Source organism: Dromaius novaehollandiae, chromosome 3, assembly GCF_036370855.1.
Source record: "Dromaius novaehollandiae isolate bDroNov1 chromosome 3, bDroNov1.hap1, whole genome shotgun sequence".
Lineage (NCBI taxonomy): Eukaryota > Metazoa > Chordata > Aves > Casuariiformes > Dromaiidae > Dromaius > Dromaius novaehollandiae.
The window spans coordinates 10800985-10872671 of NC_088100.1; the positions used below are offsets into that span (position 1 = coordinate 10800985).

General features: G+C 43.0%; 1 protein-coding gene and 1 non-coding gene across 2 annotated transcripts; both read left to right on the forward strand.

The window, feature by feature from the left end:
- The first annotated feature begins 487 nt into the window (after positions 1-487).
- Positions 488-569, forward strand: TRNAS-AGA (transfer RNA serine (anticodon AGA)). The gene has a single exon. It is a non-coding gene; the product is annotated as a tRNA-Ser (tRNA).
- An 18-nt stretch (positions 570-587) lies between these two features.
- Positions 588-54302, forward strand: HS1BP3 (HCLS1 binding protein 3). The gene is made up of 7 exons (XM_026092338.2): positions 588-740; positions 7776-7941; positions 16715-16922; positions 19218-19440; positions 41141-41292; positions 41792-41927; positions 52502-54302. Exons 1-7 carry the CDS (start codon positions 700-702, stop codon positions 52731-52733), a joined length of 1158 nt encoding a protein of 385 aa, XP_025948123.2. The 5' UTR covers positions 588-699; the 3' UTR covers positions 52734-54302.
- The last annotated feature ends 17385 nt before the right edge of the window (positions 54303-71687 follow it).

Here is a 71687-nt window from a genome sequence, read left to right on the forward strand (position 1 = left end):
GTTGTGGGTGCCGGTCAGGGCGGCAGAGGGAGTAGCTGTGCGCCGAAGGTGCTTTCCTTTCAAAATAAAGGTTTGACCACGCATCCAGACTTCTGAGAAACCTGATTTCCAGGGATAGGGAGCTGTGTTATTTCCCGGTGGAAGCGCAGCTAGGCCAGAAGCAAGGGCAGGCTCCTGCGCAGAGCTGCCCGTCCAGCGGCAGCTATTGCCTCCGCAGTGCAGGGGGCAAAGGTCTGCCCTCGGCTTTGCTGGAAAGACACTACCGCTACCATGAACAAGGCAGGCGGCAGCCAGAATGGATTATTCTTATTAAAGTTAATGCTATACAGTATGCACTAATTATTTGGGGCAAATGCAGCACGGGAATGGGTGCAGCCTGTTTCCGCACAGGAAAGGAGACGTAGAGGAAATTTTTGTATTTATTGGCAATAAAGAAAAAAGAGAAAAAAAATCTGGAGCTTCCTTGCCAAGCTCTTCCTACAGCGGTGTAGTCGTGGCCGAGTGGTTAAGGCGATGGACTAGAAATCCATTGGGGTCTCCCCGCGCAGGTTCGAATCCTGCCGACTACGGCCGGTCTTTCCCTTTTCCTCCCGCGTCCCCGCGATCCTTTTCAGCCCGGTCCGCCCCGGCGGCAGACATCCGGCGGACGGGCCGCCGCCAGCCGGGAGAGGGGAGGCGGGTCGCCGCGAGGGCCGCGCCATGCAGCACAGCGCGGCGCCCACCGTGCTGGTCACCACCAGGTAACGCGACGGCGGAGGGGCGGCCCCGCCGCCCGCTCCAACCTGTGCGGGCGCTACGCCGCGGCCCCTCACGGCTGCCCGGGGCGGGGAGGCCGCGGCGGCGGGCCGAGGCCGAGCGAGCGCCGCACCCGGGACGCGCCGGGGAGCCGCGGCCTCGGGCGGGGCCGCCCCGGGCCAGTGTAGGGCGCCGGGCGCGGCTGGGGGCGGTTTGGAGCCGGCGGTTTTCGGCTTCTCTGGCTTTTCGGGGCCGGCGGAGATGGGAGCTGCCGGCTGCTCCGCACCCCCCCGGGTAACTTACGGACCTTTTCCCTCAGTATTGACTCTGTCGGGGGGAAACATGTTCTCCCAAGCTTTGAAAATGTGCGGCCCCCCCCCTTGTAAATATTTCTAAGTGGGTCAGAATTAATGAAATTTTGCCGTAGGAGTAAAAGGGGATGTTAAAGTGTCGTTTCGCCAGCGCCTTTGGCTGGCCCGAACTGGGGCCGCGGTTCGGTGCCGCCGCCCCGCTGCGCCTCCGCGCCCGGGAGCCCGCGGGAAGCTGCCTTAAGAGCAGGTGAAACCTGGCAGGATGGAAAACAGGCTTAAAGTCGACGAGGGAAGGGCAGAATAAGTTTCTTCTGGTTTCATGCGTTGCTAAAACGGTGGCCCGCGTACCAGCTGCACCCGGATGTGTGCAGAAACACTAGTTTCGGCTGTTTGTAGGCTTCTGAAACCTGTGTTTTCCTGGCTGTGGAAATGAAGCCAGTGCCTCGAAGAGCACACTTGTGGTGGTTTTTATAGAGAAGTGAGCGATAGAAACTTTTTTTTTCCCTCGAGATGTTTGAGAGCACGTGATCCCTGTCGGACGTGACAGGAGAAACGGTAGTGCTGATTCATCAAGGCCGTGAGTCCCGTACCTAGCGCCTAGGACAGAGGTAGAGCTGTGACGGTTTCAATCACATTAATGTTCCATTAACCTCAAAGTAGCTTCATCCTTAAATACTTCGCTGTATCAGGGCCCCTGGAAGAATGGCCCTGAACCTTCCAGCATACCTGACTTAACTCACCTATGCGCTTTTTAGGGCTGACTTTAATATTAGGTTCTTGCCCTAGAAATGGAAATCTCTGCTCTACTTTACAACCAGTAAACTTTGCCGCTAGAAAATTGTCTTACCGATACTGGAATGCTCTCAGTGATAAAATTAGATGTGTATGTGTCTGCAGGTTTGCATATTTTTTTAGTTCGTGAGACAAGATAACTGCATAGCTCTGGCCTTTTACACTCTCTGTATAGTCTTACACTCTCTATATAGGTTTTGATCTGGGAATAGATTCCTAGCTATTATGGTAAATACAAATAAATAATAATCTATATACTTGTAGTTAGGCTGTACAAAGAAATAACCATTTCCTCTTATTTTAGGCATACAACAAGGTACTAGGCATACTACTCTTTTCTCCTTTTACCATGACCTGAGTAGTCAGAGTTTGGTCGGCTTTGGGTTATCCAAGGTAGGAGGTGAACATGTTGGAAGTGGGTGCTGCTGATGGGGCTGTCTTTATCAAGAGAGGGAATAGAGGGACTGCTGTCCTGGCAGACACAACAGTGAAATAGTTTCTCTGATCACTGCACTTACATCCATTACTTTGTTTTCCCCCTTGGCAATGGCTGCTTTCCATTCATTCCCATCTTGTACCCTCAGTCAGTGCAGAAAGCACCTTGATTAAAATACAAAGACCCCATGTCATATACAAGGCAAAAAACAGGATGGAAAACTATGAGTCTTCCATGAAGTGTGGACATTGTTCAGTTCAGCTGACCTGTGCATAATCCCCTTCCTCTTTCCCTTGCTGATCCTGCATGATCTGATTGTGCGAACATGCTTGTTTTTCAGTATAACTACTATGAATGGCCTCATTGTGTTCAGGTGAAGCGATTAAGAGGAGAGTTACCGTGTGCTTTAGTGTCCCTTGAACTGTCTGTACTGTAGATCAAAGTGTAACTTAGAGATATGCCAACTGGATTTAAATGAGGAGTCGGAGCAATAAACCTGTGCATCCAGTATCAATGGCCAGCTTTCTCTTTTTTTTCCTTTTTTTTTTGAAATGTAAATTAATTGTGCATGGTGTGAAAAGTACAGCAAAATGATATTCTGTCTTGGTATTTGTAGCTGCTGCTTCCATTTGAATAACAACAATAATAGTGTAGAAAGAATTAAAACTCTGGGAGTTGTTTAATTTGTAACTAAGGCATTACAAGAACTAGAGTGTGCTTTGGGTATTTTGCTGTATCTGCCTGAGCTTCCTTGCTGATTTCTGTTGCTTTAGAATCATAATTTCCTATTAAAAGAAAAAAAAATCATACTCCTGTTGCTATGGCAGAGATGGGAGTGGTAGACTTGGTGTGGAGGAAATGATAATGAAATGGATCACGAGACATAAAGCAAACAAACAAAAATGTAGCTATTCCTCCTCCCTCTGCTCTCTTCCTAGTACACACATTTTAGCTGAGACTTAACAACTTTAAAATAAAAAGCCCAGACATAGTAAGGTACTTAACTTCATGATGTTTTTAGAACTCTGATACAGCAGCACTTACAATAAAGTTGTGTGGTCTCAGTACATTTGCACCTGGTAGATGTTTTAAGCTAAATAAGGCTGTCAAGTTGCTTCATTTCCTCTAAAGAAAATAATCATTTTGTGGAATTAGGCCAGAAAGGATGGCCTGCTGGTGTTTTCCCCTTTTATTTATCTCAGAGGTGAAAAGCAAATGAATTTGTCATTTATACCCTGTCTGTGCCTGTTACAGAAATGACAGTCAGTCCTGCCTACCAGCTGACAGACTTGTTCACTGACTGTCACAGCTGCAGTCACAACTTTTGAGTGACTCAACATCTGGAGAGCATTTTTGCTGCTATAGATATATTCTAAATAACCTCAGATCCAGCTGTCTTACTGGCAGCTGTCCTCTTAGTCTGCTCTTTGGCTGCTGCTGAAGGACACAGCTGTTATTTACATACGGGTTCAACAGACCCTTGTGCGAAACACAGGCAGTATGGCCTATATATTCTGAAGATACCTATGTGTTTGTACATATGCACTATCGAGTTTGCTTTTAAATCCTGGCAATGTGTAACTGGGAACAAAATTTGGTCTGTTAGTGCAAAGATAAGTCTTTGGTTGTCCAGAAAATGAGAACAGAACTTGAGCAAGACAAAATGACATTTAGGTATGTAGTATAAAATCTTGGCGACCGTGAAGCTATTGTTAGAGCCCTAATGTTTTAAACATGGCTTGCGAAGGGGATTGGGTAAAAAATTGGGCCTGTGCCCTTGGTTGTTGCTATTTGATTTATAGAGAACTCTCTAGATGTTCTGTTAAAATGACACTTTTTACTTAGTTTTGCATTGAAGATTCAGAGGTTGCCTTCTTGGGAAAACTCAAGTTTCAAAAGAACTTGTAAAGTTTTGACATGATGAGAAACATCTTTTGAAACTTTGTTTTAAACTAGATTTTTTTAAAACCTCTTTAAAGTGTATTTTAAGCCCATATGCCTAATGTACCCTAAGGTGAAAGGATACCTTTGTTAGTGACTGTGAACTTCCTAGGGAAGATGTAAGAATTCCAAAAGGTAGCTCTGATCCACAGAAAGTCCAGGGAAGCTGGGATTTGACATTCCCAATAACTCAAAGGTTAAAAAAAATAAGCAGAAAAGAAATGTTTAATGAAAAGGAAATTGATTTTTCGACAGTCCCTTCTGATTTCATTAAAAACCATTCACTCAGCCATAGGAAGGAAGCACTTAGAGATGTATTCAGAGAATATTTAATGCTCTGGATGATAAACTTCTTTCTACTTCTGGTAGAGTATTTGGCCTCACTAATAGCACTAGTAAATGTGCCGTGGTTTGGCATGGGCGTAATTCTGGGGAAAACATCACTAACCAGTTATGATTTCCAGTGCATTGAAACAGTTTGTTTCGTTAAACATATTGTTCTCTTCTGCCACAAAAACAACTGCTCATTCATACCCTTGGTGTATGAATAGTATAATCTGATCTTGGCATCCCTCTTTCATGCCACTTTCATGTTTGCTTGGAGAGGTTGCTCTCTGTCTAATCCTTTTACTCTCAATTCTAAAATTCCTTTGGGGGGAAAAGAATCCTATTTTCAACCCAGGCTTTGGCTGCCTATACTGTGTTGGTGCAGGTAGCAGCATTTTGAAGGTCTGGTGCTTGAAAGCCAGCTTGCAGTACAGGACCCAACTCAAAGTGGGTATAAGTCAGTGAAACCTCACAGGAGTATGATGAGCTGCATCAGTCTGTACCATTTAAGGTTTTGGCCTATCCATGTTTAACAGAGTGCTTGTCTTTGTTAATAAAGCAAATGCACTCCTCACTATTCCTTTTTCCCTCTTGCTTCCTTTCCCCTGCTGCAACCCAAACGGCACTGTTTTACAGCCCTCAGAATTGTTGCATGCTGGGCTGCGTGTAGAAACCTGTGAATCTCTTGTGTTTGGGGCAGAGAAAAGGGGATGCAAGGGTTGATGTGAAGACCAGAAAGTATTGCATGCTGCACTGTTTAAGGTACTTTGTTTTTCAGACCTTTGCACCTTATTATCAACGGAGCACCACAGAAAAACAGCAGAGCGATACGCAGAGGGCATTGCACTGTTCACGTGAGGATGGCTGGTGGTTAAAATACTGCAGTGGGAAGTGGGACGGTCAAGTTCAGTCTCCCGCTCCTTTTGGATATTGCATGTGACTGTGGGCAAGCTGGTTTAGGGCACAGTGGGGTGTAACTGAAAGAGCCAAAACCAGAGGCAGTATAACTGTATCAGCGTGGTGCCCTGCCTGAACTGATAGGCTCAGAAAAAGGGGTGAAACCATTCTGCTCAGGTGCAGCCTGGAGTTGCAGCATTTGTCCTGTTTTGGGGAGCAAGACGGTATCTCTGTGCAGGATTGTGCTTCGCGTTTATTTTTTTTAGCTTGAGCATCTGTGCAGTGTCCATTGCATGGAGTAGGCATCATGGCTGTAGCCTCAGTTCCTGCCTGTAGAGCAGAAGTAACACTAAATATGCTCAGGTAAATACCCTAAGGTCTGTGAGGTGCTTAGTAGTGTCATCAGTACTTATGGTAGGTAGATTAGGTAGCAGACAATTGTTTAAATTCTCTTTCCTTATGGACAAGACATTGACAGTCCTGTATCAAGCCACCGATGTGTATGGTAACTTAAATGAGAACAGGAAGAATGGTCTTTGACTCAGCGCCGTCAGTCTCCTTTTCCTCCATGCACAGGACTGGAGACACTGCAGATGTTCCTGGATGCAGGGTGCAATGCTGGTGTCAAATGGAGCATCTTTTCTCTCTGGAACTGTGACTGTTCCTATTTCCTTTTGAAGTAATTTCAACTAGATTTTAGTACATAATTTGAACTTCACTTGAATATTGTTTCAACTGAATATTGAAGGTATCAAGAATCATCCCGATTAAGTTTTGAGGAAGTCTTTAGTTTGGTCTTACTATTTTTTTCATCTTGCCTATCCAGCTTGCTTCCAACCTCCATCCAGCACTACTCCAGAGATCACACGGAGCCTTTGAATATTTGGATATTTGAGGTTGGAAGAAGAAACCCTTGGAAAGAACAAGAATCTCACTTCCAGTACTTAAAATAAAGGCAGAGCAGTTGCTTGTTTGAAACATGCTAAGTGGAGTAGTATCCAGATCTTCTGCAAGCCCAAACTCTCCGAGTTCCCACTAAGGTGATAGAATAGCTTTGCCACCTTGAAACCGAGCTTTTATCTTCATTTCCCCAAAGTTAGGGCTATTTTACAGGAGCAAACTAAAGCTCAGTAACAGTTACCTTGTTGAATTATCCTCTGAGATGAGACATGGATGGTTCTAACTGTTGGCAACTTTCTGAGGTTAATGTTGTGATTCTTTGTTTACTTTAGGAAACCACAGGTAGTATTGCTTTCAGGAGCATTTTCAATGGGAAAGTTGATATACTTTAGTTAGCATAGCTTTTCTGCTTTTTAGCAGCAAGATGAAGTTTTACAGTCAAGGCTGGAAGGCAGCTCAAACAGATCATATATTCCATGAACCTGCTCAAGTGGCCTAAGTCAACCAGATTTAGGGCCATCCTGATAGGTGTTTATCTCATTATCCTTAAGGGCCTCGGCAGGCTGAAACTGTCTGGTTGGCCTAGCAGTCTGCACTGCTGTCTTATGCTCTTTGTGTTTGAAGTTTTATCTAGTTCTCTGGTTGGCTCTTATAAACCTCAACTTGTCCCTGCATCCGGGCTGGCTGCTTTCTCCTTTCCTTGCTATTCTCTCTGCCGTTCCTGCAGATTTCTTATGACAAAGGAGAGGTCGGTGGCGGGAATTGTAGTGAACAGAGCTTTGCTTCATAGGAAGCCACTGAGAGATTATTGTGATCTTCTAGTCTGCCCTGCTGGGTAGTACAGAATCCTGAACTCCCGCGAATGAATTCCTCCTTTCTTCAAGAAAACCACCCCATTTTCCGCTCCCGGAGACGGTGAGTTCATGGCATTCTGTCCACCGTAGACACGGTTTTGTCCCCAGTGGCAGATGCTTTGGAACAGAACATAAGAAACAGGCCAAGTCCCTGTTTTATCTTCGTGATTGCCAGTCCTTAGTTCCACTTTCGATGGCTCGGTACCTTTGAAAAGATCATCACCAACAAAAGTCTCAGAGTGAGCTTGTTTTTGGAGCAGCCATTTTTAAGCTGCTGATTAAAAGTGAATTAAGTCTGTTTTTCAGTCCTGATGGCCAAAGTGGATAAGACTCTTAAAATATATGCTTAAACTGAATGTATTCATTGGGACTATAAATGTGCAAAACCAATACATGTCAATATCTGTGTAAACTTGTATCCTCGCAGAACAGGAGCAGTATCAGGGGTTGGGTCTGTCCTGTGTCCTGTTGAAATGGGAGTCTTTGCATGGACTTTCTGGAGCTTTGAATTGGATGCTCTGAGAGGGTCAGTTAAAAGTCTTTGTGTCAGTGCCTGAACTCTGCATGTCCTTTCCTCCCTAGGCAAATTCAGAATACTCACACGGGGCTGGATCTGTCAGTGCCAGAATACCAGGAAATCCGTGGGAAGATGATGTCTGGCCACGTAGAGTATCACATTGTTGTTGTTACCCGACTGGCTGCCTTCAAATCAGCAAAGCACAAGCCTGAGGATGTGGTTCAGTTTATGGTAAGTGTTTAATCAGTGCTGTGTTAGAGATCTTTTTTTTTTCTTTTTTTCTTAATCAGCTTTGATTATTTTGGTCCTGATGTAACAGATACTTTGTCATCAGCCTCCCTGTTTCAAGGTCCTTGATAGGACAATGCAATCTGTACCGTTCCTGCAATAGCAATATTATACATCTATTAATTGAACTTTTCATTCTAGGAGCTCAAAGCAGCATTGACTCTTTGTTATTGCCTTTAAGGCTTTTTGCATTATGGGTGCAACAAATAGAAACCTATTAAGGTTTTTAGAAGTCCTGCTAGAAAATTAGTTTCTCTAATATATGTATAAGTAGTAGGACTTGGTACAAAAGCACGAAATGTGAAATAATTGTATAATAGTTTACTTGAATGGAAAGAGAGTCACATGGGGTAATAAAAGGAATTAACCTTGCAGTAAATTCATGTCTGAGGCTTGACATGGTTTTTAAACTCATTAGTAAGAGTGTTCTACAAGTAAGTGTCCCTGTAAAACATTAGTGAATTGGATTATCTTTTTCATGATACCTGCAAACTAAATGTTTGAAAATGTGGTGCATGAGATTCATCTCACCTGGTTCAAGTCATCTGTAGCGTGTATGCATCCATTTGTGCTGCCTCACCCTGGGCTATCTGTTGTGTTGATGGAAAGAGGTGCACTCAGAGTAGATTTCATTGATCCACTTTAGATGTGCACTCTAGGCTGGAGCTGAATCATTCCCTAGAAATGCCTTTCTCTGCTATTGCCTGTAAAGGAACTCTAAGGTACTGGACCATCCTGTATGCTGCGAGCTTCTACACTTGTTGAATGTTTTGGTGATAACTGTTATGTTGGAGTGATGAGTGTGGTTACCTGGTAGACCACAGGCTGCTAGCACTAGTGTAACTCCCAGTCACTAAGATGCAGTTCGTAAGTGCATATGTAAACAGCCTGATTTGCCAATAAAGCAACATCTGTGAATCTTGTGAAGAGATAGTCTCCAGCCTTGGAGATATTCAAAAGCCATCTGGGCACAGTCCTGGGCAACATGCTGTAGGTGACCCCACTTGAGCAGAGGGGTTGGACTAGGTGATCTCCAGAGGTCCCTTCCAACCTCAGCCATTCTGTGATTCTGTGATGCACAATGAGGAGAGAATCTCTGACTTCTTTTGTGCTCCTCAGGCTATAGCTTTATGGTAGAGGCAGCAGTTCTGTCATAAGAGGCTGTCTTGTTCATCAACTTGTTCCAGACTGCTTGTTCTCACTCTCACAGTACTTCCTTCTTTGTGCCCATGCTGGTTATCATGTGGCCATTCTGTGAAGTGAGCTGAGGAACTGGTCCTGGCTATAAAAGGGCATTTTGGGGTTTGCTGCTTGATTCTAATTTATACCTGTTTCTTGAGTCTGCATGTTGTGCAGCCACATTAGTTTGTTCTGGTACAGAGGATGGGCCAGAGATGGGCGGTTGAGTAGGGAATGTGGAATCACTTTCTTTTGCAGCCTAGCATTCTTATATTATGCAACATTTCCATGCAGCTCTGTGGAAGAGAGAACCCAACTGAAAATCAGGTACTTAACTGTCCTATTGTCATCTAGCAGAAAAAGCAGGTAAAATCATCTTTCCTATAAAGAGAGGAAAGAGACTTACTGCTATGGCCCCCCTGCTTGCTGAGGCTGTCCATTCCCATGTCTGTTTTATCTGTGTAAGGAGATTTTCTGCATTTAGTTGCTCTTCTCAAGTGAAATGAACTTTTCTGATTTCTTTTCTGGTCAGACCTCCTGACATTTCCCTCTTCCTGAAGAAGCAAATTGTGCTGTAGTCTGACAGGAATAACATTTGTCTCATCAGATATGTTTTGTTCAGCTGACTAAGTCTGATATGCTAAATAGTTTTGGTATATGAGAGTAATTTAAAACTCTGAACTCAGAGGTTGGAGGATGGATGCTTTGCATCAGTTCATTCCATTAAGTCTTTTCTGTATGTATTACTGGGAGGAATGGAGAGGTTCACCTGTCCTAATTTATCTCTCTGTAAGATTGATATTTTAATCTGAGTCTGTCACTACTTTTATGGTCAATGGGAAGAAAGGGAATGAGGTGACTCATCCTTTGAAAATGCCTCTCCTCTTTGACGGTAAAGGGAGCAGCAGTCTAAATTTTAGACAGCTGGGTTGGGGGGGCTTCAACTCCATGCTAAAATGTTTAAGGCTCAATTGAGTTGCGCAAAGCTAGCTGTCTAGGCTGTCTGAGGTGCCCTGGAGTTTTCCACCTAGCTTTCAGAAGGTTGTGGGTGTCGTACAGGTTCTGTGTGGTATCTGTCTGCCCCACACAAGTGCCTTGGATACCCCCCATCAAATGGCATCAGATGCCTGTGTTTAGGCAGATCAGTCTGGTCTCTACGATTAGATGCCTGTATCTGCTGCAGATCTCTACGCTCCCATCCCAGTCAGTGCAGTACTGTTGAGAAGGATGTACCTGAGCAACTACTGTGTGGGGGAATTCAGTTTGCTAAATGCCTGGTAGCACCTGAGAAGCCGTAAGTTATCCCAGATGCCTGCATAGAGCTGACGGATATAGCACTGCACGTAAAGACACTGGCAGGGAACCAGGTGAGGTACCCTGCGCCATCTGAGATACCTCTGGTTGCATGTGTTTAGGTGGCTGGCTGAATCCCCCATGTGCCTGTTTTTGGGTGAATTGAGTTGCTCTCACATCTCACCAAAATGTAGTGACTAGATCTGACTATAATGAGAGCTGAGGTACCTAATGTGCGTGTACATTTAGGCGAGTGTCTTAATCTGGAGATAAATCCCCACCCTGTGGTCAGGTGAGGTGAATTTCACCCACTGAGCTTAGTGTCTGACTTTGCATAGTGCCCCACTGTACTGCATGTGGTTGCAGCCCAAGCAAGCAGTGAGACCCTCCCCAAAGAGTGTGCTGGGTAAGTATAAGAGAACAAGACAACTGGGGAAGTACTAGGGAGGGATGAGGCAGCAGGTCTAAAATGTGAAATTTGTGTAGCAAAGGCAAGCGAGTGAGATGAGACATCTGAAGGAGAAAAAAGAAGCCACACTATGGATGTTCTGCCTTCCCAAGCATGTGAGCAGAATGGGAGAGGACATGGTTTTTGCTACTGTTGAAACTATAAAATCTGAGAGGTCAGACGAGGGAGCCAGTGTCATGCTGCTGAGGCTACAGGTAGGTTAGAAGTGATTGGTAGGTAAGGTAGGATTTTCATTAGCTCTGTGTAGGAGAATCCGATTTTTGTGGCCTCAGGAACCAGGTATGTCTTTTGGGAGCCTCTGCTTTTCTTTTTCTTCCTCCTGCTTTCCCTCTTTCTCTACCAGAAACATTAGCTAAACTCATTTTCCATACCTAGCTGCTCTTTCCCCTGCTACCAGTTGAAGTCGCTGCCCTCTGCGCTCTTGTGCCTTAGGTGGCAGCAGTGAAGCTGGCTTTCTGCGTGCTCAGCCGTTAGCAACCGCAGGCAGTATTTATTGCTCAAGCAGCTTTTCTATGTCCCCTGGCAAATGGTGATGAGTGAAACGGGCATCCTCTAAGTTAGCTCTGACCTCTGGTCTACCATTTAGACCACTCTGAAACAAGATATATTAAGGGCTTATGACCAAAACTAGATGAACAGCAAAAACAGATTTCACATCTGACTTGTGGATTTACTAGCCATAGTGGGACTATGCAAAATCAGTGTCATAGCATTTACAGCTGAAGTATTTGGGGCTTTGGCAGAAGAAGAAAATCACCGTGATGACCTTCAGATCTAAATTCTTAGAAACTGGAGAGATTTTTTTATTAAAAACTGTCATTTGTAAAATACAGCAGGAGGGTCGTAGGACTGTTTAACCTTGAGGTTATGTTTGATTAATTAAAGGAAAACTCAGCTGTGTTTCTTTCAGAGGCCAGAATCCTCTTGCCTATTGAAACAGTGAAATTGGTTTTAGCTTTCATACGGCATTAGAGGTACCACTACAAGGTAACATTTAATTATTGCCTGTAGATCTGCCATTTTCTTTGAGAGAAAAAAGGTCTTTGTTTATCTTAAATGCCTTTCTTCTAGCCACACCTCACGTTTTTAGTAATTAACTTTTTTCTCTTCCCAGTCTTATTGACACCCATCCTATAGTGCCTTCTCTTTCTATATGTGCCCCATATAATTACTTGGGGTTTTTTTAAAGTTACATTTGTTAATTAAGCTTTTTCTTTTTCAAAACTGGACAGCTACTACTGTTGTTTGACAGACACAGCAAATTTTTAGGAGGGTTTTACTGTGAACCTTTCTTCCTCATAAAATGAGGGAAGAATGTATGTATGTGGCTATGAATACATCTAAGTTTTGATCATTGCAAGTTTGCATATGTTCACCTTCTTTCTTTGGGCCTCAAAATCTGTCTGTGAGTTGGGGTTGCTGTTTCCTGACTGTACAGGTGAAGATAAATTCCTTCTCATGCTGACCATCCAGTCCTGTACAGAAAGAATTGTCTGTGATGTGAAGGGCGGGGGGGGGGGGGGGGGGGGGAAATCCCTGCTCAGTGTAGCAATTCATTCAGGGGCTGCTAAGAATTCCTGTTAATTAAAAAGAAATATTAGAGTGTTTGCTCTTCTGCTGGGCAAAACAGGTGGGGAGAACAGCATGTGGTCATGTAATTAAAATCTACCATAATACATCTCCACAAGGTCACCAAGGACCATTAATTCTGGTAGGACTTAACTGGGGAGAGTACAAGTGAAAACCTGGTTTGCATTCTCTGTGAGACGGGATGCTTTTTATTCCTGTGTCCAAAGCTGATAGTTGTTTTAAAGGATAACACTGCTGTAGCTCCATTTTCTGACAGTGTTAAGAAGTTAAGAAAACCACAGTAGCCATCTGTATTTCGTGAAATACTGTAAAATGAAGAGCACTCTCTGTGCTCTTCAGTACTGTGCATTGGCTGGCCAAAGGGATTGAGTTAGCTTTATCTGAGGCCTCCACTTAGTTGAACTCCTCGCTGTAAATAAAAAGCGTATGAAGACAAGTTTGAGGTCAGAAATGGGGCACTGAACGGAGGCATTAAATCCCATTAATGCTGAGTGGGATCAAATTCTCTTATGCACATTTGAGAGTCCCAGGCTCATATCCTGCAGGCATTTTGGTGTGTGTACTTTATGCATAGGACTTTCATGAAAAAGGATGCAAGGCACATGCATGAGATTTGAGGGATTAACAGCAAACTTCAGGCTTTCACTTTGAACTTCCTGGTGGTTTTCTTAGCCTCCTAGCTATTTTTGATCATATTCAACTTACTTATTTATTCCTAGTACAAAAAACCTTCAGCCCATCCCTGACTCTCTTTCAGTCCCATGTTGAATGTTAATTGTTAAAGGCAGATAGGGTCTTGACCTGGCAAGTAGGCACATGCTTTGCTGTATTTGCATGATTAATTCTTTTGAAGTTAAGTAGATGGGGCCTCTGATATTGTGAGTTGACAGAGCTCCCTTGAAGTCAGTACGCTTAGGCTGACTTGCAGCAGGTGGGGATTTAGCTCAGTAGTATTCATGGGAGTTCAGCTAGAGGCATGGAGGGGTGTGAATAATTGCAGGATCAAGACCTAGAGGTAGCATAAGAAAAAAATGAATATTAATAAAATGGGATTTTATTTACTTAATAGGACTGATAAAATGTTTTTTAGAGCAGCAGGGTTGGGTTTATTTTAAACCTGTGGTCTTGGGCCATAGAATCCACAGACTGTTTTCAAAGGGTTGTGAATGGTAACCAGGAAAAGAAAGGTTTAATTTGCTATGTGATGATCTGCCTTTCTCCTGGAAAATTGTTAGAGGGCATCAAATTGGAAGTGTTGAAAATTGTCACAGTAGAGCAGTGCTTCATGACTGGAAAGAAGTGAGAATGCTCTGGATGAGGAGTGGGATAGGACCCAAGAAAATGCACTTTCTGGGACCTGGCTGGCTCTGTGATGGCCCCTGGGGTGCCTCTGTGTTGCTTCCTTGAAATGGGAAGAGCCTGGTGCATCTGGACTGAGGCATCTGGATTCAACCAGCCTTATTAGCTTGGTTTTGGTACTGGTAATGCAGCAAAATGGCAGTAGGCTGCGGAGCAAAGGGGAAGAGAAGCCAGTTGCAGCTGGGGGCAGAGGCAGAAGGACAGTAGGCAAGGAGTTGGACCCAGCAAGGGTTTGCTCTGGCCAGCTTGGGACTTAGGCAAGTGGGGAATGGCCTGGTCTGGAGGATTAATATCTCCAATGGTACGTTATCCCAGCAGAGGGCATCCCTGCACTGTTGGAAATTAGTTCACATGGTGTGTTGCAGTCTTTTGGGTAGCATATTAGTATGCATGGGCTATAGTACTGGCACACTCTGTATGCTGTATAGTGTGTTATAGTTGGTGGTTGTTGTTCAAAGCCCACACAGATTCACAATGGCTCAATTAGTGATAGGATGCGAGGATGTGCATTTACTTTAGATTCAATGGTGTAATTAGACGTAAATTGAGACTTAGGAATATTTTGCAGCATTTGATAGGGGAGGAATGAAAATTAAGAGGGAAAAGAAATAAGTTTGTGTGTCTCAGTTCAGCATTCCTTTCTGACTATTTTAAAGCTGTTTTGGCCTAGTCTTGTTGATTGGCTACTGACTTGTAATGCTTTCAGACATTAACTTGTTATTTATTATTGCAATTAATTATACATTAAACATTTTTTGCAAATCAGACTTGCTTATTTTTCTGGGCAGAGGGTAATATTGTTTTTTCTTTTGAAAAAGAGCAAGTAAATTCCTCACTGCCCTTACAGTCATGCTCACTCAGTGTGTTTGGAAGGGGCTCTCGCATCATACCCATTTCATGGTGCTGCTGGGACCTAGCAAACTAGAAATGTATAGCAGTTTAGAAATTCAAGGATTGCTTTCCTCTGTCTTATGGGTTTATCAAAAGGAGGATTGTCTTATTCTGGGAATATCTCTTTATTTCCATCACTTTGGTGCTTGGCTGTTGAATTGCATTTCAGATCCCGCATGCAGAGCACAGCGTTGCTTACATTTGCCTGTGTTGCTCACAGGAAGCAAGTCTAAAGTTCTTGTTGTTCATTCCCCTGTCAACTCAGGTTTGTTTCTATGCTTCAGATTTTTCTGATAGAGCTGCTCACTATTCTTTATGGCTATGTCTAGTTTAGGAAACTAGTCTAGGTGTGGCTGTTAATGTCACAACCTGTTCTCTGGCCTAGAGGCCAGTTAGCACAGTCTGGCTGCATCCGTGCTATTAAACTCTCTTACCATCCACAAGTGGCAGTACCCAAGCTGGCTACCGAGCGGTCTCCGCACCGGGCTAAATCCTGGACTGGAAAGTTACTTGGAAGAGTGCTAGTTGCCTAGAGCCAAAACTGTGCCAGGACTATCAGGTTCCAGTAGACACTATCAAGTTCCAGTGCTTGGAAATATGCCCTGACACTGTTTAGCTTGCTAGTGTAGATGTAGCTTATGCATTCTAGATTAATTTGTTTCCTCCTCTGTTTCTGTGCTTTTGGTTCGGCTCACTTTCTTTTATCACTGTGTTGGTGGAAGTATTCTGCCTTCTTTCATCTCAAGATGTGCTGCTTGAGTTTACCTCGTGCGTTGTAGTGTTAATTAGGAGTCCTTCCACTGAAGTTCACCAACACATGTTACAGGAGAAGGGCTGGACCATAGTAAAAGATCTGTCTCATAAGCACTCTAAACCACTATTTTTCAGTTTTCTTTTGATTTAACTGTCTGTTTATTTGGACACGTTAATAGATTTGGGAGCTGTAGGGGGCCATGATGAATATAGCCTGTGATAATACCACGGTCACAGAGCATGACAGTCACTCTCCATTATGCCTGTAATGTCAGTTAAAGATAGTGTTTTGTTTGTGTTTTTTTCTTTTTTGCTTTTTCTTAAGGGGCCCAGCCTGGAATTCAAAACTTAACGTGGCATAGCCTCCGCCCCGCTTCTAGCCGGTGTTCCCATGGTTATTGCTTTCCCTCTAGTATCTTTCACCACATTTCTTTTCAGACTTCCCATATTTGTCTGTAAAAGGAATGGCTGTATTCACTGCAGGCATCTTCTCCCTGTCTAAGAACCTGTAGGCCTCAGCCAAGTTGTTGTTTGTTTGTTGTTATTTTTGTTGTGTCGTCCCCCCCCCCCCCGACATGGGTAAACTAAAGAGTCAGGGGTCAGTTGAGGTCTGTGTCCTAGTTTCTGTATTAGGTGCTATGCAGGGCAGCAAATTCACCTGTTGTTCAGGCCTTAAGAGCCAGAAGGGCGCAGCAGCCCACCAGGGCTGAGAAGTCTGTCTTCTGGCACAGTGGTGGAAAGATTCCTGCTGCTCTCTCGGTCACATACCTATTTGGCTAGGCTTCTCTTCCCCTTACGCCTTTTGCGGCTAGGCATCAAATAGCTCATTTTTATTGGGCAAGAGTTTTTGCTGTCAGAGAGAAGTATCTGGAGCTCTGCTCTTCCCTGTCTTTTATTAGCTGGTGACTCGGGCAAATGGACTCTTGGTATCCGGCAACGAAATTCTATTTTGTTAGAGGAGCGGATCTTAATAACTGAATTAGAAAACAGGCAGCAATACTTGGAGATGCACTGTGTAGATAACAGGCTTTTGCCAGGCCATATGTAAAGCTCCTTGGTAATACATGTTTTTCCAGTTCAGTGTCCAGAGTTAATGTTTCACGGTGCTTAAACTGCTGCTTGATGCCTGTGTCTTCCCTTTGCCTGTAAAGAAACTTACACCGGCAGCGTATTTCATTGCAGGTTTCCAAGAAGTACAGCGAGATAGAAGAGCTCTACCACAGGCTGGCAACACGATATCCACAGGCTTCTCTTCCACTCTTACCCAGAAAAGTTCTCTTCGTGGGGGAGTCTGACATTTGTGAGCGAAGAACAATGTTCAATGATATCATGAAATCCATCTCGAAAGATGAGGATCTAGCAACAAGTCCTGAGTTACTGGAATTCTTAGGTAACTGAAAGATGTGAGTGTCCCCTCTCCCTTGAGTGTGCTTTATAAAAGTATTATTAAGTTCTTGATGCAGGTAGTCAAAAACTAGAAAGTGACAGAATAAAGGCTGTCATTAGAAACAATCCCTTGTGCATCTGCACAGTCATGATTGCCAGTATTTTCCCCTCCTCCTCAGAGGGCACATGCCTCATTCAGAAGCATCAATGCCGTGGTGCTCACTTTGAAGATATTCACTGCGCCATCTCTCATTTCTGTTAGGCATATACCTACGCTGTGATTTGGAACACCCAAGTTTAGAAGTCTAAATAATCATCTATCATCACTGGAGAGATGAACCCTAAAGGGACAGTGCAGGAGCTCCCTTAACGAACAACTGTTCTGTGTTTGCTTGGTTTTTTGTTCATAATAAGACTGCTAGGCCTTGCTGAAGAGGGTCCTGAAGCAAATTTTTGACCTAGAAGAAGATTTGAAGAACAGACTGATGCTTGACTAATTAAACCCATCTCTGGCCTCTTATCCTCTTTTTTTCCTTGGCCTCATGTCCAACTCTTGTTGCATCTTCTAATGATTGCGATAGTTTCTTTCTTTGTGTTCCTTGGGCATAGCAGGGAGTCACTGAATGAATGGAACAGATGGGCTCTCTGCTCTTAATTCAGCCGAGAACTGCCAAGAGGGGAATACCCCAACCTGGCACTGTGCAGGATTCTCAGCACAGTGTTAGTTTTAAGGAGGTGAAGTTGGAGGTTGCTAGCAAGTCACCATATGTGAACAGCCAAATAGCAAAAGTGTCAAGTGTGGCCAGACTAGAAGTTTTGTGAGACAGGCAAGGGCACATCCCTGTGACCAAAGCCCTGTCAGACATGAGGCTCACAGTTCAGAGCAGCTTGCTAAAGTCCAGGGGGCAGGCAGAATTGCATAACACAAGCAAAAAGAATTTGCCAAATAAAGTTAGGGAGATTTTTTTTTTTTTGCCCCCGACAGCGTTCTCTCGGTAATACAGTCCTTAAACAGAAAATTCAAAATTTATCTTGCTTAACCTTTGCTGTATATGGTGTAGATGTCTACAGCTGAATTAGTCTGGACTGTCTGCGTAGTCAGTGGACAGACCGGGTAAAAATAATGTGACCTGTTCATAAAAATCTGCCATAGAGTAATATGAATCTCACCCTATAAACCAGGTGGTAGTCATCTCATCTGATTACATACGAAGATACATACGCTGTAGATCTTCAAGCTAGTTGTTTAGACTTTGCTTACAGACACTGGAGATGTAGTCAATATGTTCAGGGGTATTTAGGGAGAATTCATGTTGTAAAATGTAGGTGTCTACATGAGGATAAGATATGAAGTGTCCTAATCTCCACTGTGTAACCTGATCAGCACTCCATGCCTGTGAGGGAGCATGGGCTCACTTGCTTAGTGTAGATGCCCACGTTTAATCAGTGAATTCCACCATAGATGACTAGACAAATGCAGACATGTAAAGCTGTGTGAGATGAGTCTCCTACACACTGATACCTTAGAATGAAACCATGAATTTTATCTGTCATCATTTTCACTAGCCTATTTTTAGCTAGTCTTATCATTTTAGTTTGCTTTCTTAAACATCCAGAGTTCTGTGTTCCTTATTCTTATGGGTTTTGCCTATAACAGGTGTGGTAAGAAGACTTAGTCAAAGTAAATCTTTTCAGCTTGCTCTGAAGTTGGTGGATTGTGCATACTGAAGAGAGTTAAAACTTCAGGCTTCATTTGTGAGTGTATTTTGAAGAGCTCCCATGGAAACTAATTTTCATACTGTCCAGAGCTGTACTTTTAGCCCAAATGAATTAAATCAGTAATGCAAGAAGGGTTTTATCTCAGCTACCTATATAAAAGTTAGCTACCTACATCTAAGCATGGTATTCAGGCCCTCTCTGTAACCAGCAGAGAGAAACAGGCACTTCCAGAGGGAAACTCATTCTCATCTTTAGATGAGTAGCCATCTGGAAATTCTGTTGTTTCCATTGACTATAGAAGGAATGCAAATAAGCAGTTGAGACATATGCTACTCTATTTTAGATAAAGTTCATTTCCTCTATCTTTCTCTACTTAAATACTTCAAATTAGCAAACAAATCAGACATAATAATGCATCAGCGGATGGAACGGACAGTCAGGAACATTGAATGAGTTTCACAAAAGCTGATTATATAGTTTATTCCCCCCCCAAAATAATCAGGAACAGGTGCAAGATACTAAGTAAAACATGGCTGTTATCCTGTGTGCTCAGTTTTGCATCCATGATTGTATTTTGCAGGAAGAAAATCTACTAGTGTCGTTGACTTCAAGAGTAAAAACATTCCTGATGACAAGGACAAAGAAGATGAAGAAAATGAGGCACTGGATTTCTTCAAAGAGGAGAAGACACCTGACTTAATCTCACAGCTTGCATCAGTGGAAAATGCCAAAAAGGGGCAGAGAAAAGAGGAGGAAGAAGAAGAAGAAGAGGAAGAAGTTTTAGATCCTCTTGGTATAATCAGGTATGGCTGACAGTGCCTTTGTTATTTAGTTTTTAGCCTGTTTTTCTAAATAAACAAGGCTGTTCCCTGTCACTGTCCCCTCATCCTGACACTTTCAAAGAACAACCAATTTCAGCTGAATTTCACAGAGGAGGAAGGACCTCCAATACTATGTTCCTATCCAGTTCATGAAGAAGGTATCTTGGTAGAGGAAAGAGACTTCATAGTGACTCTTTAGTGTATTCATCAGGAAATCTAGAGAGAGAAGCACTGTGGATGTCTCAGTAGTCTCAGCTGCTTCTGAGTTGGCTTTCATCTAGAAGGAGGTGAAGTTAAAGCAGCATAAAGACCAGATGGACAGCATTTCAGTTACAACATCCACATGTAGCCTTTCCTTTTCTTCTTCCTGTATCTGAAGAGATGACATGCCAGATGCCTCTAAGGCATAAGCAATAATAGCTTGAGAACCAAGATAATTGAATCAAACCTTGGTGAAGTTGGTATCTGGCTTTGCTTACCTGTCCAGTAGTCCTCAGACAATTATTTTCTTCACTTCCTGCCACAATTCGTCAGTTCCCCAAGCCACTTCTAAGTACTGAAGCCAGGAAATAAACTTAGTTTTCAGTGGTTGGGATCATGAGTAGTGACTACATTTTTTAGGGTGTTTAAATGACCAAATAGAAAAGGCTTAACTGTTCCTGATCTTCAGCAAGCACTGACTGACTCAGCTGAATTGGTTCAGTCACCAGCCACTACTGATTTTTTTTTTTTTTTTGTCTTGGACCCCTTCAGTGCTTTTAACAGGCTCCTTCATAGCAATAGCCAGTAACTGATAGTAACAAGCTAGAACCCTATCTTGGTACTTGCCAGTGACCTTGAATCACTTCCCAAGTGATCATTCACTTAAGGTTGTTTCTAAGCTTGAGTCCCCCACACTGAAGTTGGGTCAACCTAGAATGATTAATACTGGAAGCACCATTTGGACTTTGTTTATGCTATAATAATCATGCATAATTGTTGACTTCCAGATACCATCTTTTTTTCTTAAGGTATTTCATCCTTTCCATGTCACCAGAAAACTTTAAATATTATTCTTTTGACAAAGCATGTGCTTAATTACTCAACATCAAAATTATTCCTTTGCTGAAGAAGGGTTTAAAAAAGTTAAATAATTATTTACACTGAGAAGACAGATAAAGCAGTACTTCCCGCAAAGTGGTCCTTAGTTGGTAAGCTTACAAGAGAAGCTGTCCTTTTTTGGATAGGAAAATGATCTATTGGGTTAGAAAATGCAATGTTGTATTTTCCCACTTACAACAAGTATAAGCTGTAAAGAATTTGCCATGCCAAAACAAGCAAGGAGCTTGCTTTTCTGCTCTGCACAGTTTGACATAGCACTTGAAAGTCTGATTATTTTGGTCTTTAATGCATTGAAGGATGAAAAGATCTGGTATTTAATCCACATTTAGTTTATTGCTTCCATTCCTTCTGAGAAAAGAATTCATACTGAATCAGAATAACCTGGTTTAAATAAGAAGAAATAGAATCTTTACAGAGTTGCAGTATGATGTCATGCAATCGAATTTTTTTTTTCACTCTAAACCCATGTTTGGCTATGTATTTAAAAAAAATAGGTATTTATAATATTTTTGTAAATCTCACATGTACAGTGTTGAGGCAGAAATGTGAAAGTGGAAATGGGAATCCTGAATCTGATTTTACATTGTCTCGATACTCATCTAATTCACCCTGCTTTCATGGAAAATATTTCCAATTCCCGTAAGTGGAGGCTGAATAGGACTTAAGCACTGTATCCCAGCTTTATGCTATCTAGTAATAGGTGTTCAGGTGAGAGGCCAAAGGTAGGAGCCTAGCTGTCAGTGGACGGGCATCTCTGGGGTAACCATTTTAGGGTGTCTTCCATGCCCATTAAAATCTTAGGTGCTGACATGTTCTAAACAGGGAGCTTACAGGACTGACAGATTCAGTGCTTCAGGCATGCTTGAAGGTAGTTTGGGATGGGGATGAATAAAAAGGAGCTGACTCAGGCTAGATAAAGACATTTAGTAATAAACTCCTCTCTAATGCATAGGACCAGGTGTTCCAAGGGTTTGTAGTGTAGCACCCTTTTAAAAAGGCCATTCAGCTGGAGAAGAACAAAAAACAAAAACACCTTCCACAACCCTTTTCCTCTGTGAAAAACATTTGAAAAGATGTGAATTCAGCACTGCAACAAGCCAGTCCATTCCAAGCAGCATCAGTGTCTAGGGTGTTTTGAGCAGCAGAGCTCTGACCTAAATTGAATTGTGTGTTTGGCACAATCTTACAGGATATTTTTCCTTTTGGATGAGGATGAAAACTGCTCCAGTAGCACGGGCCTCCATATGTTGTCAGCATGCCTCATTTGGTAACAACTTTTTCTCCTGGGCCAAAAGGCTGTGACTTGGATTTGGCCCAGCACTGTCACGGTCCTGTTGAACCATCATATATATATCAAGTGTATTTAGGAGTAAAATGCTAAACTAGGGTCTCTTTTGTATTGCTGGTGATCACCCAGGTGGAAGCTCATGATGGCCTGGTGCCTTCTGCCTGGAGGAGATACCCCAGTTGTTCTGATTCCCTTCCTCACATTCCAGGCTATGTCTGAGTTGCTTTTGCATGTCTGATGGTGACTCACTTGTCAATTCTGTGCTTTTGTGGGTATAAATGAAGGTCTGCAAATCGACTGTGTTTCTCTGCTACATGATTCTCTTGCTCAAAAGCTTGCTTTCTGTATTTGCAGAGTGATCTTGAGCCATGTCTGAGATTCTTAGCAACAGAAAGGGATTTTTTTATTTGCTTGTTAGTCCCTTACCCAAATCAGGAACGCTGCCAAAATCACAATACATATTTGTGATGAACTTTTAAGCTCCCCTGTGTGGGTTTTTTTGTTTTGTTTTTTTGCTTCTCCAAGACATAGTCCCACCCGGAATGGAAGGTGCTCGAAACTAGGTCTTTGGGGTGCAGTGATGTAATTCAACTGAAATATGATTTCTGAGGGTGAGCTTTCTCCTCGTTTCTCGCTCCTCATCTTGATAGTTGGAAGTATTGTTATTCTGATGTATTGTCACCAGTTGCTCTGGAAGTTTTCCTGGACATCTGTAGAAATTCTTTCAGCTTTGGACAGAACATACAGGTCCTGTGAGAACAACCACTCCTAATAGAGTAACCTGGTCCTTTGACATCAGCTATGCAATGGAGAATGAATGTAGCATGTGCCTTGTTGTAGCAGTGGCACGTTTTTAGCTCTGTTTCATTTTTGTTTGCAGTGTAAGTGTACAGTTACTTGTAAGTCACAAGGCTCTCTTAGTTAAAGTTTTTTTCGTTTTTGTTTTTCTTTTTAAAAAAACAGTTGGCATCTCCTTTTTTTCTAGTGAGCCAGAGTCCTTTGACTATCCCTTTGCTAAGAAGTTTTAATTCCATTATGGTGGGAAATCAGTTACATATGTCACTCCACAACACAGGAAAACATTAGGTATATTGACTCATTTTTTCTCCCCTATTGTATTGCTTAAAGTGAATGCGATACTACTGTTTATCAGTCTTTTTAAATCTGTATATCTCAACATTTGCAGATACGTGTTCTTAAGTACTCATCAGGCTACCATAGCACTTTGACAATATACCTGGGTTTTTAGAGGCGCAGTGTCTTTTAATGGTGCTGTCTCTTAAAGGACTTTCCTGGCAAATTATAAAATATTACAGCGTGGCTAGTCACAATTGCAAGGGGTTCTCCAACTGGAATACCCTCAAGGATGAAAGAAGCAAGAGTAGTAGATCCAAAAGAGACTAACCTTCTGAAGGGAAAAGCATCGAAGATAGTCACAAGATGGAGGAGCTGTTTTATCTGCAGCCGGGATATTCTTGATGATACTTCCAAAAATTCTGCAGTGGAAAGAGGTGTAATTTGGCAGTGGTTTGAGAAAATATTTGCATGGAGTGAAGAGAGACGTGTGAAACAAGATTCTTGAGCGGTATCAGTGCTAGTACACTAACTGGTGTCAGGGCCTGTTCTCTGAGGCCAACCCGGCACTATGTGGCCATGTCTAGACCAGAATGTTTTCCTGTGCTCCAAATCAGGTTTGCTACATCCAGACTGCCCACTGGAAGCGGCTGCTGGCTTGTGCTGGCTCCTGGGCTGTGGTTAGGATGGTTTAGGAAAAGGCTGGCTGGCCCATCCCAGGAGAGCACCAGTGGCTGTTCTAACAGCTGATCTGTAGAACTGAGCTCCTGTGCTCAGGCCCAGAGTGTGAAATAATTGCTAAAATAAATAGTATAGCTAGAGCCCTTCTGTCCACAGGGGCATGCTTTCTCCCTACCACCATGTTTGCTCTCTGTCGGTCCTCAGAAGTCTCCAGGGTTTTGATTTCTGTAGGAAATTCAGACAGCCAGTTGTGGATTTTCTTCTTCATGTTTTTGCTGGTGGTAGGAAGAATGAATGAGCATGACCAAGTATAACTTTCTAGCTTTGAATCTTATAACAACTTGATTGAAAAACACATCACAGTAACTGAATGAGCTGGGTTTCCCTCTGTGGATGAACTGTGCAGTTTTCTCATTTGCAGGCTGAAGCCAGGGTCTTCAGCATCTGTCTTCTCTCACTTGGTATGTTAAACCAACTGAATTTAATACTCTTAATCAGTTTACTCCAGTAAACCTCAGACACGAGCTTCCCTGAACAAAGCAGCACTGATTTGGCAAAAGGAACATCAGTACCTAGTGGGTTAAAACATGCATCAGCCCTCCCTGTGCATTTCTTTAGCTATGATTAGATTTTGAGGTAATATGCGTTCAGCAGCTTGAGAGGACCCACCTTTTCCTGTGCTTCCTTGCATCCATCAGCTCTTAGTAGTTTCTCTACACACACGGTTCCCTCCCTTCTGTCATTTTTCCTTTTCTGCCCTAAATCTTTTCAGTGACTGCATATCCTCCCTTAGTCCCTTTTTTTTTTTTTTTTCCTGGAAAACTGTACAGAGCAAAGAGGTTAGTATTCCCAAGGCAAGAGCTCTTCTGTGTCCTCCTGGATCCTTGACAGTTCTTGTCTCTGCTGTGTACCTTTGCTATTGTTTCAGCGGATTTCCCCTCATGGCTTATCCTCATCCAATTTTGTGCACGTGGGTAGGTTGAAGCTTTGCGTCTATTGTGTATAAACACAAATGCAGCTAACTCCTAACAACAGTTAGGAAAGGATGAAGCCAGTGAGAGCAGAACTCTTGAGGGCCTGCTGCCAGAAGTATTTTTAAAAGCTGTGTAGCCAGTTCTTGCGGAGGTCAGGCTCAACCATTCTTGGTGCCAAAGGTTTTCCATTGCTGGGTTTAGTCATTGAGGGATTAGTAAAGGACTCAGGGCCGGTTCTGGCTGCAAAGCGGTGATTGCTCTGAGCAACAGAGTGGTGGGGAGGGAGCAGCCAGCCGGTCCTGGCCTTGCCAGAGCCCTGCAGAGCCAGGCAGGCTGCAGGAGGAGGTATGTCAGGACATGAACCAGTGGTTAGTTTTGGGTAACTATCCACCGGACAAATGGTCTGGAGCAAACTTGTCAAAATGTGTGTTCAGCTGCTGTGCCTTCTGGTCTTTGGTCAGCAGAGTTGTTACTCCTGAGCTGTCACTTCCGTTCCTCATCATCCTCCTGCTCTTCAGACACTCATAAATTCACACCTCTAGGTCTGGCCAGGTAAGCACATGGCTTCTGCTCTGAATCTGGTAGGATTCATGTACAGCAGCAGAAACACTTACCTATCTGTCCTGATCAGATGAGAGAGGATGGAGGTGCCAAAATAGCAAAGAAGAGGGAAGGTCCAGGTTATGTTTTCTTTAATGAATTTCAATACTTAAAACAGTGAACAAGGAAAAAAAAGAAAGAGCCTTGTTTTCCTAGCATGCTGTTTTAGGGCACTCCGTGCATCCGTGCTCACAGCTGTGAGGCCTTCAGAGATTTAAACAGGCAGATCTTTATTTTCTGTCAGTTGTTGAGTCACAGTTTTAGGTTGCAAGGCATGCTCGACTGTCGCTTCTGCCAAGTGACACAAATATTTGTCGCAATTCCAGTCCAGCTGCTGTCAGATTGTCAGCTTGTGAAACCCCAGTAAACAACCCTGTTGGTCTTCCACTGAAACATTGCTGATAGTTGAAACTTTTCCTAAAAACCAAGGGCATAGTCTCTTGTAGTGTTCTTCTCCATCGAAGAGAGGAAAAAGAAGAAAATGCAAATAAAAGTCTGCATTGCCCATCCAATTAAAGGATGAACCTTGTTTACTTTCCACAGGAGTGTCTGCTCTCAACCCTTTTTAGGGGCAACCTTCTAGCCTCTCCTTGGAGATGTTCTAACCTAATAGATAGGGAATAAAGAAGAACAGCAGGGATATGCTCGCTGCAGGAATTTAGTCCCTCCAGTTTGTCTGTCCTGAACTTTGTTTCTATTTATGGGTGCCTTGTGAGTGTTCATTTCCCATATAGAGATTCCACAGGCTTTCCTTTTTCCTCTGTCTGCAGTCCCATCACCTGAACACAGCTTCCCACATGTTTCTTTACTGTCCCTCCACAAATGGAAGGTTGAAGGTAATTGAAAGCAAACAGTGCCAAATGAAACCATGTTGAGCTAATGAATCTCACAGCATCATCCCTAGTTTTCTGGTATTGTCTCTTCTGAGTGATTGCTCTGGGATCTGGCAAGGTGTTTTCCTTGGGAGGGCTCTAGCGAGGCCTGAGTGGCTCAAGGTGACGGAACTGAGCACCTTTTCTAGCTGTGCTTTCCAACCATGGGTATTGAGATGGGTGTGAGAAGGACTCAGCCCTCTTCTCTCATTCCTGTCCTTTGGTAGTTGCTAACTTAATGTACATGCACTCAAGAAAACTTGAGATTTTCTGGAACTCCTGGGTTTCTGGCTGAAGTCTTCAGGTTACATACATAAATGCTTCTTCAGGAGACCTTATTTGACCGGTGAATGCAAAAAAAAAAAAAAAAAAACCCTGTGGCTATGTCCACTTCCAGCAGTCAGAAAGAACTGTAACTGGTGAATCAACGTTAGGTTGCTCACACTGACAGACAGGTTTGGAGAGGAGTGGATGCCCTGTGATAACTTAGAGATCTGAAATTGGCTGCTCTCTTGTTTTCTTTCGTTTTGGGCCCTAGTCACTTCCCTGACCCAAGGAGAACTTGTGAGAGTCACTTTCTCCCTCATGCCAGCATTGTCCTTGTCTGCTTTCTGATTTCCTGATCTAGTGTTGGATTTCTGGTCCTAAAAGAATATGCAGTCATTGTTTCCCCCATTACTTACTTTGAATCAATTGCCTTGCTTAAACTTCAGTTGCGAGTTTCTTTCATGCCTGGCTTGAGTGATTCCAGTACGTACACAGCTGCAACCTGAGGATCCTCTGGGAAGGAATTTAAGTAATTATTTTAATGTGCTTCATTTTCTTTCTGATTAGAACACTGAATATATTTTAATGGTGTTTATGAATTGTGATTTTGTGTTTATGCAATCATCCTACACCCAAAGGATCGTGAATAATTCTGTCTAGTGCTATAGCTATGTATGCCATCCAGCAGTGTTTTCATGCAGAACCCAAACGTAACTACACCTAGGGTAAAAGGCAGGAAGGACTTCACAGCTTAATACAACACCTCATTGCAGCATCAGACAGTGAGTGAAGAATGTGTAATTCAGTTGGTAACACAGGGGTAATTGCACCAATGTAAATTTAAATACAGAGTTTGTAAGTTGACCAGCTCAGTGAAGTAGAGTCTGCTTTTAAGAAAAATGTCGTGGGATTTTTAATGGGCCTGGTTCATTGTTTGCAATATATTAAAGCAATGAAATTTGCCACACACTTTTCTGTATATAGAAGAATTGTAAAGCCAAGTAATGTCAGGGAAGTGGAATGAAACAACATTGCCACTAGCTGGCACCAGTTTTCAAATAATTCCCGTAGTCCTTTAAGTGAACTCTCTGCTTTTGATTTTCCCTTCCTGTTCAACAGCGATGTGCGGTCATTTGTAGCAGTGTAGAACTAAACAGTGGTGAAGGCATGCAGAAGCTGCCATGAGCCGTTCTGCAGACACATTAACTAAGTCCTTAGACCATCCGAGACAGATGTGTAGGAAGCAGCCAATTCTCAAAGGGTACAGGATAAATTTACAACTACACAGAATAAAAAGTTTCTTTTTTTTTTACTCCTGCTTTGGAAGAGGGTTGAGTATGAGGTAATTGGGCAGATTTAAACATGCTTTGTTTCATGGGCTTTAGAATAATAGGATGACTCAAGTCCTTAATTAGAATAAAAAAGCATTACCTCATCGATTAGCCTGCTCCTTTCACCAAGGCAGGGGAAATCTTTAGTCAGTAGACCCAGAGAACTGTTTGTAGATGAGACAGACTGCTAATGAGGGACGGATTCAGAGCTGCCCTGTTTTTTTTCCTGTTCACTATGTTTAACAGAATTGTTTGCTCTAAAAGAAGCAGTGGGGGGGGAGTGTGAATGTGTGCTCAGTTTAAATCAAGATGGGAGACTTGCTTTTCCTTTCATCTGATGCTGTCAAGTTCCCAACTTAGCAGACTTATTAAAGCCATTGTTGCCTTTTCCCCATGGAGCTGTTGCAGAAGTTTCTGTCTTGGTTTCAAAGGATCAAAGAATTAGCTTTTGGAAAACTGTTTTTGGAAATGAACTATATAACCTTGCCAAAAATGCATGAATTGGCCATTGTAACTGTGGGCTGGTACTAATTAACACACCTGGGGGATCAGATCCGTTTGCTACCACCCCTTGCAGCAATTAGCTGGATCTGGGAACGTCTAAAGTGCCGGCAGAAGGAGGATTGTTCTGAAGGACAGACATACAGCTGGGACTCAGCAGATCTTGATGCTGCTCTTGAATTCTCACAGATTGCATCTTGGGTACAGTATTTAGAAGTTAGATCTCTCTGCTATCCCTTTGGTAAAAGGAATAAAACTGATTTCATAAGTCTGCCTGTGGAAAAGTTCACTTTTGCTTAGATATCTGAGGTCTTGTAGGGGAAGATCTATTAGAAATGTGACCTTGAAATCATTGTTAATGGCAGTTATCATTGAAGTTAAACAAATGCTTTCTATTACCTTCCATAGGTTTTGGACAAGGCTCCAAACCTTTCTTTCCATATTGCTTGAGATACCTGGCATCAACATGTTCTGTCTGGGTGAGAAGGGGTAGGATTTATCATCACAGTGAACTGTGCAGCTGTGCGAGATGATTTGACTGTGGCTTAACTAGTAAATAAAACTGGACAGGAACTGTAGTCTTGCTCTGTGCCAGCTAGGATGACGTAGCTCCTGACCATACAGCTAAACCCTTTTGCTCCCCAGGGCAAGCTGACCATGTCCAAAGTGGAAGAGGCCCTGAGCTTGTACTGATTCCTAAATTATGTCCAGGCATCGTTTGGGAAAGCAATAATTAGCCTGGGCCAAATACATGCCAGGAAGCATGCTAACAGCTCACAAGAAGGTCATTGTGGGCAAGTATCTAAGCTGAGGCCCTGACCATGTTTATTTGCAAGTAGAGCTGTTGGCTTTCCATTGTGAACAAACAACCTGAAGAAGGAGCACAGTTAGGAGTCAGGATTGGGCCCTGTAACAAGACTTTTCTCTGTGCAGACTGTGCTGAGTGTATGTCTGGCACTTCAGGATGCTCCGTGAGCATAAAACACCAGGGATATTTTGCAGCTTTTATCATCGTTCAATTTAACTGTTGGCCGGGGAATCGTGAGTCTGGGAGGACTGGGTCCCTTTTACCTCAAGCTTACTCAGACCAGATGTGTTTGTTGAACACTGCCAAATAAATCAGCGCAATTAAAAGGCTACTTAAAACAACTGTCCAGTTCTTGGAGGACATTTCTACACAAGCAAACTGAACAGGGCCAGGACAAGGGCCCAAGCACTGTCATCCATATAGTTAAATAAGTAGCCCGGTTACAGTGACTCGTTCCAGCCAGCAATCTTTTAGACAGTGATGGGCAAAGTTTGGGAGTTAGCCTGGGACTGGGCAGACACAGCCAGCCTGTTTTGGAGCATAACATGCGTTCAGCTGTATGGGTGCAAGCCATCCTGCGTCAGTTGGCGTCAGGGCTAGAGAAAGGTCTTCGCCTGGTTTATTTACTAGTATAGGCTATTGCTCTGAGGTCTGTTCTCTGAACCATGATTTTCTGTAATAACTGCTACTGACTTGGCACAATATTCAAAGTGTTCAGAGTGGCTGGAATGGAAGATTTCCAAGACTCTTTGGCTTATTTTTTTGCTTTTTGCTATCATAGCATCTTAAGCATTCTTGAAGACATCGTTAAACACGCAACACAGATTCTTGGCCTGAAAACCACCTTACAATGTTATCTAGACTCATTTGCTAAAGATGTCTTGTTTTTCACCTATATGTTGGGTTATCTGCCAGCATAGGCTGCTCCTCTGTATAACAGTCTTGTCGTTGAAGCTCTTGTTCCTGAGTCATCCTGGTTTCTTGTCTTGGCTATGAGCAACAGAACCATGGCCCTGCAGTTCCTGTAATATGATAAAAACAAATATGTTCTTAAGAGGCTCTTGAGGGCTAACCCTTCCTTCCTCCTTCAGGGGCTGTTACAGCAAATGCTCAACTCATTAGAGTTGTTTTTATTTGTTCAGTGATGGTGCCAGGAGACAAGGGCAGTGCCACACCATTCAGGATGCTCAAACAGGAAGGAGAAGAGCATGGTCTCGAGTTGCTGGCCAAGATATCTGGGGAATTAGTTTCAGTTCCCTGTTTCAAAGACTTCCTGTTTAGGCTCATAGGCAAGCCACTTCTGTTTTTCAGGGCCTAGTTTAGTTCCCTCTCAGTGAAAGTGGGGTATTGGCATTCTCTGCCATGCAGGGGTGCAGTGAGAGTGAATATGGAAGTGTTGTGAGGCCTTCAGTAACCATCTAAATACCGAAGTCTGTTGGCAACAAGCATCATTTTTGTTGCACTTTTGAGGTGGTGGGAGATGTAAGCAGGCCTGTCATATTCCTTACTCTCCCTGAGGAACTTGCTGTATGTGTCAGTCCTGTGCCAGCTGTGGGCAGTACAGCACCATCGTTCAAGGGAGCGGAGGCATCGTTGCGCTGCTGTGCACTGCAAGACAGGCTGTGAGTGTTACTGATGGATGCCAAGGTATCCTTAAACCGTTTGGACAAAGGGACAATATGGCTAAGGATACAGCCTCCTTAACTTCATCATTAACCCTTCTGCTCTCTGCTTATCTGTTCCCCTGGAAGGCACTGGGACTCACAACCCTTTGCAGGGGCCTTGCCCAAAAGGCAGCAAGGAGGAAACTGCATCAAGCTTGTCTCTGTATGCAGTCATCTGGCAGGATCTCTTCAGGCTTTGCACCTTCCAAAACCACCACATGCCTTCTTTCCATGCCCAAGGCATGTCACAAGCACCCTCTCTTCCAGGGCTGTCACTTTGCTGGGCTTTGGCAGACCCTTCACGTTCTTTCAAGCTCTTCCAACTGAAAATCAGCTGCAGAATAATAATTCCAGAAACACCACATGGGGCCAGGGAAAACAGGAGGCCAAGTGTGGCTCCAGCCCTGCTCCAGCCCTTTCTCATTCAGTGGTGTAGCTGTATGTGCTGCCTCCTGTTTTCGTGGTACCTGTGCTGTGGGATTTTGCCAGCCATCGGAAGGTGGGTAGCCTCCAAACCCTTCCTTTCCTTGGTGAGACCACAGGCAGGTATCAGAGTCCTCACGCTGCGGGGCTGAGGAGGATAAGTGGAGACAGGAGTGAGGCCAGGAGTTGCAGATAGGGGCTGGGTGGGCAGTGCAGAGAGGCACAGAGCATGGTACAAAGCAGCGGCATGAGCGATAAGAATCAGTGCTTGGCATTTTGGCAGTTTGATATGTTTACAGTCACACTGATCCGGTGGTGTACGTCCTCTCTCCTGCCTGCATAGCATGTCTGCACAGCATGGCATGGCTTCTACCCGGCATGGCACGGTCTGCTGCAGCGTTTCTTCTTGTGGACTGCGATCCTGAAATATCCTGTGCTTGCGTTTTCTTGTGGCACATGAGTCTTCAGCATGTCTAATCCATGCAGCCCCACGGGGGGCAGCCGATGATAACAGACAGTAGCACATCATCAGGTAGCTAAGTGGGAGCGTGGAGCAGGGTCTGTAATCAATCGTCTGGGTGAAGCTGCAGACTTGAGTAAAGTAATAAATCTCAGGGGTAGGAGGTGATAGCTGGAGGCCTGGCTGAGATCATCCATCTGCAGTCTCTGAAAAAGGCTGTGGCAATACAAGTGTCACTTTGGGTGAGCTGCGCTTTGAAGGATTTTTGTCAACAGAAGGGGAATTATTTTGATTATGGTTTCAGAATGCCACCATGGCTATTAAATAAAACTACCAGTGTGGATCCCATGTGTGAACCAGGACACTTCTAAAGACTAATTTTTCTTATTATTATTTTTGTCATGTGTTCATGGATTTCCTGTATTTCATCAGATTTCTGCGATTTGGTTCTCTTCACTCATCGCCTGCCCTCCCTGAGCTCTCAGCGCCTCCGAAGCTGAGCCCTTTCACTCCGCGTAGCAGCCAGCTGCTGGGGGCGTTGAGCTCAGTGGCCAGCCCCTGAAATTACTTGTGTTGCAGAAGCCTGTGAGCTAGGAAGTCAGGCCAGATAGTGATAAAATGTAAATAGGAATCCATTTAAAAAAAACCAAAAAGCAGAGAACTATGTCAGCTATTTTTCTGCTTGCAGCAGAAAGAAGCTCCATGGCAGCTGCCTCTGCAGAGCCTGAGCATTTCAGACAGGAGGGAGAGTTTTGTCTCTCCGGTGCTCCCTCCTCTGACTGTTCCTACAGTCTGAACTCCAGCAATGGCTGCAACATCAGAAGTAGAATTTGCTTCATGCAGTAGTCGTATCCATGGCCCGGAGAATATTTCACCCCGAGCAATTTTAACTTCCCCCTGTAAAAATAAATACCTCGAGGCAGGAAAGTCACATTTTTATTTTTATGGGAGCGGGTTTGATCTTGTGATTTGCAGGAGGAGACAGCAGCCAGAGCAGGGGGTGCTGCGTGCAACAGCAGTAGCATTTAGTTCTTGACAATGTCTCACTGTGTCCTTCTCTGTTTTACTTCCTGTGGAGCCATCTCTGTTTTGTGGCGATAGGTTTATTTTACCCATGGCACAGCAGGCAAAACAGCAAAGAGGAAAAAGTGACCTCTGAACAGCAAGCTGTGGGGGAGGGACTGAGGAAGACGATGGCTGAGGAAGATGATGGAAAAACAGGCTCAACCGTGTCTTCCTTCCTCAGGCTGTACCATCAACCAGTCAAGACACTGCACTTTTAAAACAGTCTGTGTCTGAGCACAAATTCTGCTTGGCTACTGCAGGAATCTGCTCACCAGCTTGGTAACCAGCCCTTCTCTGGCTTTTAACAAGCTCTCTAGATGTATTGTGACAGGTATGTCAGGCAAAATTTTAGACTGGAACATGATTTGTATTTTGCCAGAGGTTTTCCCAGACTGTGCAGGTACCAGACAAAAAAGGAAGGGTGCTCTTGAGACAGTTTTCCACAGAGCCCCTAGAATTAGAGAGACCAGAGGCTTTTAGAAGCAAACATCCTCTGTTTTTATTTTATGTATTAGAGGCTTCTCTGTTCACAGGCAGCTAAAAATCAGAGCTGTGCCCACAGCCCTTGTTCTTGTAGCCATTCTGCTTTTGGATGCGGTAAGGATCAATTCATTTGAGACAGCAGCACCGTGGGAATCATCTCCTGCTGAGGAGCGTGACACGAGGCCAGGAGATGTCAGTGGATGGGATGACATTCTGACTGTGAGGAGATGACAATTAGGTATAGTGAAATAAAACCTTTGCAAAGTAGTTGTAGAACGCTGTCCTTCCTTGGGAGGAAGCACCAAGCAGTTGCAGATCTTGTTGATTTGACTTAAGAGCTGTAAGCGTCCACCACTTCCGGAAATGCAGCATCAACTAATCACATGTTCAAATGTATTTATCAATGCAGTGTTTTTCCAAAATTTACTGAAACATGTCTAACATGAAACTAAGTTATATGTTTACTGTGTGTGTTTGGCTTTTTTCACCATTTCAATGTTGAAGGAACCAGTCATTTCTCTCCAGAGTGGTTGCTGTTTGCATTTGTCAGTTGTAACTTCTAGTTATAAGAATTCCTACTACAACATTTAAGGTAATTGTTGCTCTAAGTGCATGCATTTGGTGACCTTTAAATGTCTCATCTGTCTTTTTCCAAAATGTTATGTCTGTGGAAGGTAAAATGGAAAAGGAAGAGTCTGAATATAAAGATGAATGGAAGACTTGTTAGCTGTGAGCCGATACCTTAAGGGATGTCATACTGTAAAATGAATGGGTTCCGTATGGGGATTGGTAGATTTCTGTTATGACCTCTGGTTATCGCTGAAATTTTAGACACTTTCATCAGTATAAATTTCTGATTTGTGAAGCCTTCTTTTTTGTGTTTGTTCCTTAGTCTTTTGAGCACGTGGCAGATACATGTTCGGTAGATAGCTTTTTCATGCTATCTTTGTTTCTGCTTGATTGACTTTGTTTGTAAAGCAGCTCAGACATTTCGTGAGGAATGTCTCATAAAGGGACAACACCGGTAGGTTGATTTCATTACAGTTGTCATATTTATATTCTTGTCACGTTCCACGTTTTATTGCTGAGTTATTCGGCATGAAGACACCACTTTACAGATATGCAACACAATTCGTGTCCAAGACTTCACTGTCTTAGTAGCTACAGACCTATAGCAATCATTAATCAGTGTAAGAAAATGTATTTCTCTTTTCTTGGGGTGTAATTTTTATAGGGTCAAAACATAAAACTGGGGCCTATTCCTGGAATTAACTCCATTCACATGAATAGTGACCTTGCAGGAAGTAGATCAAGGATTAACATCTGGTAGAATTAATATTAAGTCTCAACTGTTCTTCCTTATTTTTTCCTGATAAAGCTTCCTCTACTCAGGAAAATTTTACATTAATTTAAGATTTAACATTATTTTATTTTTATAAAAAGTAACTTAAAAATCCATGTTGATTTTTGGTGGTCAGCAGTTATAGCTGGTTATCATTTCTGATGAGGTGGAAACTCTTCCCATTTTCTTCCTTCTCTAACTTGCCTATTGTTATTTCCACTCAGTTTCATCCTCTTTTTTTCTTCCCCTCCCTTCTCCTTTTTTCCACTTTCCTATTGCAGCTTCCTGTTTCTCCTTCAATGGCAGCTTGTGGTCTTTTTCAGAAGCATAATAACAATAATAACCTTTGAGACTTAAAGCAGAAAAAAAAGGAGTCCAGAATAGTTGGGAGAGTAAAAGATCCATGATGCGGGTGCGGGAGAGAAGAGGGCTGAAGATGACCAAGAGACTTAACTGATAGCCTGAGGAAGAAGGCAGTACTACAGATCCTGGACATCAAGCAAGGAAGTACCTGATATTGGCCAGAAATTTGGGGAAGCAGATTGAGGAGGGATGAGAAGGGGAAAGAGGATGATATGGGAGAGACAAGGAGTAGGCACAAGGAGAAGAGAAGGTGCTGCAGAAGAGGGAAGCAGAGCAAAAATCGATGTTTCACTTCTCTTATCAATTTAAAATCCAATCTTATCAAGCGTACAAATAAAGAAAGAGAGTAATTAGAGATGATATACACCAAGCCCAAATGGTACCATCATCGTTCCTGCCTTGCTGCTGTTTTACTAATCCGTAGCCTGTACAGCAAGACATGAAATTCTTTCCTGCTGGTCCCATCACAGCAGCAGAGAAGAACAAAAAAGTGTTCTGCTTTCACCCCTCCTTGCTTGAGGCATCTAAGTTGCCTAAGGTACAGATACATCCAGCCTCTCCCTGCAGAGAAACAAATACAGTGAAATCCCTATCAGCAGGAGACAGGGTGTAGGAGCTTCCATTCTCCCAGTCCCATTTTTAAGAAAAAGTCATGAAGTTTCAGGTCTGTTACGTCAACCTTTGGGTAAGTTACCATTATTAACCAAGGCTGGAGTCTTATAAATAGAAAAAAGCAGCATGGTTCTGGCAAGACTTTAGTAATGATCACTCTTTTAATTATTTTCTGATTACATCCATTATCTGCCTTTCTTTGACTTTACCCAGCATCAGGGCAATGCTCAATAGCCCGTGGTTCTTTGTGTTGTACTTTTCTAACACTAGATTTATTTTTAGCTCTCTGGAAGGAAACTTCCCTGAAATTCTAAAATGTGTTGAATAGGTGCATCCAGGGTGCAGAAAGACACTTGGCCATTTTTTTCTGAAACACATTAGTGCATGTTATGTGGTTTTGCATATTCAAAAACATGTATTATTAATGTATCAGGATAAGAACTATTTTGCTGCCATCAGAAACCCTGAAAGTGCCATTCTGCTTCGTTGTAGGCAACCCTCAAAATACTTGGAGATATTTCTGGCTTTTTTGCATTGCATCGGCAACTTTATTATGCCTGTCTTCTTCTGGATCAGTGTCTTTGCTGTGGTTTAACTTAGGCTTGATTATATTTTGAAACTTTTCTTCTTGCCCTGAAGTTGTTTCAGCAAATCTCACATTCTGGTTTAGTCTAGAAAATCAAAGGAAAATGATAAAGAATTTTCCTATATGATAATGTTCTTCTTTGCAAGCTACTGTGCAAGTCTTGTTCGCTTGCTGAGCATATTAATGCCTGTGTGTTTTATTAGGTGTTTAAATGAAAGCTTTTCAGGAAATGTTCCTATATTATGATTATTGCTAATGAGCTATATACTAAACAAAAGCTGTCAGTCTGTAGTCTTGTTGCCTGTTTTTAAATTACATTGAAGAAGGATATCATCAGAAAGCTTAAGGTCAGATTTTAAAATTGTTTAGCTTCTTTTAGGAAGAAGAGGTACTCCTGAATGCTGAGCCCTTTAGAAAAAAGTTTTTCCACTAAAGCAGGTCCCTAGGTGGGAAATGAACTCTTGAAAATCTGGTCCTTCGTGCTTTCTTTCCATCTGTTGTTCTGTTGGAACAACTAATGTGGAGGTTGCAGCAGAAGGCAATTTCCCCAGCAATTTAATACTCTTATTTTAAATGATTTCTAATAGATTTATTTCATCTCTTATGAGTTATCTTATTTTGGGGTATGCCAGGGCCATCTAAAACGCTGTAAAGCTAATGTTACGTCTAACAGGAAAAAGCTGACTGTGTGAGGTAAGGTATCCCTGCGGCCAGCACTTGTCTCTTAATGCTTAGCGGTCAGGCTGTGTTGAGCTGACTGGCTTAGATTTTTCTGTTCGGCATCCCTTCCCCAAAGCAGATGAGAATGACCCCTTTTGTTCTGCCTGTTATTATCAGACAGCTTTGGAAGATGAACACTGCTGAATGAAAAGAAAGCAGCAGATGACATTTTGTTTTCTGCATGAACTGGTGTATAGGATCTTTGTTTTTCAGAAATGGTTTTCAAGAAGATGTGCTAGTATTATTGCTATATTAGTAGTAGTTCTTTTGTTCAAGCTAGAACATAGAAGTGTTGTGGGAGCTGGGGTGCCTGTTTATATTAGTGAGCTCTTTCCGTGTCTGTTATGACATTCCTAAAAATATGCGTATGTATATTTTTAATAATTCTTTTCTGTATTACTAGAACATTATTTTCCTGGAGTATTTCCTAGAAAAAAGAGATGGTCGTATTTTCTGAATAATGAATGCTAAAATACTTATCTGTCTGTGCACTGAGATTGCACTTACTCTGAATAATTACATAAACAAAAGTGGATATTTTTTACATGTCTTTTAACCCAGTTGTGAGTATGGTTTAGGGACTCCTGTCTTGCTGAATATGATAGATGAGTACTGTTGCAGAGCTTGGGCTCTTTGCTTTAAGCTATGTGTCACCATGTGTTAGGTCTGGGGGTCCAGTGGTTCAAAACATAGCTATCACACATGCAGATCTGGAAATCTTACCTCTCACTTTGGAGTGTCTTAATCATCCCCGCTGCAGTTTTCTGCAGCTGACCAAAAAGCTTTTCTGTGTTATTGATGTGCCAGTGAGCTGTGGAGGCTTCCATACAAGTGACCTACATTGTGTCTGTAAGCAGTAACAGGAGAATTGTTTTGCAGAACAGGCTGGTTTTGAAAATGGTTGCTTCTGCATGCGGGGTTTTATGGACATTTTCACAGGTGATTGAGAGTCTTTTGGGAGCCAATAATTTCTATTGGATTTTCAAGTAAGCCAGCAGTTTGACTAAGAAAATTCATATTCTCTAATTTTTGGACATCTAGTTTTGATCCGTGTCAGTTAGGGGGCTAGTCTTCATTTACGGTCACTGATGGCTCCTTCTAGAATGACTCGGAGCAGAAGACTGTAGTATTATTGGAGTCGTTCTCAAAGTGCTTCATGTACAGAAACGAGTAGATTCAACTGGGTAAATAGATAAGTTTCCAGAAATCCCTTCAGCTGAACAAAAGATACATCAGTTTTAGGGTTGGTATGTTTTTTGGGAAGATTTTTAAAATTCACTAGAATGGTGCCTGAAAAGTCTGCTTGTTTCAGGGCCAGAGGAATAGCAATGAGATGGGTCATCTTACACCAGCTGGATGCAGGTAGTTTCAAGATGTCAGGTGCCAACACTGCAAGTGTGATGTTAGGAGATCTACTGCATGAAGAAAGTACTAACGGTTTCATGACCAGCTCATTTCAAGCTAAGTCCCTGGTGCTACTGAAAGTGGTTGTCCTTCCCTCTTTTGTCCCTGCATGTCCCTTTGTGCTTTTTCCTCTGTGCTGGATCTAGTACTTGTGGGACCTTCTGGCCAGCCAGATTGGTTCCCAGCTCATGGGGAGATGGCAGGAACATGCACAGAGGGGTTGAAGGGGCAGACAGAGCTACCTCTTTCAACAGTCTCAGGCCAACTGAAGCTGATTGTGAAACCAGAACCTCAGACAGACTCCAAAACTTCTTACACGCCCTTTCTCATCTCTCAACCTCTGCTCAGCAGTGCATAGCCTGAACCAGCACAGCTAAATACAGAACCGTGGGAATCCTGTTTCCCAGTTAGAGACTGACCTCAACAGAGACCCTGTATGGATATGCAGGAATTACTTGGCAGTTCAACTGTGTCTTCCTTAGAAGGGCAGTGAGGGGAAACGACTTGAAGGCAGAAAAACAACTTCTTCATGTTCCTACTGGTAGTAGTCAAACCCTGTGGGTTTGGCCCTGTGCCCTGGAACTGCCAGTGGAGTCCCCTGGCAAAACAGAAAGCAAGTCAGTGTAAGTGGGCTGGTTTGATGGCTAGACTAAACAGAGGTTTAATACCAAGACCTTTCAGCTGAGTTCGTTTTGTTTTACATACTGTTTGTTACGACATTGTTTTTATGGTTCCCTTCCCTTTACTTGATGTTTCCCACCATTCTGCTACTCTTCGCAGCAGATATTTTAGCTAATAATACTAATAGTAATAGCTAATAATACTAATAGTAAACCCCTAGTTAACTTCACTGGGGTGGAGAGCTATTGCTTGGAGATGTATTGGCTCATGAATCAGTTCCTGTGGTGTAAGAAGCCCTTGTGCGTCAGGAGAGCTGTTGTAACTCTCTGAATGGACAGGGATCTTGTCGAAGGCTTGGGACACTCTGGATTGGCGATCCTTATCTACACGCTGATTCAGTTCTCCAAAGAATACTAGTACATTGAAAGGCATGAATTCTGCAAACAAAGATTGTTCCTTCCCTAATAGATCTTACTTATTTGTGTGTACTAATTCTATTTTTTAATACATTTGCCAACTTTATAAGACTCAGCCTTACTGTTTTTTTGTTCCTGTCTTTTAAATAATGGCTCTCATGTATTACCATTTGTTACCTGTTCCTTCAATGCTTAGGCTCATTTGAGTGTTAGATTACTTACTGGAGTTGATAAAGCAATAATTTTGAGTTTGTGAGATCCTTGGTGAAAGCTGTCTAGTTTATATGTAGTGTTACTTTAGATTTTGTCGGTTTGTGGAAGAAGCCTCCTTTATAAATGCCTCAGTTTGAGATCATTCCTCAGAGCTGGCCGTGCAAAACTAGCCCAAATGCAGAAGTCACTCCAGGCATATCCATAATGAGTACAAATGCGAAAAAACAAAGCCTTGGAAGTGTCTCCTGTTTTAAGAAGGAAGTTGTTTGTATCATAAGTAGTTCAGCAGACTGGTCAGTGAAAACCACAGATATCATTAGTGTACTGAATAGGATATGTTTCTGAATAAGGCTGTATTTAAGTTTTGCATGAGGCTCTTAGGCTTCTGAAGTGCAGCATTTCCTGTTGCAAAGAGATGAAGTGTTGGTAGCAAGGTATTGTCATCCAGAAGTTCTATTTTGTTGATAATAAACTTGTGAAGATGGAAGTAACAGGTCTCTATGTGCACAGCTGTAATCAGAAGAGGTTCTTCACTGTAGCTGGAATGTATGCGTAATCTTTTGACCTTAGTTCTTAGTTTTTGATGACTGTGGCATGTTACGTGATGATAATTGGGTTTGCCCTAGGCTGAAACCTGACCTGCTCTCTGCAAAGGAGATCAGATCTTCTGTTATAAGAGGTGCTCAGAGAGGTTGCCTTAATAATTGCCATGCTGTGCTGTGCTCTAAATTCTTTTTTTTTTTTTTATGCCACTTTCTGCCTCATAACTCAAGCTACCCTACTGTGACAGCTGCCTTATAGCTTCATCTCATGGAACATGACTCTTAGGTATGAGAGCATAAGACATGTACTTTTCCCTCTGTTCTTGGAAGGAGATTAATCTCTCTCAGTTTAAGCCATCTGCAGATGGCCTCTAATCCAAAGCAGTTTTTAGCCTCCTCCTCTAGTCAGTGGAGAGACATACAGAGAAATCTGCAGAGATTTATTGCATCTAGATATCAGTGTTCAAAATAGATGGGATTAATTGTCCTATGGAGTTATCTGTCTCTTTCCATTGACTAGAGAAGTCTAAAAATTAACTTGGTTTTACTGTCAACCTGGGAAGACTTTTAGAAGGCTAAATTTAGAGCAAATTAATCCTGCTGTTGGTACCAGAAAGTATTGACTGACTTTTGTAAATTCTGCATGCAGTCTGTCCAACATAGTATCTACCAATCCCTGCTCACTTCACCTTAAAGGTGCTGTAGACTTCCTACCACGTTGCCTTCAGGGCAAATGAGGATGTTCTGATAAACTGACTAGCACCTTTATGCAGCAGTCAAAAACTGCAGCAGTCACTGGCGAGGGAGTGGAACCAAAGAAACCTTTTAAAACCCATCCAAAGGGATCAGTGCAATGGTTCAGCCTACACTTTATTTTTCACACCATTCCTTTTCTGTCTGTCTGTAACAGTATTGCTGGAACGGCTGTTCTTTCTTATTTTAAGCTTTCTGCGGGGGAGGAGTAAAACTGTTAAAAACAAATGTGATAGGTAGTTTTCACAGTACAGCATTGTTAGCACTGCTCCTCCAGTTCCCATTGAGTTCCTTTATAGTTCTTAAGAATACAAAATGTGAATACAGTTAGAGTTAGAGTACATCCAAAAGTTCATCCAGCTCAATATCCTGCCAGTGACTGTAACAGATGCCTACGTACCTTTCTCTGATGCTTTCCCAGCCTCCATCTATTTTCAGTTTATGGGACTTTGTAAGCCATAAATCTTTCTTGTTAAATGCAGAATTGCAGCTGACTTTCTTGCCTCTTATGTTTTTAGAACTAAAAAAACAAAGAAGGTATCTGCTTCACCGGCCAAGAAAGAGAAGCTCAAATTAACCATTTTTGAAGAGGAAGTCGATCCAGAGGAAGGACTGTTTGGCCCAGAAAAAGATTTCTCATCTCTTGGTCCCAGGAAGAAGATGAAAGAAAGTAAACCTGTTCTCCATGCATTTATATACACAGATTGTTTTTTTCTAAAGCATTTGTATAACTGAGCTTTTAAAATATAATGATGCAGGTTGAATGATGACTTGGGAATGTTGAGAGAAACCTTTCACTGGAGAAGAATCATCTAGAATAAATAAATATGACCTACAGTTCCTATAGCTGTTCACTACTGAAATTTTGGGCTTAGGTATTCTATATCTGTGGGAGCTGACTGTCCCACACTCACTCATGACACTTTAACAAGAATAAAGTGACCTATTTTTCAGTGCAAGAAGGAAGCAGATTTACCAAGTCCTTAGAGTGCAGTGTATCACTGATATGTTTAATGACACTTTGTGGATTGGAAGTCCTTGTGTAAAAATAATTTTCTATATGACCTTTTTTTTTCAGCCCCACCACCAGATTGCCTAGCTAGTGTTAATGCAGGTTCTGTATTATGTAGCATTATTTGACTATAGCTTCTTTTGGTTTCCCTTTCTAGATCTGAAATTATTTGAAGACCCAGACCTTGGTGGAGTGGTAGGACTGGGTGACTCACTACTGCTACCAGCTGCCGTTAAGAGCAGGGAGTTTGTGCTGAACAGGAGTCCTGAGGAGGACACTGAGGAACTGCTGAGGTACTCATCTCAAATCTATCCTGTAGGATGAAGGTCCCTTGAGCAGGGCATTGTTTTGATCTTAAAATTTGAGGGCAAGGCTTAAGTACTGTTGAATGCTAACTGTGGATCAGTACTTAACAAAGAAAAGGGAATATCTGTGTCATGAAGCCTGGAAATCAAGCACGTTAAAAGGGAAAAATAGTGGGACCCTTTGTGAAGGGTAGGGTGCAGGGTATTATCCTGTGACTCCAAACAAAGGGTCTTGTAGGCCCAAGACATGCCATCCAGTCCCAAGTTTCTAACATGTCACTTCCGCTTTCTGCAAATGATCCACAGAGGGGTAGAGACTGACATCCCTTATGAAAAGTGAGAAACTGAGGCAAAGAACTGATAAAGTCCAGAAACAAAGATGAATGCTACTTCAGTGCTCTCAGATCAGGGGCTTTTCTGTCTTGCCACTAGATGAATGATTTTCTGCTGCTGGCTCACAGAAGTCCATGCCCACTTCCAGCAGAATTTCTGTGCACACCTCCAGAGTTGTAAAGGACTTGCATTAAAATCTCCATCACTCTTCATTTAATCTTCAAAACAATGAATGGGAAGGCTGGAGCTCACAGTTTGAAAAGGGAATAATATACTTGCTGTCAGATTTCACCTGCCCGCTTGTTAGTGCAGCCCTGGAACATATCATCACATAACATGTTTTACTCCCAATATCAGTCTCACAAGGCTAGTTTGCCTGCACTGCTAATCCTCATGAGATCAGACAGGGAGCCAATGCTCGGAGACCAGCATCACCAGGGAATCTGTGCTGCAGTGAAGAGTCAAACTCGCACCTTCTGGATCTCAGGCTGGCATTTGAAAGATGAAGCCAACCTGTTTTAGGTGCTAATTCTTGCCAGCCAGCTCCTGTTAGGACGTATGACTTCAACAACTAGTGCTAAACACAAGAGGGAGAATCTGTGTGTGGATTCTTCTCCTGAAGCAGATAGTTTTGCAGCTATTGTTTTCTACCTGTGTGGAAGTGCTAACCTATCTGAGTAGTAATACTTGATTTAATTTAAACAGATGTTAAATTGGATTGGGTGTCACCTCCCATGACAACTGGACAGCCCCCCTGATATTCATAAAAGCCAATAGGGCGGGACATGACTTGATTTAATGCTGTGGTACAGTGGTAACAAACACGTATGTGCTTGCAGTATTTTCACGTCCGCTTTCTCCCATGCTAGCAATCTCAGCATAAAGTGCTTGACCCAGATTGTTTATGTGGCTAGAAAAGAAGTGCCTCTTTTAATGGAGTCCTTGCATTATTATTCACCAGTGGAGAGAGCTTTTCCATCTGTCATGTTAATGTCCTTTGGATTATATGGTTGCCCTTCCTTCACTGCAGAGAAAGGTCTCTGAAGTCTGCTTTGAGAGCAACAGACCATGCCTTCCAGTCAGTTTGGGGTCATCAGTGTTAGCAGCACACCCAGATGGTAATGGAAAACCATGGGAAAAGATTCCACTTCTTTTAAATTACATTTTCATTTGTTCTTTACTTGTTCCAATGCTTTCAGCAGTTGGCAAATGATCAAGATCCAAGTGGATATGAATACGTGTAATGAAGCAGAAAATCATGCCTGCGGTCCAATGGGAAAGTTGCTTTGGCAATCTAGAGCCAGCTCATGGCCATGCCAGAGGTATAGGCAGATAGGTCAGGATCTGTCCACTTGTTTAGGTGCCTAAGACCCTTTGAAATCCCTGTGATAAACCTAGCCCACAGTGTTATGTGCACATCACTGAAAGCAGATAGACTGAATAGCAAGCAGACTGGGAGCACAGGAAAAGCTGTTAAAGGGGAGGAAGGGAAGAGAGAAGCTTTAATCTAGGTTTTAACCTAGTAGAATGCTTCATCTTGCCTATAGGTACGTTCATAGTAGTCATCTGAGATCCTGTAGCAGAACTGTCAGGTCTCATAGATATAGAGGCAGCCTCTGAATCAGCTACCACCATCCCTTAGCAGTAGGCTGGTATTGCACGTAATTGCATGGCAGTGCCAGAGTCTCTTTCCCAGGCAGTATCCCTTTGTGGTGAGAAGAGCATGAGTTGAGCCTTGCTATTTGTCTGGCACAGGGGCTTCAGCCTATCTTGAGGCCGGAGGGTAAGTCTAGCCTTTACCATGTAGGTGTCACAGTCCCTCCTGTCTCTTAAAGGGGACTGAAGAACTCTCTCCCCAGCTCTCAGATCAATGTGAGCTGTGACAATCCACTCTTCAGCAGGCCAGAGCTGGATAGGCTATTAGAGAAGGCTAGCAAATGCCTTGGTCCCTGTTTTACTACACAGAAAATTTGCCTGGAGGCATGCTGTCAAGACTTAAGACCAGCCTGAGCTATTATGTGCCAAAAGGGCTGTGATAGGTCCAGAAACCTTAGATGTTCGCTGTACATAGATGGATTAGGTGAATAATGCAGATGTGGTAACTCTTGACATCATGTATATACCTCAGTGCTACTGCACGTACCACACAGTCTGCTCACATGCATGCGGTAGATCCGAGAAGTGTGTGACTTGCTGGAAACAGTACTACACAGCATTTCCACAGATATCCTTTCTAGTGAATCATGAGCAGCGATCAAAGAGCATTGCTTAAGACAGAAGGGTGGCACCTTCTCCATCCAAACGGGAGATGGGAGCAAGGTGATGGTCAGAGCAGAATGCAGGAGCAACCAAGTCCTTCATGATCTTTGTGGTAAGCAAGCAGTTATAGCAGCAGTAGCACGGCAGCACTGTTGGCACAGCAGTGAATCCCATGCAGTGACTTGTAACTCTTGAGGAAGAGACTGTTATGGAGACAAATGAGTCTGCAAAACGTGCGTGGGCTGTGCGTGTCACAACATGAGGGAGAAGAGAATATGATAAATGCTCTCATTGCAAACTGTGAAGACTGTGCTCTCTCTGGATACCTGTTCAAATGAAATGAGAATTACTATTTTAATATGCTTCACATTAGCAAGTGTTGAACTTTGAGAAGGACTGAATGCTTTATCAAATAACACCATGTTTCTTTTTATGGCAAAACACCCATGTCCGCTCAAACAAGTATCTTTCCTCTTCCAGTCCACTGACCAGCCTCTTACTGGTTCCTAATTTCTTGGCCTGTGGCCAAAATCTAGTGGCAGTAATGACAAAACTAGGTGAGCTACCTCACTCTGACCTCTGGCATTGTAGCTCCAGGCACTCTTTCCTACCCCTTGGTCTGCCAAAATACTTCAGTGAGGTGCCTGTAGAGGACTGTACTTGCATGTCCCTACAGAATGTGTGGAAACAGACATATTGCTGTGGTAGGAGCCAGCCAGGTCAAATCCCCTCGTGTTGCCTTCAGGAAAAAGGAGCATCTCCCTTTGATGAGATGTGTTCTGAGAACAAGAGTGACAGGTAGACTGGTCTTTTGGCTAATCTCTTCACCACAGGGATACCAAGGAGGAACCCAGGCTTCTCCTAGGAATCCTGGGTCCCACTGCATTCTACTGTTCAGAGGTTCAAGGTGGCTCACTGAAGGGAAATTAAAAAAGGTAACCGATCAGCCCTTTCCCAGAGGTTATGAGAATAAGCCTTGTCATTTTCCTGTGTGTTGCCACACCTGTAATGGTTGATTCTGGACCCATTCAGCCTTTTTCCTCCACTCTTGTAACTCCTTCTCAGCTCCAAGTTCCATTTTAGGCTAATAACAGAAGTCAAATGCTGCTGAAATCAGTGCCCCGCAAACTCTCCCTTCGCGGACTCTTGTCATCTTACTTCCTTGCCTCCATTCACCCAGTGGCCGCAGATTTTTAAACTGAGTTTTCATGCAGCTGGGCTGCAGTCAGCCTCTTCTGCCTCATTAATCTAAATCGTGCTGGCATGGTGTGATGGATCAGGTTTTTGTGGAAAACCAATGCTAGAATTGATCTTGTGAATGTCGCAGCAGGTCTGTGGGCCCACAAAATTACAGAAATTACCACACATCCTAGGCTGAAATAATTACTGCGGTTGTGCGAGCAGCCTTTCAGGAGAGATTTGATTAGTTTCAGCTTTGATAATGAACAGGGAGTTGAGATAGAAGGAAGCAGCTGGCAGCATAAGATTTGTCTTTTTTCAATGCTGAGAAAAGTGTCAGCAGCAGGGTCTCAGTTGTGCTGCATTATGATGATAGGCCTGGTATTTTCTTACTAAGGCTTACTCTGCTCTAAGGCTGCTCTCATTGAAAGGGACAGTCCAGCTTTTACCTTTCTGCTGCTGCCTCCTCCACTTCATCTCCTTAAAAGATGACTGTTACCTGTATTCACAAGCTGATACATATTTCCAGCTGCAAGCTGTGCCGTCAGTGATGCCAGTGATGACCCTTTCAGCGGCACTACGTTATTAGAGAGGCTGAAGCAGTTTGTGGAAACTTCATCCTAACAATGGCCATTTGTAAGCCCTTTTCAGTCCATACAGCATCCTGAGGGGTTTGCTAGCTTCAGGTTTGTCAAGGGACCATTGCTACCCTTGGAGCGGAGAAGGTTCATATGTTTTCATTCAGCAGGCCGCTAGCGGCTGCTGATTTCAGAAAACAACATTTCTGTTTTCAGACTAGTCGGAGTTGTATGGAACAGCACCTCCAGCGCTACATGCTGGGAAGTGCTTTCTCACTGTACTGAGGGCACCAGAGCAGCAGCAAGGGTCGAGGAGGAGAAACTCCAGAGGGTTGTTTGGATGATGGGCAGGTGAACTGCAGAGAGGGTTGGAAAAACTGCGTCAGGAATTTCCTGACCACTCCTGGGCAGTTTCTCTTGCTTGTTGTGATCTGACTGTGTTGAAGGAGCCTTGATTTGGCTGCAGTAGATTTCAGTAAATGATTAGCTATTCTTCCTGCATTTACCTGGGGGGGGGTTATTTGTTTGTTTTTGTTTTGCTGTCCAAGAGGACTTTCTGTGCTGTTCTTCAAGCATTTATTTTCTTCATTTAATTTTTCCTGTGATATATAGGGATGCTGTTACAAACACCTGAAGAGCTACAAAGTAAACTCGGTCAAGGCTTTTGCTAGGAAGATGGGAAACACAAATTCTTGCCCTGGTCTTAGGAACATGTGGGGGTTGTATGGAATGATGCAGGGAGGTTGCCTAGAGTCCTGGTCTCTCCTGGTCTAGCAAGGGATCCTTTTGCTAGGCTTGAGCATTACCAGATTTCAGCCTCCTTGCCCCAGTTTCTGGCATTTTGGACAGCCAATACTCCATCTTCTTCCTGCTCCCCCCTGCTCCAACTATACCACTGCCTGATGACTAGGGAACTCCGTGTAAAAGTAGGAGATAGAGGTTTGAATGTACTCAGGCTGGGGAAGTGCTCCAGCCAGAAGGCTGTTACTCTGGGAGGGCTTCTTGTGGGCATATGCACCTAGGACTCACCCATACTAACAAAACTGCTCTCTGGCCCTCAGGCTAAACAGCACCATCAGGCTGCATCCATGCTGGTAGAGTCTCTTTGGCTGCAGAACAAGGTGACTGTACCCCGCTGCCTGCTGGGAATAGTCCCTGTCCCATGCAAGCTCCTGAATTGTGCCTGGGAGTATTTTGGCAAAAAGCTAATCTGACCCAGACCAAAACTGTGCCAGGGGCCCTTCTAACAGTTTAACAATACAGACTTTCATCTTTCAGTGTCCAGACATATTTCCTGGCACTGTATGAAGTACCAGTATGAATTTATCCATAATGGGTTGTAGGGGAAATCAGGGGCAGCAGGGGAGATGCCTACCACACAGCCCTCTGTGCTTTGTGCTCCCATACAGGCTCCACCCTGTATAATTTCCATAGACCCTTGTTAGATGTCCCTGTTGACCATTCCAGAAGTAATGTCCAACAGATACTTTGAAGCCTGCTGTGCATTTTTAGGCACAAGACTTTTGCCAAGCCGTATATGTGATATTACAGCTGTACCCAGCACTTTGCTAAGGTGTCTCTTGCTCTTGGAATCAATACAAGACAGAATAAATGCAGTGGTAATAAGATAGGGAAAGATAAAAGTCTATTCTAAAAGAGCTGGCAGGAGTTGCAAAACCTTGCTTTGAGCACAATCCTTTTGAATACTTTAATGAATTATAGGTTCCCAGCAAGTAGAGGAGGTGACTTTCCCCATTGTGCTAGGTGCTGTACACACACGTAGGTATTTCTGTCCCAAAGACCTTGTTCAGGTAGACAGGACAGAGGTCAGAGGAGTGACATCTAAAATTTGATATTCTGATGGCAGCTGAGTCCTTTTCTCTGAATAAGAAACCTTTCACTCTCTTGAAGTCCACATCCTGGCAGTCGTATCATAGGGCTTTGTGACAGGCTTTCTTTCCTAGTAAATAGGTTTTTTGGTTGCTTTCTACATCTGGAAACAATGAGATTTTCCACCAATACTGAGAGTCTTTGAATCAGCACATTAGTATGGCAGGAATTTTAAGCAACATGGTGCTGCTTTTCCATTTCAGAAAAAGAGACTAATTAGAGAAAAATTAATTACATAGATTCTGTGCCTGATTGATTGTCTTTAACAAGATGAGGAATGGGGAAGGGAAGGTTCTTCCTTTAATCTCCTTGTTATTTCAGAATAGTTGCTAGATTTTCTTTTTCCTCCTCCTGGCCTAGAGTTAAATATGGTGGTAGTTATGAACTGTAACAATTCATTTGCTTATCAAGAAACAGAAGTCCTTGTTTCCATCTCTGCCTGAGGTGTTTTGTATTTTACCTCTTCAGTTTCCCAAAGACAGTTGTGTTTCACATGATCAAACATCAGTGGATCAAGCAGGTTGCCTTGCACTGCAGCAGGAAAAGAAGGTTTTGAGACAAAGACCACGTTATCTGCTGTGTTCTCTGTAAAAGACCTTTCTCTAACCAGAGTCTTTCAAAAATCTAGGACAAAACAAGGAGCTTCACGTGATCGGTTTCCAGATTTTGAAAAATCAGATCTCGTATAGAATATTTGTCCTGAACACCCAATGCCAACAAAAAGCAACTACTGGACTGCATTTTTTTTATGACTCTGCTGAGAGTTCTTGTTGATGGGGTTAGCACAGAAATTAATGTAGAGCTGGACAAGTATAGAGAATTCAGTAAGCTGCAGTGTCTGATCAGGTTAGTGGGCGGTGTTTGCTACTGCTCCTGCAGGGCAGATCAGCTGCCCTCCTCAAGTACTGCACCTAGTTCAAAATCATGCTTTTTCCATGCGATCTGTGTGTGTACATATGCCATGTTCATCTGGTGATTGTTTTTTGTTGTTTATGACCAGAACTTTACTACATGGCCACTGACTCATTCAGTATTTGTTTATGCCAAGTAGGGAGGCATCAGATCAGCTAAAGAAAGCTAGGCCTCAGAAATACCAGCCATAACATGTTTTGTTTATTACACAGCAAAGAGAATAAGGAACGTGTCCTGGCAATGTGATCACAGGTGTGACATCTCTGATTTGGAACTCAGTTTGCAGCAAACAAAAATACCAAGTTAATTTCTTGTCCCTAGACAAGGTATTCAGAAAGAAGGAACACACTGACAATGTTTTAGGTGGGATATGACACCCACAGGAAATCATGGAACCAGAAGACATCAGAAATCTTATTATCTTAATAAAAGAAAATATGGTCTCCAGAGTTACTTGGAGGGATGAAATTTGAGATAACAGCAGGAGCTGTCTGCTGGAATACCAAGTCCATAGTGTAGAGTTCAAGGTGCAGAGTTCTGGGACATTGTCCCTGCTCTGTCTGTCAGTTGGACTGTTTAGGTATTTCCTAGTTTTAGATGTTGATGTTCAGGCACTTGATTTTAAAAGATTAGTCTTGGTTAGAACTGGCCCTTTTTACATTTCCTCACAGAAGGATCTGACTTCAAGCATGGTTTTACCTTAAAGCGTTCTGAGCCCCTGTATTGCACACAATTCAGGTTGATCATTGGCTGTTCACTTTATGGTCAATTCAGGGTGAGTGTAGTTTGTCTCAGCCTGGGCAGTGCAGGTCGTAAGTTCTTCATGTATTTTAATAAGGGCAAATATAAAAAGAAAACCCTGAAATCATGGTAACTCCTGAAATCATGCAGTTTCTCGTAATAGTAATGGGATCCTTAACTGAGGAGCCTGGAGCTTTTCCAGTACCTGTTGTTTTAACATTGATAGAATATAAACCAGGCGTAAAACAAAGTGTCTCAGAAGACACTGATTCTTCTCTTGTTGATCATGTCCACCATGGTCCTGGCCCGTTAACCCAATCAGCTGCTCCCCAAGCTATGGATCAGCTAAGCTTTGCTTTAACTGTCTGCTTTACTTGAGCTGTCTGTAGAAGGCTCCTGCAACTGCTCTACCACGTGGTAGAAACAGTTACAATCTCTCTCTTAAGGTTACGAGTAAACAAAGAGAGGAAGGGAGAAATCCCAGTCCCATTTAGTCAACAGAAGTTATTCCAGTGACTTCATTGAGATCTGGATGAACTGCCAAGATGGCCTCATTGGCTGGCACAAAATAAGTTGATGTATTGATGAGGAAGATATGAATTACAAAAGGCAAATGAGAGGAAAGATCAAGAAATACCTGACGTAAGTGAGACGAGACTCACTCATGCTCCAAGGACTGCCTTACCCATGGGGCTTATAGAAGGACAGACTAGAAAAGCACCTTCCTTAGACTCCCTGCATACTTTTCTGTTCCAGTGAGTGGAGTTGCTGGAGAGCTGCTCCCCCAAGTCTCTCTCAGTCACCAGGGACTGAAATGAGGAGGAGCTTCAGCGATAAACAGCCATTGTCTGTTCCCTGAATTGTGTCTCCATTTGGTCCTTGCCATTTGCCACAAGATGGTTGCTGTTGCTCTGCCTGACAGCGGACATCCAACCCGTCCTCCTGGGTGGAGGAACTGTGCCACCTCTGGATGTAGCACTTCAGCAGAGGACAGAGGGAGAGGATGAGCTGCATGTGTGCAGCCAACTGCTTTCTTGTTTAAGAGTCACTTGACCAGACTGTCTTATTGTTCCAAGTCCTCTAGAAATGAATTAAGTAAAACTATTAGAAGGGATATTTAGCACAGAAGATAATTCCAGTCCCCTTGGAATAACTGCTGCATCTTAATTTCATCTCCTAGTTCATTAGTAGCTTTTCTGCCAGGCTACGCTTTGGCTGAGACAAAGGGAGTTTTACTGCTGGCCCTGTTACAGCCTAATTGCTAAATTCAAGCATTTGGGCTTTCTCAGATCAGCTGATACTGAAGTTTATTGAAAACAGTTCTTAGGTCAGTGCTTGGAAACAATTAAGCAGTTATATCACTTCAGTGCTTAAGACACCCCAGTCATAGAGCAAGTGTATCCCACTAGAGCTAAGGTCTGGCAAGGAGATAACTCCTAGTTATGAAACTGCTGTTCCTCTTGATCTTTGGTTCCTGGTCCCCCATGTAAAAGATTTTGTTTACACTTCTTATGCATAAACTTTCCTAATTTTTGTATGCTACAGTTGGGGGCATGAGTTTTGCAAGTCATGTATTTTGTAAGTGCATATGAGGTACACATTTTATCAGGTTCTCAACTTTTGTAGGTGGTCATTACACAGCTGATTATCTGTGTGTGTTACTCATTGGGTTTTAACTGCTTAACAAAGATTGATTAATCAAGCCTTTGGCAAGTTGACAGCGGTGTTAACTCCTTATGGTATTTTGTTTGACCACTGTGCTCAGAGGACTGAAACAAAAGGCTGTTTTGATTCAGAACAAAAATTACTGTGGCCTATAAACACTTCTACAGCTATACTAATTTTTACTCTGCCATCTCTGCCTTATCTTCAGGAGATGTGATGCATCACAACCTTCATTCCCTTTCCTTCACATACTCACTTCCCAAAGGCAGCTGCCTCTTGGAGTCACTAGGCAATCTGCTAGAAGAGCACCCCCAAAATCTGTAACAGCTCCAATGGGAGCAGCATGGGGCACACACAGTATGCTGTGTCTCATGACAAGGTCAGACAATCCAGGTAAAAAACATCCTTAACTTTTTTGGATCCTTTGGATTATTTCACTAGGAAGTAGGGAAAAAAAGGTCGCCAAAAAAGAGTTGTTGAATATGCTAACAGATTGCAAAGCACCTTCAGTATCTTGGAAGCAAGTGTGAACATATTATTTCTAAAGCCATGATATTTCCCAGTTCCTTATGGTTGAGCATGTCTGCCTTGGGAGGGGAAGCAGAGGTGAGTGTGAAAAGATTTTACCATTCCATGAAAATTTCTGAGTTCTTAGAAAAACAAAGTATCCTGTCACAGATCAAAAGCAATTTTTTCCCAAACTAAAATCAAGGTCTTTTTATTTTGATAACTGCAAATTGTTTTTAATTTAGACATTTGAAAACATGCTGTAAAATACATTCGCTTAGATGGTGAATTGAAAAATACCATTAAAAAAGCAGTTCTTACTTTGGTAACATTGAAACTTTTTTGGAAAACTCTTCCTAAAAGAAATTAATTGAAGTTGATCCTTTTCTGCAGAAAGTTTCTTTTTGCTGAATTGCATTTTCTTACAAAATGAAAAGCAATGCAGAAATTCCCAAGCAGTGTCACTGAGGAGTTACTGGTGTTTTCCTTTTATTCCAGAGTTGAAGATGATTTAGAGAAACTCTTGAAAGTAACCTCCAAACCAAAACCTAAGGTACCATCAAAACCGCCACTACCTCAGAAGCCAGTAGTTGCCCCCAGGAACAACGCTAATTCATCTCAACTGGCAAAGCCAAAGGAAGACAAGATTCAAACAATGAATGAAGTGGACATTCTCCAGTATATCCAGGAAAATGAATCTACCAACAATGAAGATACAAGTCTCTTCTGAACATATATATTTTTAAAATGTAGTGATGCCTTCTTGGTCCAAACTCCCGTTGAGCTCAAGTCATAGCAGCAAGAATTGGCCAGATCACTTTACTGTCACAGTGTCCATTTATGTATCATGATTCGGAGATCAGCAAGTCTGACTTGCTGAAGAATGACCTGATGCTTTCAAAACAGTGCAGCTGTGGTGTAAGGTTGCCTTAGATTTTCAGGACTTTACAGGGGATGTGGATAAGGACATGGCACTATTGATTATGTCTAGTACAGTCACATGGCAAATCATTTTAGTATCAACAGCATAGTTTTGACCAGTTTAGTCCTAATTGAAAATGGCAGGCCTGCAGCACATGTGACAAGTATGGGTAGTATCCAACAAATGGTCTGAAGCAGGACAGAATGCTGTTTCTGCCATTTTACACAATATATTTCAGCTCACTGGAAAGATTTTCATTTTCTCCTATGCATTATTGTAGCAACCCTTTCCTCCCCGACTGGTATTTCAGTAATGTATAACCCATAACTGTTAAGTATAAGTAACAGTTCCTTTGTAGTTTGGAGAAATACTGAAATCCCACGTAAGCCTGACTGTTCTGCTGACTTTTTAGTTGCACAGCTGCCAACTTGTAGGAGAGGTAGTAGGACTGCAAACACTAGGCGCTATGCATCTGTAGCTCTTGGGGAGAATAGCATATGGCTGAAGATGGCCAAGAGTGCAGCTCCAGACATACGTGGACATTGCCATGAGTAGGAGATTTGGATGCTGGAGGACTCTTGTGAACGTACTCAAGATTCACAAAGGCTAACTTCTTCCAGGCAAGTTTTCCTAGACTTCTCCTAGAGTCAGTGGAAAGAAAGAGAGTCCTCCAGAAGGTGATTCAGTGCAGACATCCTTATTGAGGAACTCTGAATTCCTCTCTGGAGTCCCCATCTCTTTCACTCCCTCCCTTCTATAATTTAAAGAAGGAGCCATGGTGATTAATTCCACTAAGCCAAAATGAGTTTTTTGATAAAAAAGGTCTCTTCATTACTGTGGTAATCCTTAGAACAAGACAGGAATAACTTTGGGATTAGCCAGAAGGGAAAAAAGAAAAAGGAAGGAAATATACTGGAGAAATTTTAATATGCAGGAAAAGTAAGAAATACATGGTAGAACAGGCATCCTGGACTACTTGTCTTCTGCCAGGACTCAGACTCACTAGCTCAGCACACTGAATTTACATGTAATGGGGCTTGATAATTGCTGTTATATAGAAAGAGACTCCTGAACTCCTGCCACCTGTGATCTATACAAGTGTGGAGAGAAGCTCCCCAGAGGGAAAATAATAATATATATAAGCCATATCACTATGCCTAAATCTGCCTTTTTAATATAGAACAGAATGAATAGAAAGCCTTATAATATATGCCTATATTTTTAATAATGAAATTATCTCTGTCAGTATTTTTGCTTTAAGCCAATGAAAAATATGGTAAAAGGTATTTTGGGTTGATGGGACAAGTAAAATAAAACCATTGGCTCTGGTTTATGTAAAATGGATTTCAGTATATTAAAACATTTTGCTAACCTTCAGGTATTGTTATTGTTGCTTTCTAGGTGGTACAGTAGCAGCAGATTGCAGTTAAAGAGTGGATCCCATTTAAGACATGAGGAGCATTACATGGTATTAAAGCGCAAGCTCAGCTAAAACCTTGTGTAAATATGTATCACACCAGGAACATAGCTGAGGTCATATTCCCTGTGGGAGCAGGTAGAGGTAAAACGATGTATGGGCAAAGGTGGTACCTGATGTGCTCTCTGTTCTCAGCATGTCCTCGTGCAGTTAGGAGGTTTGTTTATATCCATTTTGCGAAAGGGGAACAAAGGTACTGAAGGGAAAATAAATGGCTGGTCAAAGACCACACAGAGAACAGCAGACAGGGGAGTCGAATTCAGGACGGCCTTCCTGTTTCACCGCCTGTTGTCATGGACAGCCACAGTTTGTTTGGAATCTTGATCTCCCCTTTCTTCAGCACTGCTTGGGAGACTGTGTTTTGGTATTTTTGGCCTGCAGCCCACACGTGGCCTGAGCCCCACTAAAACTACCATTCAAAGGGTTGACTTGAATTTAGTGATTAATAGACTGACTGCAGAGCTTCACCTTTAAACAGCAAGGGAAAATGGTTAAAGTTCCTTGGAATAAATTAGAGAAGTAATACGACAAAGCTGGAAGGGACCTGGGAAGACCTGTTTGTCCATGGTCCTGCCCTAAGCAGGAACACCCAGACCATGTCCTGCTGGTGGCAGCTGTCCAAGATGAGGTGTTACTGGTGTGAGCTGGAAGAGTTGGCTAATGCCAGAGGACTATGCGGTGGCTGAATGCAGTTAGGCTGGAGCACTACCTGAATATGGAAACTGAATTCATTTTGCAGTGGCTGTAATTATGCCTGCGTTACTTCTCATAGATGTTTTTCTAAGCTGTCCTTAGAAGTTTGGCAGGCTGGGGTGCAGTGCTGGGGATGTCACAACCTCTCTGGGTGTGCTATTACAGTACTTTGCCACCCTGATTATTAGAAATGTTTTTCTAATGTCTGACGTAATTGTTCCATACTGCAGCTTAAGCTCATTACTTCTTCTTGTCCTCGCAACCATACACAGAGAACAAAGTATCTCGTTCTTCTTTACATTAGACTGAGACCTCTGAGGATCCTTGATATGTTCCTTTCAGTCTCTTTTCTAGACCAAACAACTCCCTGCAGTGAGACAGGCAGCAAGACAGGCAGGTCACGTCATCACTGGAGTATCAGCTTCTCGTAGCTTGGTGTCTCCTAGCTATTTGTTGTCACCTTACATTGGTCATCTGTATTTTTAGAAGAATTACTCCCTGTCCACATACTGATTTACCTGGGGGAATAAAGGATGCCAGCATCCCACATCCTTTCATTAACACCACTTGGTGCATTGACACAATTTGCAGCCTTTATACCAGCAGGGCCTATGTTCTTCTTTCCCCGTTCCTCATAGCAATGACATCTGTCTGCCTTCCACTGTCTCTTAAGTGCTCCACTCAGAAACTGCTCATGCTTTCACAGAGCAGGAGGAGGACAGGCATTGCGTATTACCATCTTAACCATGGGAACATTCTCAATTCTGCTGATGTAGCAACGGTAGAGCTGTATCCATTTTGAATGGTCAAGGAGTACTTCGCCCCTGGCTCTCCCCAGAATTGACAAATTAGCTAAAAACACAGGGAAGGAAGAACCGTTAATTGTTGCCTGAGGTAGATTTTAACGATGATTTTAAGATCAGTGTTCTACGTCAGAAAAATCCATCTTTCCTGTCAAGTAACTAACATAAAAAGACCCTTCATAAATCCCAGCATCACGCATTTGTTTTACAATGCAAATGTCTAGCTCCGGTAGTATTTATAGGCACTTAGAGGTGAGTTACAATCCTTGAATAAATTATATATAATGAATCATTATTATACAACAGGAGAATATCAGGCAAATGTAGCCCAGAAAAACTGAACATGTTATTTCAAATGACATCAGGAAACCACACAGCATACTTTGGATCCTGCTAGACCAGAGGGGGGTTTTTATACATACATCACTCCTAGTAGCAACTATTTTATTAGCCTGCTCTTGACAACTCTTGAAATTCAATTATGGACTCTAATGTAGTTCTTGGCTGACAAGCATCCCCTTTCAGCATCGGTAATAGCTAGCTCATCAGAAGATAGAGATAAATTTAAACCTTTACAACAGATGTTTTCTTTAGTGATTAGAACTCATAATAGGTATCTCTACTGCTTTAGAAACTGCTTCTTTTTCTGCATAACTTTCTTCTGTTTGTTGTGTGGTACAGGACTAATTAATGAACAATACTATATACTTCGTTTTCCAGGTCATAGTTTAAAATGCTGATTCCACAAACTGGGTATAAAAGCTCTCTATCCTGTGGGTCATCTGTTCAAATCTGTTCTGTGCTAAATTTTAAGGAAAACTAATTCCCACAGCAATTATGGCATAATTCAGCCAATGACACTTTGAGTGCGTCTAAAAATGCATTAATCAAAACTGATATTTCTGCATCTTAGCTTAGCTTGCTACAGTAAAATACACAGGTCAGCCAGTGATTTAAAGCAATGAAAATCCAGCACATTTATGGGGTATTTAGGCATTAGCTAATAAGAGGAGACTGTAAATGGCCAATGCCCTCTGGTCATTAGATTCAATGTAGAACACAAAAATGCATTGATACATGATTTTAAAATCTAGACCGTCACTAATTTCACCAAGGATTCTTGCATCATTCTCCATGTCTATGTGCACATGTGAATCAACTATGTTTGTTATGGATGAGAGCATGCAATAACAAGAAGAGAAAGGGTTTTTCTTGTGGTTTTACTGTGGGGTTTTGTCTCTATTTTTACATTTCATCTCAGCAGCAACAACATGACTGAATAAAGTCATTTGATTGCTTTCTGTATTGCACCAATTCTTTCCTTCATTTGTCTTTAAATGAAGGAAACCCTTCTGGTCCAAGTTATTCAGCCCTCACCATATTATTAATCTTTCTTTGTAACCCTCCACATACCATACCTATCTAGTATGGGATGCCATATATTGAAGCAAATGAGGAATTCAAAGCACAAATAAAGAGAAATCGTGTTTATGTCTAGAGAGTTATCTGTAGGGCACACTGCTTTGAGTAAAAGTACTAACAATGAAATGTTATGATGGTGAATTAAATTAATAAATTAAATTATGCTGTGAGACTGCAGAAGTCGATGAAGCTGCATAAAGGATTGATTAGTCATAGATAGTTAGAGACTAAGCTGTTTTTGCACCATGATGCTATTGATGCTAAGAGTTTATATGAGGTCAGGGAGACACTGGCTAGGTTCATGGAAGAGAAAGGTATCAAGGTTTGTTAAAGGTGCCACTTAATGTTCGGAAAGTCCTTAATCTGCAAGTTGCTGGAACCTAGGGGAATATAGCAAGCAGATATTCTCATACTTCCCTGTAGTCATCTGCTTTTGGCCATTGCGATGAATACCATACTGGGCTAAATGGAAATTGGGGGGTTTGTATGCATTCAAAACTTACACTGAATGAGTTGCCCAGTGATGATTTGGTGACTCAGAGAGTCAAACATCCTCAGCACATTATCAGCTTGCTTCCCAGCACTCTAAATAAGATCTATCCAGTGGCTGTATAACAACAAATCCAATCCTCATATTTGCTCAGAAGAGATTCTTGAAGTCAATGACAATCTTGATTTGCAAGTCTGGCTTTTTCAAAAGCCACTTTTGACCTATATGCACTATTTCTGCAGTCAGCAGTAAAAGTCTTACTGATAGCAGAGGAAGACTTCAGCCATTCCTGAATGCTCCTCCAGATCCCAGCTTAATGATAAGATTAGTAGATAGCTTGATTTGTCTGGGAAGACAAATGTAAAAGATTTACCAAGGATGACTTGGCAGCAAATGACACCATCGTAACATCCAGTGAAATTCAGTGGAATAACTCCCGGATAGTGCATCTGATGTTCTGTGATGCTCTTTTTCAGTAACGTGCAGGGGAACCTTAGAGTCTGAAATCATCATCGAACACAAAAAGGTGTAACAGCCCACTCCCCACTGCTGCATTAACAGCCACCATAGTTTGCTACTCTTGAGAATATTGTTTTTGTTATCGAGTAGATAGGAATCAGAGTATCAGATTTTGAGGTTTGGGGCTGGTAAAGTCATGGGGAAATATGTGGTCATTGTACCATCTTGATGTGGTACTTTCAGTCATCCAGCCAAATCAGGTCTAAATGAAAACCATCATTTTGTAATTTTTCAGTTAAAAAAATTCAAGCCAGTCTCTTCTTGAACTCATTAAATACTCACCTAATGTGATTCAGCCATTCTCTGCCAAAGGCACTGGTTCTGTGCCATTCATGTCACCAAAGAGTAGTTGCCTGTGTCTTCTAGGGGAGCTGTACACAGTCAGTCTAGTCTGTCAAAACCCCACTGCAGATCACCACAAGTCTGGTGATGCTCGTGTTTGGGGCAGACTGGAAAGGAATAGGATGTGGCACTGTTGTCCAAGCCTGATGGGCTTGCAGAGCAGCACTGGGAATGGGAGAAACATGGGGACAGAATGAAAAAAGACATCTGCCTGATTTATGCACAGTGCTTCAGAGTCTTTTACTTCCCTTGAAAGACCAGGACTGTAGAGCTGAAATGAACAATTCATTTAATGGTTCTTTTGGCAAGATGAGCTCCATGGTGTTTCCAATGAACATAAAAGCAAAAAAAAAAAAAAAAAAAAAAAAAAAAGTATTACAAAAGTCCTGGTATATTTACTGAGCACTTTTCCTATTTCTCTGCTAATTTCTGTGTGCTTTTTAAGCTTGTCCAGGGAATTGGTGCAAATGATCACAAACTTCTCAGATTATTTTGTTTGTAATAATAATTAAAGACCACTAATTTCACCTCAGAGGAGTTTATAAAAATGATTCAGCTTAATAATGTCTGGGTATGTTAACAAACTCTTACTGCGAACAAAAATAATTTCTTTACCTTGAATGGTGAGAATCACAGCTACCCAGTGCTTTTGCCCGTTAAGCAATCAAATCTGCTGGCTACTGTGATTGATTTTCCTGCTTATGCCTTCCTGTGTCTTGACCTTTAATAGCTTACATATTTAATCTTGTGTGCAGTCTCTGAAAGGAATTTCTTGTGTCCAGAATTGCTGACTAGTTATAGCTATAATGCCCAACCAGAAAGAAAACCAAATTCTATGTGGAATTATGTTTTTCATGAGGAATGAAAAACAAATCTGGGGCTGGTCTTCATCAGTGGTTTAGTTTAGATCAGGGGAGCACTTTCATAGCAGATCTCCTGATAGCTCCACTGACCATGTGTTGATTCCCATCACAGACCTACTGTGGAGCGAACTGGACATCTTTCACATGAAACTCAACTGGCAGCTGTGCTCCAGGAGCACATCCGATGTGCTCAGGCACTAATGGCCATCCAGTCCAGAAGACCTGATGAGAAGTATAGAAGAATAACTTGCCCAAAATGTGTACAGGTGGGTCCTGGACACTCACCACCAGCTGTTTCACTTTATAAATCCTCTTCTGCTGTGCTGCTGCACCTGCTGATGTAGTCAGTGCCCATTTGGTGGTAGATCAAGCCCAAGTTTCAGTTGACTTCAGCATGTTATCTTCCATCTTTGCAGTAAGGTGTTGTAGTGGGGGGAGCACAGGGAGGAAGCAGCAAAATCACAGGTTCAGGTGCCCCCAGTACCCGGGTACTGGAGTGGATTTCCTGATAAGCAGTCAGGTACCTTCAGTATAACAGCTTAGTGTTGCTGGTCTCTGCTCTCCAGGCTGTTAATGAGTTTTGCATTAAGCAAACATTGGCTAGACTAAAGGAACATTGTCATACTGTGTGGGAGAGGTGGGGGGAGAAAACAAGCTCCCGCCTCGCCTTCTCCCAAGGAAATGTCCTCATTACTGGCTATAAAGTCTCTTTTTCTTCTTCCAGGAATCCTACTTTCTTTCCAGTTTTAGCAGGGAAGATAAAGTGATTTTTGCTTCCTGCATGCTGGAGAAATGGGAGAGGGGAGTTCAAAAGTCTCCAAGGCTGAGAAGGGCAAAAGACCCACATTTCTCCCCTCCTGGGTGGGTACCTTAGGCAGCATAGCAGCAAAAAGATAGGAGCCAGTGGGTATTTATTTGCCTGTGGAGTTAAGGAAGCAGCTGAAGGTTTGCTTTGCAGTACGTACCTGAGTCCTGCCTTGATCTCACTCCTTTGATGAGGCAGTAGGTGTTACAGTTCCTTGCATGCGCCCAGCGTTACACCTTGCGTTATTATAGAGGTTCAGATCGCCTGTTTGCCCACTCATAGACCCAGCTGCCTCCATACTGATCCCAGGCTGGTTTTGAAGGGGGAAAATGCACGCAGGAGGCAGAAAATTCCCATAGAGAAAAGAACATGTTTGAGTCTCTGCTTTTTTAGCAGTGGGCTCAGCAGATTCCTGGGGGTGGGATAGCTAAACACTTTGCGCTAGTCTGCCTTTCTACAGTATTGATGATTTGCATCCTGCAAAGTAAAAATTTCCTTCAGCAATGAGATAGGAGGCTGCCTGTCCCAAGTCTGGTTCCAGAAATAGTGACTGGGGGTCAGCATGAGAGACCATTGCCTCCTCCCTCTTCCATGCTAGCTACCCAGAAGCTGGGTTGGGTTGGGAAGTAATTGTGTGGCTGTGCCCCACGCTCACTGGCTGCGCCGGGAGCAGCGCTCGTGGCTAAGATAAATGAGCAACAAGGCTATTCTGAACTGGGTTGCACTTGATGGAGTTACCAGCTTCCGTTTCCCCAGATGTGCAAGTCTTTGCACCATGCGTGTTTGTGCGGAGCAGTCATGAACTGACCCATTTCCCTCCAGTGCCGTATTTACCAGATTGACTGCCTTCGCCTTCGGGGTACTGGCCTACATTGGCTTATGCTGTAATTACTGTGGATGAAATCTGTACTGTCTGCATTTAACACAGCTCCTTTAATTCATTTCTGTAGCTGGATGTTTCTTTTTTCTATTCCTTTTGCTTTTGCTTTTCTCTTTCTCCTTCCTGCTTGACCTGCAAGTAGGTAGGTGTTTAGAAAACTAACACACCAAATGTATATTAATCACTCTGCCTTTTGCTCTATTCTTGTCCAGCCTAATTACCAGCTTTGTGAAAGAAGATCATGGGGCTTTTTGGCTCATCCATCTGATGAGAGGAGAAAGAGAAAACTATGAGTTTAGGGAGAAAAAGAAAACTGTTTCCCTTGAGAGACCCATGTTTGAATAGTAAGACCATGTAATTCTGTAAAGCTGCTATCAGAGAGCCACAGAGGGGGTTACACAGGGCAGCATGCAGGAACCGCTAAGACATCCCAGGATAGCAGAGATGGCCATTGCCTGCTGTCTCAGTCCTTGCTGTTTGGCAGGGACCCCTGGAAACACACTGGAGAAGAGTGACAGAGGGAGCACAGCACTGCACCCCCCAGCCCTGGCCTGGGGTATTCACCTGCTGACCTCTCCTTCCTTTTCCACTGGCTGTCTATTTAATGATATTATTCATGAAAACAACATCCATTTGTTTTAGACATTGTAGCAGGGACTGAGATTCAAGATGTTGGAGTCATTTATAAGCTCTCTGTTTCTCTCTCTGTCTGGTAATATATATGTATATACATATATATTTATAAAATGTCAGCTTTACATATGAGAACACGGCAAAAATAGAGAGGCTTATTAATCTTCCTACAGTTAAACAGAGACTCTGTACCAGAGCCAAAAAAAATTCTGCTAGCTTCCTACCTTGGCCATGAACCTCAAGGCTAACCTAAAAATACAAATAAAACAAGCTTGTGGGTTAAGGGATTTTCTGATTTGCTTTTATTTCTGCATAAAAATGATCAGAAATATTCTCCCCCAGAATCATTTTCCCTGCCTTTTCTCTCTTTTGTTAGAAATTCAGGAAGACACTGTGGCTGCTGGACAGCCTGTGAACTGGTGATATTGCAAGAGAAGAAAGGAAGAAAAAAATAGCAGTAGGGTAGGATTTTTTGCTATTATAATTTTCCATTTCCTTTCCAGTTCAATTCCTATTTCATTTTAAAATGTCTAATGAAGTTTGTGAGAAAATCAATGTTTGGTAGGATGTGTTTACTCAATAGTAAGGGTGTGAGAATCTGAGTTTCCTGCTATTTTTTTCCAATTAAATATAAGGAGGAAATGAATGACCTTTAGAAATAAAAGAGGAAAAGCTGAAGTGTTTTCTTTATTATGTCATGAACACAGCAAAATAGGCCCAGACTTCCAATCCCTTTAAAAAAGTCACTTTTTTCTTTCATATGCAGTCTCCAGTCTGTGAACTGCTCACACCTGAATCACTACAAACTACTCAGAATCTGTGAACATAAAGGATTTACTGGATTTGTGTCAGAACGATGCAAGAAGGAACTTTTTAAAAGGTTTTTCAGAATAGTGATGAAATTGTCACAGCAAAAAAACAGAGGTGCATTCAAAGGCATGTAAACTAGAAATCTGTTTGTGTGGTTTGCTCCATGATTAAGCACTGGTATTACAGCCACTGTGCTCTACTAAAAAATTAGGTCATGTGCACAAATATGGGGTAGGCCCCAAGTTTTCAGGTTTTGAACGGCTTCTCTGAATCAGGGCTGTTGTTTTAGAAAAACAGAACAATACTACTGCCCTTTCATCTTGGTCACAGCCTCATCATGCTTCAAATGGAAATGGCATTGGCCACAGCTGATGCAAAGCTGAGTATTCTCTTGTTGCAGCCTGACAATGTGCGCTGACCTGGTGCTTAGAACCAAGTCCTGGTTCTTAGAAACATGGTTATCAAAACAGTTAAAGAGTGATGAAATGCTGACTAACAAGCAATTATGTAAGAGCGTGACTGTGCACTTCAGAGCAAGAGAGCACAATGTCGGTGATTTAACACAGAAGCATTTGGGTCACTGAAGCGTGGTAGGCTGATTGCAACAGGGCTTTCTGCCACTGCTGCACCTTGTTATGTGTGTCTAGGACAAAAGTATTGCAGGGAGAGTGAGAAACAAGATTTTGGAAAATGGATAAAAAATTCAGTTTGCTGCCATCTGAGCTTTTTCTAGTCGTTTGAGACATCTTGTTACTGTTTATTGACCATAAGTTGCAAATAAGACAACAATCCCATTTGGCACCTGGTTAAACCAATAGGAACATGATCGTTATTGGTATTAAGCGGCAAGTTATTCATGTCTCAAATAAAGTTGTCTGGTCACTTCCTTTATAAGACATTGTTTTAGTTCCCTAGACTTTGCCAGATTTTAATTGTTCAGGCTAACATTTCACATGCTCGGTTATTTGGCTCCAGCTGAAGTATTAGGAATGTTTTGGCTCAAACAGTTTAGCAATCTTCAGATGAGGAAGTTGCAGAAAATTCTCTGGTTTAGTCCATATAACTTTTTCTTTAAACTATGTAGACAAGAAGGCCTTATAATCCCATGTCTTGAAAGAAGATTTTGAGAATTAGCATAGAAATCACTTGGCTATCAGATATGCCTTTTGCCATATTAACTAGAAGCAGACAATAAAAACCTAACCCTTCCCAAATTTATCTGAATGATAAAAGGCAAAGAAAAAAAGCACACAGCCCACACCCCTAAATGTATATACTGCCAGTCCTGTTATATTATGGGCAATACTGTCGATTCTTTTGTGAATGTGATCTCTCCCAACAGTGCTCATTTGCAGCCAGCTTACGCACACAGCATCTCCCCTCCGTATGCCTGGTGCAGGAGGAGGCTGAGCAAGACTGTTCTCCACAAATGAGTCTCAGCTACCGATGTCCAACTCTCTGGAGCTGAGCAGTGCTCCTGGAAACCGAGAGATTGCAGCTGTCATATATGACACCTACAAGAAAGTCTTTTGGGGCCAATAAGACTAGCCAGCCAAAAAATGTGTGGGCAACAGGTATGCAAGGAGGTTCCTATCTATCAGCCAGCCGCAGGGAAAATGGAGTAGAGTTAGTTTGTCCTAGTGAGACTCATCTCCTCTTGGGGCACGGGGCCATGATGAACCGTCTCCTGTGGGTAAGCAGAGCTCTGTCCCTATCTCCTGTTTGCTCCCCTCACGGCAGAAGGATATTTTCACAATGAGTCTTCTAGGAATCAGTTTATACGGGTCAGTCCTACAAGACCTGTAGCTGGAAGTGTTGGGCCTGTTCTTAGGGAAATTCTAAGATTTCAGAAAACATATTCATAATTTCAAAGAGCCACTGAAAGGCAAAACTTCAAACAGACAAACGAAAACTTCTAACCAAAAGCATAAAGCAAAGCATTGACCAGAAACAATGGAAGTAGGTTTTCATTCAGGGTTTCACTTTGCTTTCTAAAACTATAAAATTAAAATGTAATTTCTGACCAAAACCCAGAAGTATGATATGGGAACAATTATGAAAGCTTTTGTTTCCAAAAGATTTGGAAAAGCAGAAGTTCATTCAGGAAGACACTCCCCATGGAGGAAAAAGGATTCTCTTTCAATACAGTTTCCTTTTTGGATGTTAAAATACTAGTGATATAATTTCCCCACCTGCTCCAGACCTAAGTACCGATGTACCCAGAGATAAGTACCTCTTGAAAGGCAATAAATAAATTCCCAGCTCTGCAGCCTGCCTGTCCCAGGGACCTGTGGTATGCTGTGCTCCCTGTGCCCAGGCAGAGCCACCATGGCATCAGAAGATCTCCTGCTGTTCTGCTTTCATTCCCAGCTGTGGCACTGCTGCAGGGCATGGTTTGGAGGACTCACTTGGCTTTCCATCATGAGTGGAAGGTAGCGCAGAGCAGGACCATGCACAGCAGCCCAGAGCAGGGTGCAAGACACATCTGGCAGATGTCTTGGCAAGATCAGTGCTAGATTTTGGTACTGCATGAATGCAGAAATATGCCATTCCCATGGCACTGGTATATCGCTGATTATTGTCCAAATGTGCGGGGATGGGAGAGATTGGCCCTGCTGGTCCCGCATTAGCTGTGTTGAGCGATTGCTTCCTCAGAGGGATATTTAACGCTAGCTCCGTTTCAGCACAAGGAGGGGAGCTGAGTGTCATCTCCTCTGGACTGACAGCTCATGTGAAGAGCTGCATCCCTAAGTAGAAAAACAGAAGCCTCTTAGACCTCCTATCAGCTGAAAAAAGCACATTCCCTGGCTATGAAGCCATTAAATATTTACAGCCTTAGACTGCAGACCCAGGCTGCGGAGTGACGTAGGTAGATTATTTGCCTGTCACAAAGGTGATGTGCCAGGAATGAAGCTGAAGCCAGGCTTGTTGCATTGTGTTTTGTTAACCACTCTCGCATTTCCATGTTGGAATGACATGGCTGGGGGGGGGGCTAGAAATACTAGTGGAGCGGGTGGCACGCTGCTGCAAACGCTCTGTTGGCAAGGAGAGAGTGATTGCATGTCTGGAAATGGAGAGGGGATAAGGTGGCAGTAAAAAGAGGAGGCGCTTTTGAGTTGTGCATTGGAAAGCTGTTGCTCTGCAGTTTTTCACACTTGCACGAAAGGGATGGGAAAATCTTTGCAGAAGGTTTTCTTCCTGTGCTTGCACAGAGTCCATATTCAGTCCAAGTTCCTTGCAGATCTGAAGAATGTTTTAAAACCCACAGCGGGGGACACTTGAGAAGAAAAATCTCTTTTGCTCTCTTGCAATCTGTTGGATTAGCAGTGTATTTTGGAAAGCCTGGATGATAAATATTTCAGGAACGGTAAAAGGGAATTGTACCTGCAGCTGGGTTGTGGGATTTTACCAGACAAGCTCTCTCATTTGCAGTACAGCATTTGCATCCAAAAAATAAACATCCTTCTGACTTCCTTGTGTAAGCTCCAGGCTGGTGAGAGCCCCATCTCTTTCATTCCTCCAAAGGGTGGTTCTTTTTTGCGGACTTTGCAGATAGTGCATTTGGTGTCACCGCCTGCAGCCACAGATAAGAGCTGCAGTGATGCAACAATATTTCATTTATGAATTATAAGGGCCTTACAGCTACACAAAATCTCATATGTTTAGAATTACGATCTTACCTTCCTTTCACCTGCTCTGTTACAGACACTTGAGGCTCTCCACAAGTAGGATTTAAGCTCCATTTGTCAAAAGGAGCACAAGGTGCAAATAGCCCTTCATGCCTTCAAAACAAATATAATTTGATATTGACATGCTGTTCTTTATAAAATAAAATCTCTCAGTCCAGCAGAAAAATGCAAAGAAGCCGGAGAGTGTAGCGGGCTGCCATGACCTCCTTTGGGTGCTTCATCTGTTGCCTCCAAAGTTAACCAGAGACAATCTTATCAATGATGCTGGACCGAGGTACTAAACCCAATTAGAAGCGTGTGTCCAAATCCAGGCTTTTCTAGTTTTGTTCCCCAAGCAAGGACAGCAGAAGTTATGCCAAGCAGTGGACGCAGAGGGAGCCCTTGGCCAATTATTCGGCTTTTATGTGCATGCAGAAAAACCCAACCCAGTCCCATCCTGAAACACTGCCTTAAGCAACCAGTTCAAATAAATGCAACATGCTCTTGGCAGCGGGCTCTGCAGCCCTGCCTTTGCAAACAGTAACAGGAGTTTGGAAATCAATTAGTGGGGTTTGTTCTGACAGCAGCTAACAAAGAGCCTCGCCTCATTTGCCAGCTCCCTCTTCTGCCTCCATGGGTGTCACAGTAAGTCATGCACCCAGCCCTGGAGCTGCATTATCTCCTTCTGCCACAGAAGAGCAGAGCGACACACTTGGAAATAAAGTTCTCCTGCAAATCTATACTCTGTGGCAAAGAAGGGATGATATTTGGGGGAGGTAGGTGGGAGCAAAAGGAGGCAAGGAGGGATGAGAGTGGGGAGGAAGGGAAATGTTCCTGCATTACCATACAGCTTGGCATTGCTCAGGTGTTCAAGCGTTGCTCCTAGCCAGCCCAGCTGTTAGAGAGTGCCTGATCACTTGGGCTGGGGAAAGCTCAAACTGTGCTGTTAGCTGCACAGCCTGGTGCATTTTAACCCTACTGGTACTTAACCCATCGGGGCTTAGGTGGCTCTCTCATCTTGATTACACCCAGGCTGGCACATACCACGGTGGGCCTTGCTGCCTTACTGAAAAGTCCCGCTGCAGTTTTAACTGCCTTACGAGGGCTACATGTCTATCAGCAAGCAGTGTAGTGCAATAGGAGCAGGGCTGGAGAGTGAAGGAGCTGGTGTGGAGGCACTATCATTAGCACTGCTTGTGTCTGGGGGGTCACCTTGGACTAGCTCCAGCCTGGCCCTTCTGGAGCACACTCCAGGACTGCAACACCCAGTTTCATTGCATCTAAAAGACTCTAGTTATTTGCTCCAGCACTGTTGCTTGGTGTAAATTGAAGCAGCGAGTGGGGAGAATAGCGAGAGCCTCTCCAGAAGCACATGCCCAATCCAAGATAAAATTCTCCAGTAGGTGCACCCAGGTTTCCTTTGCCAGTTCCACCAGGGAAGCTCACCTCGGCACAGACTTGCAGGACTGGGTGTTGTCTTGTGAACTGGATGAGGAAGATAATATTTTGATGATTGAAAGTACCTGTTGCTGCTAACACCAACACAGTGCCACCAGGGAGGAGAGACAGGTAGAAAACAGAGGTACTCAGGTTTGCTACAAAAAGACTGAAACACCATTTCAGTCCCAAGCACTTCTGTCACTGTCCGGGTGCCTCTGCCTTTTAGGCCTTTAGGACTAAGGAGGGATGGATGCTTGTTTGGGGCTTAGCTTATCTACTGCAGCAGTCACTCGTTCATTATTTATTTGCTTGTTTCTAATGACTGCACTGTTTTTAACCTAATTCACTATGTTAACAAGTATTCTGGAGTTTGATGTTCTTCACAAAAGTAAACATCTCTTAATGATTTTATTTTCTTGTATGCATAGAAAAAGTAAATATTCATTAGGCTACTGAGTGCATGCAAATAACTATGACTCGATAATATTGACCTGAGGGCATATATCTGATTTTATTCACCCCTAAAATGAATGAAAAATATGTATTTTATACCAGCTATTCCTTTAAGTGGGGATTTAGAGTGTGTCTCCCCATTCCCAGGTGAGTACCTCAGTGTTCATGCTGTCTTTCTTTTCCTCTGTCCCAGTGAAAGGGAAATAAAACACCTTTTACAAGACAAACTTACTGAATCCCTCTCCAGAGTCTCTATCAGCCAGATACATAGAGCGTCTACCAACTAGGAAGGAGATATGGGTTCATCTCCCCTAAGGGAACCACAGCTGCGTGCATTTCCCCTGGGAGCTGCCTGACTGCTGACCTTGCACATAAAGCATGGGCCTTGCCGCATCCTTCCAAGGGTGTGCCCAGAAACAGATGTTTACATCTGGAGGGCTGTGACATTTCATTTTGCCAGTTTGCAGACCTCAGGGTAGATGTCCACTTCTATATAATGAAAATTAGCCTGCTGACAGTTGGTTTGTTTTTTAGTAACTATGCTGAAATTCAAAGAGGTAGACATCTGAACTATGATGCTATGAACTGTGGATGGAAAATCACTGACCTAGGGGACTTAAACGTCGGCGTCTGAGGGGTTTGCAGACATTTGGTACATGAGGGTGAGACAACTGCTGATGAGGTTTGCAAGAGTCAAATTGTGAAGTTAGGTGCTTCAAGTGGCTTTGGAAAACCCAATATTCTGTAAGACTTTTTTGTGGGTCATATCAAAAAAAGATTCTCTCTTTTTTTCTTTCTTGGCATTCATCTGGGCAAGGTCTGCTTAGGGGTGGATGCTGAGTGAGTCGAGAGCTTATGGGTAAGCATTAAAGGTCAGACTAACATGAGTGACACTGTTGTGGATGTTTGCTACAGGCCACCTCATCAGGAAGAGGAAGTAGATGAGGCCTTCTACAGACAGCTGGAAGTAGCCTCAAGATCACAGGCCCTGGTTCTCACGGGGGACTGTAACCACTCTGATATCTGCTGGAGGAACAACACAGCAAGGCACAAGCAATCCGGGAAGTTCCTGGACAGCACTGATGATAACCTTCTGACACAGGTGATGGATGAGCCAATGAGGAGAGGTATGCTGCTGGACCTTGTGCTAACAAACAAGGAAGGGCTGGTTGGAGATGTAAAGGTTGGCTGCAGTGACCATGAGATGGTGGAGTTCAGGATCCTTGACTTCAGTAAGGCTTTCGACGCAGCCTCCCATAACATCCTCTTAGGCAAGCTCAGGAAGTGCAGGCTGGATGAGTAGAAGGTGAGGTGGACTGAGGACTGGCTGAAAGGCAGAGCTCAGAGGATTGTGCTCAGTGGTGCAAAGTCTAGTTGGAGGCCTGTAGCTAGTGATGTCCCCCCGGAGTCAGTACTGGGACCGGTCTTGTTCAACTTATTCATCAGTGACCTGGATGAAGGGGCTGAGTGCACCCTCAGCAAGTTTGCTGATGATACAAAACTGGGAGGAGCAGCTGATACCCCAGAGCGCTGTGCTGCCATTCAGAGAGGCCTCGACAGGCTGGAGAGATGGGCAGAGGGGAACCTCCTGAAGTTCAACAAAGGGAAGGGTACAGCCCTTCACCTAGGGAGGAATAACCCCATGCACCAGTACGGGCTGGGGGCTGACCTGCTGGAAAGCAGCTCTGCGGAGAAGAACCTGGGAGTCCTGGTGGGCAAGTTGACTATGAGCCAGCAAGGTGCCCTGGTGGTGAAGGCCAATGGTATCTTGGGTTGCATTAGGAAAAGTATTGCCAGCAGGTTGAGGGAGGTAATTGTCCCCCTCTACTCAGCCCTGATGAGGCCACATCTGGAGTGCTGTGTCTAGTTCTGGGCTCTCCAATACAAAAGAGACATGGAGCTATTGGAGCAAGTCCAGTGGAGGGCTACAAAAATGATGAAGGGACTGGAGCATCTTTCATATGCAGATAGGCTGAGAGAGCTGGAACTGATCCGCCTGTTCAGACTGTTCAGAGAAGGCTGAGGGGGGATCTTATCAATGTGTGTAAATATCTGAAGGGAGGGTGTAAAGAGGATGGGACCAGACTCTTGTCATTGGTGCCCAGCTATAGGACAAGAGGCAACAGGCACAAAGTGAAACACAGGAAGTTCCAACCGAATATCAGGAAAACTCCTTTACTGTGAGGGTGACTGAGCATTGGAACAGGTTACCCAGAGAGGCTGTGGAGTCTCCATCCTTGAGATATCCAAAACCCAACTGGACACAATCTTGGACAATCTGCTCTAGATGACCCTGCTTGAGCAGGGGGGTTGGATTAGATGATCTCCAGAGGTCCCTTTAAACCTCAACCATTCTGTGATTCTGTGATATGTGCGAAGCAGAGTAGGCTGAGAAACACAGGAGAAAACTACATGTTCTTAAAAGTCCAAAAAGCTGCACAGTCTCCATTTTGCTAGAACCAAAATCCATTTGTATAGGGACTTGCCTTTGGGATTGTGCAGCGTATTTTAGTGCCCAAGGACAATGTATACATTATATCAGTTTGTTTCTTATCTGACTCTGGTGCTTTTTCACTGTTTTCAGCATGTAAATCACTCCATCCTTTTGAAGGGTGTTTTGTGTATGAGCAGCTCAGGATGTACTTTGCAAACCCCATGAATTGAATGCCCTCTATCCTTTTAATTTCACTGCCTTTGATAAATTCTCCAGCAATTGGTCACCTAATTCTTCCAATGGGAAAGATGAGTGTGTGAACGTAGTGGCAACCCGAAAGAAACAATTGCAGAAGCTGAAAGGAAAGTGTGTTCAGTGCTCTGGTCTCGACATCCTGGACTTTCCAGCAATGACCCTTGACTGACACAAAATACCAGAGCCTGGCAGCTGGGGAGCAGCGATAAGCAGCTGCTGGCACCGTCCGTGGGGGAAATGAGGTGCATGTGGCACTGAAGGTGATGGCTTACTGGGGACAACAGGGTCTTCTCACAGAAGCCAGCCTTTTTGCCTTCTCTAGCCCAACATACACAAACACAAGCTGCCATGCTGAGACTTGGCTACTCCCTTTCTGACACCAGCTAGACACCTCAATGAAAAAAAATGATAAAATAAAGCAGAAGCTTTAAAAGAGGCTGAAATCTGTGGCTGCTTTTAGAGAAAATCTCCACAGATATTCTGATCTTAAAGGTATTACAACATGGCTTATTTATCTCAAGCAATTATTTGGCATTACCTTCACTAAATCATAGAGGAGGGATTGGTATTCAATTTAATTAAAGTATTTGACAGTGAATTTAAGAACAAAGGGACAGATCTGTATCTCTGTTCCCAGGTTTTCCCCAGTGTTGCACTGTTGAGATATTTCTGCTTTACAGAGACTGGGAGAAAGCCAGAATCCAGCCCCAAGTATTCCACATAGATAGACACAATACTTCTGTGATTTTTAGTGTTACACAATTAAAATACCATG

Bases quoted from the DNA above. Each gene is read 5' to 3' on its own strand.
- HS1BP3 (XM_026092338.2), top strand. From the start codon at position 700: ATGCAGCACAGCGCGGCGCCCACCGTGCTGGTCACCACCAG. The intron at 16,923-19,217 runs GTAACTGAAAGA...TGTATTTTGCAG, and splicing joins TGAGTTACTGGAATTCTTAG to GAAGAAAATCTACTAGTGTC. The intron at 41,928-52,501 runs GTACTCATCTCA...CTTTTATTCCAG, and splicing joins GACACTGAGGAACTGCTGAG to AGTTGAAGATGATTTAGAGA.